This window comes from Trichosurus vulpecula, chromosome 1 (genome assembly GCF_011100635.1).
Source record: "Trichosurus vulpecula isolate mTriVul1 chromosome 1, mTriVul1.pri, whole genome shotgun sequence".
Taxonomy (NCBI): domain Eukaryota; kingdom Metazoa; phylum Chordata; class Mammalia; order Diprotodontia; family Phalangeridae; genus Trichosurus; species Trichosurus vulpecula.
The window spans coordinates 221,309,658-221,381,746 of record NC_050573.1 but is presented as its reverse complement, the minus strand read 5'-3'; the positions used below and the strand labels follow the sequence as shown (position 1 = coordinate 221,381,746).

Sequence of the window (72,089 nt, the reverse complement as noted above, 5' to 3'; positions counted from 1 at the left end):
CTCCTTTAAGTTCAGGTTCAATTAGACCCTCAGCGCTGGGAACCACTGAGCTGTACAGTTACCAGACTTCTCAACCCACAAATGCCAAAGACCATGGAGCACGTCAGGAGGAAAACTGCTGGAAATGGGTGAGAGAACTGTGCAGTCCATCCCCAGCCCCAGAGGTGGTGGAGGTGGCACAGCTGCAGCAGAAAACTCCATCAGGGGCTTCCAGAGTCCCTGGCCCACCCAGTGGGAGGAATCAAGCAGGAGATCAGAGCAGGAGTGCAGGGAGCACTTTGCTGACTCAGAGACAGGGTTTGGCTTGGATCTGGGTTGCTGTTCTGGTTTGTGGTTCTTGGGGGAGGAGGAGCACTGGTGTGGCAGAGCTTGTGGTGGCTTAGAAGTATCTCTGAAAACAGCAGTGCAAGGCCCCTGAAGCTTGGCACAAAGTAATCTCCACTTTCAAGGCAGTCATAACGTGACCAAAAGCTCAAGGTTCAAGTAGTTGACTGGCAACATGAGCAGCAGGCAGCATAAAAGGACTCAGACTCAGACTCTAGAATGTTTTTTGGTGACAAAGAATATCAAAACATATAGCCAGAAGAAGTCAACAAAGTCAGAGCCTATATTATAAGCCTTCAAGAAAAATATGAATTGGCCTCAGGCCACAGAAGAGCTCAAAAAGAATTTGGAAAAGCAAGTAAGAGAAGTAGAGGAAAATTGGGAAGAGAAATAAGAGTGATGCAAGAAAATAATGAAAAACAAGTCAAAAACTTTCTAAAGGACGTCCAAAAAATGCTGAAGAAAATAACACCTTAAAAATAGACTAACCTAAATGTCAAAATAACTCCAAAAAGCCAATGAGGAAAAGAATGCCTGAAAAGGCAGAATTAGCCAAATGGAAAAGGAGGTCCAAAAGACCACTGAAGAAAATACTACTTTAAAAATTAGAATGGAGAAAGTGGAGGTTGGTGACTTTATGAGAAATCAAGAAGTTATGAAACAGAAATAAAGGAATGAAAAAAATGGAATTATAAAACATAAACAAAAAAATGAAAAAGTGGAAGACAATGTGAATATCTCATTGGAAAAACCACTAACCTAGAGAATACATACAGGAGAGATAACTTAAAAATTATTGGACTACCTGAAAGCCATGATGAAAAAAAGAGCCTAGACATCATCTTTCAAAAAATTATCAAGGAAAACTGCCCTGATATTCTAGAACCAGAGGGTAAAATAGAAATTGAAAGAATACACCAATTACCTCTTGAAAAAGATCCCAAGAAGAAAACTCCTAGGAATATTATAGCCAAATTCCAGACTTCACAGGTCAAGGAGAAAATATTGCCAGCAGCCAGAAAGAAACAATTCAAGTATTGTGGAAACCCCATCAGGATAACACAAGATCTAGCAGCTTCTACATTACAGGGTTGAAGGGCTTGGAATATGATATTCCAGAGGTCAAAGGAGCTAGGATTAAAACCAAAAATTATCTACCCAGAAAATCTGAGTATAACACTCCAGGACAAAATATTGATTTTCAACAAAATAGAGGACTTTTAAGCATTCTTGAAAAAGAAAAGACCAGAGCTGATTTTCAAATACAAGAGTCAAGAGATGCATGAAAGGGTAAATAGGAAAGAGAAATCATAAGGGTCTTACTAAAGTTGAACTGTTGTTTACATTCCTACTTGGAAAGATGATATTTGTAACTCATGAAACCTTTCTCAGTATTAGGGTAGTTGAAGGGAATATGCATATATATATATATATATATATATATATATATATATATATATATACATGTATAGATATAGATATAGATATACATACAGAGGGCACAGGGTGAGTTGAATATGAAGAAATGATATCTAAAAACATAAAATTAAGGGATGCGAGAGGAATATATTGAGAGAAGAAGAAAGGCAGAGATAGAATGGTATAAATTATCACGTAAAATTGTCAAGAAAAAGCAGTTCTTTTGGAAGGGAAGAGGGTGCAGGTGAAAGTAAATGAGTGGATCTTGCTCTCATTGGATATGACTTAAAGAGGGACTAAAATACACACTCAGTTGAGTATCTTACCCTACAGGAAACTAGGGTGGAAGAGGATAAGAGAGAGAGGATGATAGAAGGGAGGGCAAATCAGAGGAAGAGGTAATCAAGAACAAACACTTTTGAAAAAGGACAAGGTCAAGGGAGAAAATTGAATTAAGGGGAACAGGAATAGGATGGAGGGAAATATAGTTAGTCTTTCACAACATGACTGTCGTGGAAGTGTCTTGCATAAGGATATATGTGTGGCCTATGTTGAATTGCTTGCCTTCTCAAGGAGGGTGGATGGGGAGGAAACCTGGGAGAGAATATGCAACTCAAAGTTCTAAAAACAAATGCTCAAAAAAAAGTTGTTTTTTTTCATTCAACTGGGATATAAGATATATAGGCAATGGGGTATAGAAATCTATCTTGCCCTACAAGAAAGTAAGGGGAAAGGGGATGGAGGGAGTGGAGTGACAGAAGAGAGGGAAGACTGGGGAAAGGGGAAATCAGAATATATGTCATCTTGGGGTGGGGGGAGGGTAGAAAAGGGGAGAAAATTTGTAACTCACAATCCCATGGAAATTAATGTTGAAAACTAAAAATATTAAATAATAAAAGAAAAAAAGAAATGTTATATGTATTTTAGGATACAATTACTTTTTGATATAGCACAACTCTTCTCTAGATTATGAGCTCCATGAGGGCAGGGCCTATTTTCTATAAGGCAAAAGATCTTACCCAGTGCTTAACACAGTGCTCTGCAAGTACTTAGTAGTTAATAAATATTCGTTGAATGTGAATTTGCTATGAACACAGAGGGTCTATATTAAATATATGTTGAATAAATGTATAAATTTAAAATCCAGCTGCACAAGGGCTGGAAGTGCAGGAGAATTTCCATGCACATGTTTACTCATATATGCTACCTAATCGTTTAATAAGATCCAATAATAATGAGTAGCATGGGGAACTAGTATGTACTTAATAGTAGTTTTCCTATGGCAAACTTACCTTGTTCAGCTCATTCTTCTACTGCCTAAGTGGGGTTACCTTAATCCCTCCTTGCTCTAGAGGTTATTGTGAGGAATGATGAGACAGTATCGGCAAAAAATTCTGTGAATTCCTTGCAAAAACTACTGGATAATGGATGTTTGTGAGTTCCAGAGACTCTTTGCTGGACCAGTGCAACAATGCATCATAAAATGATGGTACTGAATCACTGCCTAGGAGGATGTTCTGTCAAAGAAAAAGAACCACAAAAAATCCTACCCTATTCTTAAAGCTATTTATAGCATCTATTCACAGCACGGTTCACAAATAACATACATTTCTATTGTTGACAAAATACAGTTGAAATAAAAAAGCCATTTTCCTAATACTGTGCTTCTTGCCTTTTTCATCCTAATATCCTTTATGCCTAGTGAAAAATATATTTTCCTTGTGTCTTCTTTTTCAAGTTTGAAGATTTAAAGTACTTGGCTTTTTGTTGCCAAAAAAGACCATTAGTAATAGGAAAGAGTAAAAGTAGGAAGTAGTTGACATTCCTTACATAGTCAACAAATAATAGTAAATAAGCATTTATTAAGCATGTAATACATGCCAGATACTTTGCTAAGTATTGGGGATAGAAATACAAAAAGAGAAAGACAGTTCTTGCCTTCAAGGAGCATACACTCTAATGAGAGATGACCAAATAGAAAAGGAAGCTGAGAATGGGGTTTGTGGAGAGATGAGTATGTGAAAGAGGGTGGCGGAGAATTCAGTTTGAGAAATCCCAAGGCAACAGCAAAGTCAGAAGCAATAATAAAATCAGGTAATAGAAATGCCGCAGATACTTTTGTATGAAATATGCTTTTTAAAGGCTTCTTTGATTTTTCATATTTTATGTTACTAAGTAAAGTTTACTTTTTAATGAAAGCATATATAGTATATCATTCTGTATAAAAATGTTGTATCAACAGTGTCTATTTTTAAGTGAGTTTTTCACATAGCAACAAGTAAAACTTAGTGTAAGGACTACGAAGGAATTGAGGTAGGATCAGAAGCCACACCATCTGATTCTTTAACATATATTCTTTCCAATGTGGCACACTGACTCAGATGGGAAAGAATAGATATCTGAATTAGAAGGAATATTCAAAGTCACTAAGTCAAACTCTTAGCTTAAAAATTAATCCTCTCTACAATATCCTTGGTAAGTGGTTATCTAGCTTAAACTTGAATATTTCCATTTTCAGAAGGCAACTAGGCAACATAGTGGACAGGGTGTTGGACTTGTAAAACAGAGAGCCTAAGTTCTAATTCTGCCTCAGCCATTTATAGCCTATGATGCTCAGTCCAACTCTCTCAGTCTCAGTTTTCTCGTCTGTAAAATAGCAAGAATAATAGTACCTACGTCATAGGCTTCCTGTGAGGATTGAGTAATATAATCTGGGCAAAACACCTTGCAAGTTTTAAAGTTTTATATTAACCTTAATCAGCCCCTACTTTTGAATAGCCCTATGAAGAAGATCATCCTATGTTCATCAAAAAAGCTATACCTTCTACAACTTTCATGCACTGTTCTCAGTTCTTTCTTCCTCTTCCTTAAAAATATCATATTGCCATTTAATTTCTCTCATCATTATTTTTACACTATATTCTAATTTTTATTGTAACTATTTGAATAGATCTCTATCCTACTAAACTTTAATCTCCTCAACGGAAGAACTTTTTAAAAACAATGTTAACTTTTTAGTTTCAAGGTTCTGATAGAAAACTAGACATGCAGTAGGTGTCTTTTAGGCATACTTTCATACTTTATCCCTTCTGTTTCCCTTCTCTAAAATACTAAGTAATCACAGAGTCAAATAACTATAAATTCCTGGAAGTAGATTCACAGAATCTCAAAGTTGGAAGGGACCTAAGAGACCGTATAGTCCAAACCATACTACAATTACAGCCCCTTCTACAATATCCTGGAATAATTGTCACCCAACATATCACTCAGTCGATAAAACACCCAACTTGATGACCTGTGGGAAGGCTGAAAATCCCTTCTTCCCAAGACAAACTACTATGGTTTTGGATAATTCTAAATGTTAGAAAAATTTACCCTTACCTCAAGTTTAAAACTGCTTCTTTATAGTATTCATCCATTGCTTCTAATTCTTCCTTCAGAAGTCAAGGAGAATAAATCTAATCCATCTTCAAGGTTAGAGTACTTCAAATATTTGGAGACAGTTATCATCTTCCCACTAGATATTCCTTTTTCTATATTCAATGACTGTCATTTTTTTAAGCAATCTGAACATGAACTTGAGACATTTAAATCCTTTTGTTTCCTTCTTTGAAATATTCCCCATTAAAAGACCTAAACACAATTATCCAACTACCAGGGCATAAGGACTATCTCCTATAGAATTGCAAACATTAGGCTCATGATGCAACCCAAGTTTGAATTAGCTTAAGTGGCTGCATTATTGCACTTATGAATCTTCAGTCCATTAGACAGTTTCCCCTTTCAGGAAAAGGGATTTTTCTTTGTGTCTTTTAAATTTAATTCTTCAAAAAAAGAATATTTATGTTTACTTTTCTGCATTCACATTTATAAGATTTTGAGTTCCTAATTTTCTTCTCTCCCTTCCCTCCCCCTCCCCAAGGGAGCATGCAATCTGACATAGGTTATGCATGTACAATCATATTAAACAAATTTCCACATTAGCCATTTGGTGAAAGAAGAATCAGAACAAAGGGAGAATACCATGAGAAAGAAATCAGAGAGAAAATAGTATGCTTCCATCTACATTCAAACTCCATAATCCTTTCTTTGGATGTGGATCATGAATCTTTTAGAATTAACTTAGATCATTGAATTGCTGAGAAGTACTAAGTCTGTCAAGATTGATCATCACACCGTGTTGCTGTTACTGTGTACAATGTTCTCCTAGTTCTACTCACTTCACTCAGGATCAGTTCATGCAAGTCTTCCCTGGTTTTTTTGAAATCTGCTTGCTCATCATTTTTATGGAACAATAGTATTTCATTACATTCATATACTACAACTTGTTCAGCCATTCCCCAATCGATGGGTATTCCCTCAATTTCCAATTCTTTGCCACCAGCAAAAGAGCTGCTATAAATATTTTTTGCACATGTGGGTCCTTTTCCAGTTTTTATGATCTCTTTGGGATATATGCCTAGTAGTGTTATTGCTGGATCGAAGGCTATGTACAGTTTTTTTAATAGCCCTTTGGGCATAGATCCAAATTGTTCTCCAGAATGGTTGGATCAGTTCATAAATCCACCAGCAATGCATTCCTAAATTTCATTCTTATGAGCTTTCTATCCCTTTTAAGCTAACTCCCTTAGACTTAAAGAATTTTGGCTCTTGGATTCCTACCTTTGACTCATGATATCCTCAACTATTCCCTCTATCAACTGTAGGGGATAATGATTCCTTCCTCTTAAAAGGTTATATATTTACTTGGTTAATAATCTTGTTTATTATATATAATAAATATTATAGATATAAAATATATAATTCTGTGGTTATTAATAACTTCAAAAATGGATTTTGGATTATGTAATTATCATTAATGTAATTCAAGTTACCACTTATAATTCTGTTGCCCCAAGTTCTTAGATTTCCTTTCTTGACAATATCTTCTCTGTGAATAGTGCTTTTTGTTCTACCTTCTTTTTATCTGGCTTATTCTTTTCCAATAAGGTATGTCATTGCAAAGCCATATTCTGGTCATGTATCCTAGTCTACCAGTTCTTTGCAGTAGCTATAATATCAAATATTATGCTTCCTAGGGTGCTCTAAAAGTCTTAGTGCAGTTTTAAGCATGAAATATTTTAAGAATCAATAATTGCAGGATTTCTTATATTGTATTCTCTGTTTTTTCCTCTCTGTTACATGAATTAAAAAGAGAACTGGAGAAAATAGTGAAGAAAATCAAGTGAGAAGAGTTTAGGGGAAAAGTGTGGTCAAAACTATTGAAAGAAAGATGAAGTCTGAAAAAAATAGATTTGTCAATTAACAGATTATTTTTAATCTCAGATAAAATTTACCATGTAAATGTCATACTTTAGTTGACTAATGAGGTCAGTCACCTGATCGCATAGTTGAGGGATAAGAGAAAAAAAGTCAAGGCAATGAGCATAAACAGCCTTTTTTAGGAGTCTGATTGAGAAAGAGAAAAAATACATAGGATAACAGATTGAGAGTATAATCAGGTCCAGTGAGTTTTTATTTTTAAGGATGGAGTAAGGACAAGTGTTGAATGCATTAGGAAGCAGTACAGGAGGAAACAATTGATAGATAGGGAGAGGGTGAAGATTAGCTAGAGAGTAGAAATAATTGAGGGTTCAATCTGCTGGAAAAGATAGGAAGAAATGGAATCAAAGGTGTATCTGGAAAGACTGGCCGTGGCAAGGAAAAGGGCTTTTTCATTGTCAGAGATGTGGAGAGTGAGTGCAGAAGTGTGGAGAGACGAAGAGAAGAGGTTTGAGATGAAGGGGAGAAGGTGGAGTTCATTGTTACTGGTCTCAATTTTCTCAATAAAATAATGGTTCCTAAAAATAATAACATTTTAATTTTTAAAATTACAAACAAATATAAATCAATGCCTTGAATAATCACAGCATCATTTTTGAAAAGAGGAATATTAAGGTATCTGTTGAGCTACAGTTGAAACTGGTTTTGTTTTCTCTTACTTGAACAAGTGTTTTTTGAGCCTTGATCGTCCTGGTTATATCCATTCCAGAGGGACTTTTGGTATGTGCAACTTTTCTGTGACAGAACCAATCTGTCAGTGACCCATAATGCTTTTTCAAGCACTAATACATGGAAAAGAAAAGGAAAATACTTATGTTGTGCTCCTGAAGTTTTTCTGGGAAACTGGTTTAATTGGGACATTGGTTCTGAGCTTTTTCCTAACAATATTTGGAAAGTAAATGTAGTCAGAACATAAAGAATCATCACCACTGATCAGTGTTTGAGCATTTGGAAATTTGTTTATATGCGCAAAATATATTTGCTCACATATGCTAGTGTCTACCCTTTTCTGATCTAGAAATAATCTTGTATTAAGCATTTACTATAAATGTCAGGCCCTGTACTAAGTACAGGGAATACAAAGAAAGGCAAAAGATAATCCCTGCCATCAAGGAGCTTACAATCTAAAAGGAGAAGACAACACACAAAAGGAAGCCAAATATCATGTGGAGGGAAAGTATGTGACACAAGGGTGTTTCAACAATCTGGCTAGCAGCTGCTGTGGGGGTGAAAAACCAACACAAGCCCAACAACAAGAATGCTGCCAGCATAGGTTCTTTTGATCTGCTTTACAACAACATTAAGGGGTTAACAACTTTACTTTAATCCAGCATACGGACATCATACACTTAGTTCAGAGGAAAAAGCCAGCACCCTGAACTTTAGAGCAAATACAAACAAATTGCAAACATCAACAGACAGATCTTGTCCATTTCAAATCCCAATACGTAGTTACCAGAGTTTAACAAAGTCCCAGCATCTGGGTTTAAAGGCTGGAGGGCTCTTAGGTACTGCTGCCCGGAGTCTCCATGCCACCAAGAGTGAGAGCCCCAGGCAAATGGCTCTGTCTTCCCTTTTTTATAGTTTCAGAATCATCAAACCTCATCTGAATGACCAGAACTTAGGTTCCTGTGATTGGCTCTGGAGTTAGCACCTCCCCTTAGCACCCTGGGAGCTTCACACCCACATAGGCTTAGCACCTAGTAATTAGGGGTTTGGGGCAAATTTAGGAGCAAAGATATAATCAGACCTCCCTTAGTTGGCCCCACCTGGGGCCCCACGTTAGTTGCCAATTCACACCCACATTGGCTTAGCACCTAATAGAGATTTGGGTCTAGGGCTTAGCACCTAGTAAGGCTCTATCAAAGACACTTAATTAATTATTTTAAAACAATAAGAAAGTCCCAACTTAATTGATATTACAAGGGGGCATGATGGTGAAGTCCAGAAGAGTAAAACAAGGTGGGAAAGTAAATTGATAGACCTGGGTACCCTTCTTAAATTGACATTCTGGGAGGAAAGAAGTCTGCTTTCCATTCAGTGGGAGGTAGGAGCCCCAGGAGCAGATAGTACTGATGAAGCATTGATGTGATCTTGCAGGATAAAGAGGTTACTTGGACTTGATGGAAAAGTGCAAAGGAATGTAGTCAGATGGGAAATGATTTATATATTTTTGGTATTGAGGCAGCATGATGTAGTGGCCTTGGAGCTAGGAAAAACCAAACAAACAAACCTGAATTCAATTCATACTTGTGACATATACTGGCTGCGACCTTGGGCAAGTGTCTAATATTTTCAGTTACATAGAGGTTAACCCCTATATGCTAAAGGAGTTTCCTCATATGGTCGTTTCCTCTAATATCAATGATTTCACAGTTCCTGTATTTTGTGCTTGTTTATCCTGTAGTTTGTATTTACTTATGTCAATCAATACCTATTTTATTAGAATGTGTGCTCCAGGGGCCAGAGCAAAGATGGCAGAATAACAGCAAGGACTTGTTTGAGCTCTCCCCCAAGCCCCTCCTATAAAAATTGACTCTAAATAAATTCTAGAGCAGCAGAACCTACAAAATGATAGAGTGAAACACATTTCCAGTCCAAGACAACCTGGAAGGTTGACAGAAAAGGTCTGTTGCACCAGCCTGAGAGAGGAGCACAGTCCAGTGCAAAATGTGACAGCATAGACCAGACCCTAGAAAACCTGGATCAGGACTCAGGGGACTGAATCATTGTCACGTATGTTGATTTCCAGACTTTTCAACACATAACTGCCAAAAATAACTTAGAAGATCAATAGGAAAGGTCTGTTGGACCTGGGTGAGAGAGAGGCCACATCCAGTTGGTCCACAGACAGTGGGGTGATCAAGCAGCTGATCAAAGTGGGATGTAGGGATCCCTTTGCTGCTTCTGAGGTGGGATTGTCTTCCTCTGCCATGCTTGGATCTGGGTCACAGTCTTGGGTGATGGTTATGGGGCAAGGAGGAGCACTGGCATGTGCAGCATGAGGCAGCAGTGGAGAGGGAATCCTCTTTATGGTTCCAAGGCAGAAAAGAGTGTTTGTGGTCACTAATAGACTAGAACACAGGCCAGGAGAGGAGTAAATTCCTCTCCTTTAATCATACCACCTTGGAGTTGTATTAGGAGGGCAGAGGTTATAATTTCAAAGAGGATCATACATATGTTTGAAAGGTTCGGAACCACCGGATATAAGAAACTCTCAAAGTAGGAGGCAGAAGAATCAAAGCATATATTTAGGCTCCACAGTAACCGACCCATGAACCAGCATCCCCATTTTGATATATTGATCAAAAGTTTCCAGGCCCAATAAGTACGCCTCACAAGAGTAACCAAGAGGCCACAGAGAAGCATGATGGTGTAAAGCAAAATCATATACATGCTTCCCCTCTATGGTAAAAAGATTACCCACTGGCCTCAAGTCCTTGTTCAGCTTCCTCCTGTAGGTCAGCTCTGCTACCGGCAGCTCCTGCTTCAGCTAAGGCTGTTGCTGTAGCTGTAGCAGCCTCTGGCTCCAACGGAAGCTGTTTTTAACCATCCGGCTTCTGTGGGGGTGGGGGGGGGGTGGGGGGCGTAAGGTACGCCGGGGAAAGCACAGGTTCTTTCAATCTGCTTAAGCAAGGTGAAGGGGTTGACCAGGAAAGCACAGGTTCTTTCGATCAGCTTAAGCAAGGGAAGCAAGGTGAAGGGGCCAACAAGCTTACTCCAATCCAACATACAAACAGCATTCAGTTCAGGGGAAAAAAGCCAAACTATTCAAGGGCACTTGTTGACTAAGTGCTAAGGAGCCCATTTTTGGTTACCAACACAGGAGTTCATTATAAATGATCACAAACACATGGTATCTGTAAGGACTAATTCTTCTCATCAATGCAAAATTCAAAGACAGTTCCAAAAGACTCATGATGGAAAAAAGCTATGCACTTCCAGAGGAAGAATTATGGAGTCTGGATACAGATTGAGGCAAACTATTTGCTCTTTTTTTCCTTCTTTATTGGTTTCATTTCTTCTTTTTCATGATTCATTCCATTGGTTATAATTCTTCTTTACAACTGGACTCTCAGGTAAGTAAGTTCAATGTAAAAGTATATGTAGAATCTGTAACAGATCACATACCATCCTTCGGGGGAAGGGAAGAGGAGAGGGAAGGAGAGAAAATTTGGAACTCAAAAACTTGGGGAACTGAGTGTTGTAAACTACAAATAAAATATAAATTTATAAAAAATAATCCTACCACCTTGGAAGAACTGAAAATTTACAGGTGCCTAGAAGTGTCCCTAAAAACAGCTGCACAAACCCCTGAAGCTTGGTACAGTACACCTTCCACACTGGAAGCAGAGTCCTACCCTAATAAAGAGTTAAAAAGTGAAGTAATTGGCTAGGATAATGAGCAAACAACAGAAAAAAATCTCATAATATAGGATCTTACTTTGGTGACAAAGAAGATCAAAACATACAACCAGAAGACAATAAAATCAAAGCCCCTACATCCAAAGCCCCCAAGAAAATTATGAATTGGTAGCAGGCCATGGAAGGGCTCAAAAAGGATTTTGAAAATCAAGTAAGAGGAGTAGAGGAAAAATTGGGAAGAGAAATGAGAGTTTTGCAAGAAAATCATAAAAAATGAATCAACAGCTTGCTAAAGGAGACCCAAAAAATACTGAACAAAATAACATCTTAAAAATAAACTAACCCAAGGGGTAGAGTCAAGATGGAGGCATTAAAGGAGCAATGCTCCCTAGCTTTCTCACAAATTCATCCAGATACCTCTAAAAAAAAGTGAATCTGAACAAATTCGACAAAAGTAGAATCCACTAGGAGACAGTATGTGGCAGATTTCCAGCCCAGAAAAGTTCATAAGGTCAATGGGAAGGATCTGTTTCACCAGGATGGGAGAGCACAGAGAGTGTGTGGGCCTACAACCTACCATACTGGAACAGGACCAGACCATGACTGGCTGAATTACCAGCTGCTGTGGCAATCCCCAAACCTCTCAGTGCAGGACAGGAGTCTGTCAGAGCTGGGTGCGACAGAAGCACAGAGACTGCAGCAACCACAGCATCTACTCCTGGGGCTATCAGCCCACAGACTAAATGTCTGAAAGCCACCTTCTTGAACTCCAGAAGCTGTGATGACACAGTAAACTGTAAGTGCTCTCATCCCTCCCTTATTGACCTTGAATAACCCAGAGAATAATGCCCTAGGAAAAACCCTGGAATAAAGGAGCCAAAAATAGGGATAGAGCAGTCTTTTATGTCAGGAAGCTAGTAAGAAGGGTCCCTCTTGCTGTGGTGGAAGGGGACCAGAGCAGGATAGGAAGCATCTCAACAAGCCCCATCTCGGCAGCCCAGCTGGAGTGGCCCAGAGTGGGTGGAGCCAGCAAGTGCCAAGAACCTCAGACCTGCCTTCAAACAGCCAGGGGAATTGGCAGACACCAGCACAGATGAGGGCTGAGGCCACTAGTGCCATGGCAAAGCCCTAGGGGAAGATGAAACTTCCAGGAGCCAGACCACATCTCCCCCACATCTCACAATTCAAGCTTCAGTATAACCCCAGGAAACTCAGAAAGACTTTACCAGGCTTCAATCCTCAGCACACACCAGCCAACTCCAGTTCAGCACCAGGTGAGCTCCAGCATGATATAGATTCTAGCTGACAAAACCAGAGGTCACAGCACACAAAACCAGTAACCAGTCCCCTAGCTTCCAGCACAAGAAGCTTGGGAAAGAACCCCTTGTGCCCCAGAAGCAGAGATCCACTTTAAAAGCCAGGAAAAATCAAAGACCATAGAAGCTTACCATGGAGACAACAAAGATCAAAATATGAATTCAGAAAAGGATAGCATTGACATTATACCCACATCTAAAACCTCAAAATACGAATTGGTCTCAAGCCCAAAAAGCATTCTTGGAAGAGTTAAAGGAGAATTTTAAAAGCCAAATTAGAGAGGTAAAAGAAAAATTGAACAATTATTTTAAAAATACAGTGAACCAAATGGAAAAAAATCACTGATGAGTACAAATCTTTAAAATTTAAAATGGATAAGGAAGTATAGAACCTAAGAGGAGAAAATAATTCCTTGAAAAGTAAAATTGGCCAAATGGAAAGAGAGGTACAGAAGCTAGCAGAAGAAAAGGATTTATAAAAAACATCAGAATAGGGCAAGTAGAAGCTAAAGACTCTATGAGGCATCAAGAATCAGTCAAACAAAATCAAAAGAATGAACAAATAGAAGAAAATATAAAATCTCACTGGAAAAACAACTGACCTGGAAAATAGATCCAGGATAGATAAGCTAAGAATTATTGGTCTACTAGAAAGCCATGATGAAAAGAAAAAGAGCCTGGACAGTATCTTCCAAGAAATCTCCTAGGAAAACAGCCCCAAGTTTCTAGAACCAGAGGGTAAAATCATCATCAAAAGAATCTACTGAACACCCACTGAAAGAGATCCTAAATTGGAAACTCTAAGGAATATTGTAGACAAATTCCAGAATTATCAGGTGAAGGAAAAAAGTACTTCCAGCAGCCAGAATGAAACAATTCAAATATCACAGAACTACAGTCAAGATCACACAAAACCTTATAGCTTCTCTATTAAAAGATCAGAGAGATTGGAATATTATATTCTAAAAGGCAAAGAAGCTCAGACTACAACCAAAGATCAACTACCCAGCAAAACTGAGCATAAACTTTCAGGCAAGGAGATGGACATTCAATGAAATAAGGAAATTCCAGAACTTCCTGATGAAAAGGCCAGAGCTCAATGGAAAATTTGATCTTCAAATACAAGACTCAAGAGAGGCATAAAAAAGAAAATAGGGGAAAAAAAAAACTTGTTATTCAGTAAGGGCAAATTGTTTATATCCCTGTATGGGATGATGATACTTGTTAATCTTGAGAATGGTATAGTTATTATGGCATTTAAATGGGATATACATAGAAAGAGGGTGTGGGTGACTGATGTGATGATAAAAAAACGCCATTAATGGTGCAAAGGGATTGTAATGGGAGAAGAGGTAAGGAGGATGCAGAAAAGGGTAAATTACATCACATGAAGAGGCACAAAAACATATCATAGTTGAGGGAATGAAGGGAGGGAGAACATTGAGCTTTACTCTCATTGAATTTGGTTCAATAAGGGAATAAAATACTCTGTTAAGTATAGAAATCAAACTTGCCCTAGAGGCAGTAGGAGAGGAAAGAGAAAAGCAGGGGGAGTGGTTAGAAGGGAGGAAAGAAGCAATACAGGAAAATGGTAAGATAAGGTAAGGGGGCTAGTAGGAAGGGAAAGTTGAAGGAGGTGGTGGTCAAAAGCAAAACTCTTTCAAGGAGGGGAAGGGAGAAGGGAGAAATAAAAGCATAAATGGGGAGGGGTGAACAAGATGGAGAAAAAGACACAGGAATCATAACTGTGAATATGAATGGGATAAACTCTCCCATAAAACGGAGGCGGAGAACAGAATGGATTAAAAACAATAATCTTACAGTATGTTGTTTGCAAGAAACACATTTGAAACAGGGGGATACACACAGAGTAATGGTAAAAAGCTGGAATAGAATATATTATGCTACAGCAGAAGTAAAAAAAAAATAGCAGGGGTAGCAATCTGAATCTCAGACAAAGCAAAAGCAGAGATAGATACAATTAAAATAGATAAAGAAGGAAACTATACCTTGCTAAAAGGCACCATAGATAATGAAGTAATATCATTACTTAACATACATGTACCAAGTGGTATAGCATTGAAATTCTTAGAGGAGAAATTAAAGGAGTTACAGAAAGAAACAGACAGCAAAACTAAACTAGTGGGGGACCTAAACCTCCCCCTCTCTGAAAAGGAAAAATCTAACATCAAAATAAACAAGAAAGAAATTAAGGAGGTGAATAGAATTTTAGAAAAGGTAGATATGATAGATCTCTGGAGGAAACTGAATGGGGATAGAAAGGAATGTACCTTTCCATCAGTGGTACATAGCACATACACAAATAGTGACCATGTCCTAGGGCACAAAAACCTCACAGTTCAGTGCAGAAAGGTAGAAATAGTCAATCTATCATTTTCAGATGATGATACAATAAAACTTATTTGTAATAAAGGACCACGGAAAGATAGACTAAAAATTAATTGGAAACTAAGTAATTACATTTTAATAATGAGTCAAACCATAAATGATAGAAACAATCAATAACTTCATTCAAGAGAATGACAATAAAGAGACAATGTACCAAAACTTATGGGATGCAGAGAAAGAAATTCTTAGGGGAAGTTTTAAATAGAGAAAAAAAAAAAGACATCAATGAATTGGGCATAGAAATGAAAAATCTAAAAAAAAGAACAAATTAAAAATCCTCAATTAAATAACAAATTAGAAATACAGAAAACCAAAGGTGGGATCAATAAGATTGAAATCAAAAGAACTATTGAACTAATAAATAAAACTGAGAGCTGGTATTATGAAAAAAAAACAATAAAATTGATACACCTTTGGTCAATTTGATTTAAAAAAAAGAAGAAAACCAAATTACAAGTATCAAAAGTGAAAAGGGTGAATTCGCCTCCAATGAAGAGGAAATTAAAACAACAATTAAAAATTATTTTGCCCAATTGTATGCCCATTAATATGATAATCTTAGAGAAATGGATGAATAATTACAAAAATATAAATTGCCCAGAATACCAGAAGAGGAAGTAAAATATCTATATAACTCCATCTCAGAAAAAGAAATTGAACAAGCCATCAACGAACTCCCTAGGAAAAAATTTCCAGGGCCCGATGGATTTACTAGTGAATGCTATCAAACATTTAAAGAACAACTAATTCCCACACTTTATAGACTATTTTGGGGAAAGAGAGAAAGAAGGAATCCTACCAAATTCTTTTTATAACACAAAAATGGTACTAATACCTAAATCAGGAATAGTCAAAACAGAGAAAGAAAATTATAGACCAAATTTCTTAATGAATATAGATGCAAAAATTTTAAATAAAATATTAGCAAAAAGATTGCACCAACTTATCATGAGAATAATACATAATGACCAGGTAGGATTTAATGCAGGAATGCAAGGCTGGTTCAGTTTTGGAAAACTATCAGCATAATTGATCATGTCAACAACAAAACTAGCAGAAACCATATGATTATTTCCATAAATGTAGAAAAAAGCTTTTGATAAAATACAACACCCAGACCAAGATGGTGGCTGGAAAGTAGGGACTTCCATGAGCTTTCACCCAGGTCCCTCCGAACACCTATAAAAATGGCTCTGAACAAATTCTAGAACTGCAGAACCTACGAAATAGCAGAGGGAAGCAGGGCTCCAGCCCAGGACAGCCTGGATGCTCGTGGGGTAAGGTCTATCACACAGACCTGGGAGCAGAGTGGAGCAGAGCCCAGCATGGGCTGTGCCAGGAGACTGCCAGACTGTGTGCCAGGAAGAACAGGCCCTAGCACCCTGAATCAGTGAGCTGTGGCAGTTACCAGACTTCTCAACCCACAAACACCAAAGACAACAGAGAAGGTTAGTGGGGAAAAAACTGCAGGGACACAGTGAAAGGAGTTCACAGTTTGGCCACAGTCCCAGGGGCAATGAAGGTGTTGCAGATATAGAAGTACAGCTGTAGTTGCTTCCTGCCTCAGGCCCACTTGGTAGGGGGAATTAAATGGCAGATTTGAGCGGGAGTGCAGAGCCAGCTTAGATCTGAGTGAGGTCTGGGTTGGTGGTTCTTGGGGGAGGAGGAGTGCGGGTGTGGCAGAGCTTACCCTATAGCTCTGAAAACAATAGCACAGCCCCTCAAGCTTGGGACAAAGTACTCTATACCCTACAAGCAGTCATACCCCGACAAAAAAAAAATCAAGGGTCAAGTAAGTTGGCTGGGAAGATGACCAGGCAGTAAAAAGGGACTCAGATTCAGACTCAGGCTTTGGAATCTTTCTTTGGTGACAAAGAAGACCAAAACATACAACCAGAAGAAGTCAACAAAGTCAAAGAGCCTACATCAAAAACCTCCAAGAAACAAATGAACTGGTCTCAGGCCATGGAACTGCTCAAAAAGGACTTGGAAAAGCAAGTTAGAGAAGTAGAGAAAAAATTGGGAAGAAAAACGAGAGTGATGTGAGAAAATCATGAAAAATAAATCAATGACTTGCTAAAGGAGACCCAAAAAAATACTGAAGAAAATAACACCTTAAAAAATAGACTAACTCAAATGGCAAAAGAGCTCAAAAAAGCCAATGAGGAGAAGAATGCCTTGAAAGGCAGAATTAACCAAATGGAAAAGGATTTCCAAGAGATGACTGAAGAAAATACTACCTTAAAAATTAGATTGGAGCAAGTGGAAGCTAGTGACTTGATGAGAAATCAAGATATTAAAAAACAGAACCAAATGAATGAAAAAGTGGAAGACAGTGTGAAATATCTCATTGGAAAAACCAATAACCCAGAAAATAGGTCCAGGAGAGATAATTTTAAAATCATTGGACTATCTGAAAGCCATGATCAGAAAAAGATCCTAGATATCATCTTTCAAGCAATTATCAAGGAGAACTGCCCTGATGTTGTAGAGCCAGAGGGTAAAATAAAGATTGAAAGAATCCACCGATTGCCTCCTGAAAAAGATCCCAAAAAGAAAACTCCAAGGAATATTGTCATCAAATTCCAGAGTTCCCAGATCAAGGAGAAAATACTGCAAGCAGCCAGAAAGAAACAATTTGAGTATTGTGAAAACCCAATCAGAATAACCCAAGATCTAGCAGGTCTACATTGAGGGATCAAAGAGCTTGGAACATGATATTCCAGAGGTCAATGGAGCTAGGATTAAAACCAAGAATCACCTACCCAGCAAAACTGAATATCATGCTCCAAGGCAAAATATGGATTTTCAATAAAATAGAGGACTTTTAATTTTCTTGGTGAAAAGAGCAGAGCTGAATAGAAAATTTGACTTTCAAACACAAGAATCAAGAGAAGCCTGAAAAGGTAAACAAGAAAGAGAAATCATAAGGGACTTACTAAAGTTGAACTGTTTTGTTTACATTCCTACATGGAAAGATGATGTGGATAATACATGATCCCTCAGTATTAGTGTAGATGAAGGCAATATACATATATAGAAAGACAGAGGGCACAGGGTGAGTTGAATATGAAGGGATGATATCTAAAAAATAAAATCAAATTAAGAGATGAGAGAGGAATATATTGAGAGAGGGAGAAAGGGAGAGATAGAATGGGGTAAGTTATCTCGCATAAAAGTGGCAAGAAAAAACAGTTCTGTAGGAAGGGAAAAGGGGGCAGGGGAGGGGCAATGAGTGAATCTTGTTCTCATTGGAATTGACCTGAGGAGGGAATAACATACACACTCAATTGGGTATCTTACCCCACAGGAAAGAAGGAGGAAGGAGATGAAAAAGGGGGACGATAGAAGGGAGGGCACATGGGGGAGGAGGTAATCAAAAACAAACACTTTTGAAAAGGGACAGGGTCAAGGGAAAAAATTGAGTAAATGGGGATAGGATAGGAAGGAGCAAAATATAGTTAGTCTTTCACAACACGAGTATTGTGGAAAGGATTTACATAATGATATGTATGTGGCCTATGTGGAATTCCTTGCCTTCTTAGGGAGGGTGGGTTGGGAGAGAAGAGGGGGGAGAATTTGGAACTCAAAATTTTACAAAGGTATGTTCAAAAACAAACAAAAAAAAGTTTTTGCATGCAACTAGGAAATATGATATACAGGCAATGGGGCATAGAAATCTATCTTGCCCCACAAGAAAGTAAGGGAAAAGGGAATGGGGGGAGTGGGGTGACAGAAGAGAGGGATGACTGAGGAACAGGGCAACCAGAATATATGCCATCTTGGAGTGCAGGGGAAGGTAGAAACGGGGAGAAAATTTGTAGTTCAAGCTCTTGTGAAAATCAATGCTGAAATCTACAAATATTAAATAAATAAATAATCCAAAAAAAATACAACACCCATTCCTATTAAAAACACTAGAAAGCATAGTAATAAACAGAGTCTTCCTTAAAATGATAAGTAGCATCTACCTAAAACCATCAGCAAACATTATATGTAACAGGGATAAGCCAGATGCATTTCCAAAGATCAGGGGTGAAACAAGGATGTCCCTTATCACCCATATTATTCAATGGTAGAAATGCTAGCAATGCTAGAAATGTTAGCTTTAGCAATAAGAGAATAAAAAGGAAATCGAAAGAATTAGAATAGGCAAAGAAGAAACTAAATTATCACTTCTGGCAGATGACATTATGATTTACTTAGAGAATCCTAGAGAATCAAGTAAAAAACTACTTGAAATAATAAATAGCTTTAGTAAAGTGGCAGGATATAAAATAAACCCAGACAAATCCATGGCATTGCTATATATTACTAATAAAGCCCAACAGCAAGAGATAGAAAGAGAAATTCCATTTAAATTTACTGTAGACACCATTAAATATTTGAGAGTCCACCTGCTAAGACAAACGCAGGGCTTATATGAACATAATTATGGAACACTTTTCACACAAATAAAGTCAGATCCAAATAATTGGAAAAACGTCACTTGCTCATGTTTTGGCCAAACTAATATAATAAAATGACAATTTTACCCAAATTAACTTGCTTATTTAGTGCCATGCCAATAAAACTACCAAAAATTTTATAGAGCTAGATGAAATAATAACAAAATTTATCTGGAAGAACCAAAGGTCCAGAATATCAAGGGAATTAATGAAAAGAAATGTTAGGGAACATGGCCTAGCCATACCAGATATTAAACTGTATTATAAAGCAGCAATCATTAAAACTACTTGGTAGTGACTAAGAAACAGAGTGGTGGATCAGTGGAATAGGTAATGGTACACAAGACAGAGTATTCAATAGCTATAGTAATCTACTCTATGATAAACCCAAATAGTCCAGCTTCTGGGATAAGAACTCACTATTTGACAAAAACTGCTTGGAAAATTGTAAAATATTATCGCAGAAACTGGACATAGACCAATATCTTACACCGTATACCAAAAGAAAGTCAAAAGGAGTTCACTATTTAGATATAAAGGCTGATACTATAAGCAATCTGGAAGAGAACAAAGAATAGTTTACCTGTCAGAGTTATGGAGAAGGGAAGAATTTGTGACCAAAGAAGAGATAGAGAGCATTACAAAGTGCAAAATGGTTAATTTTGATTATGTTGAATTGAAAACTTTTTGTATGAACAAAGCCAATGCAACCAAAATTCGGAAGGAAGCAGAAAACTTGGAAAGAATCTTTATAAACAGTGTCTCTGATAAAGGTCACATCTCTAAAATATACAGGGAGCAGAGTCAAATTTATAAGAATACAAGTCATTCCCCCAATTGAGAAATGGTCAAAGGATATGAACAGGCGGTTTTCAGAGCAAGAAATTAAAGATACCTATAGACATGTGAAACAATGGTCTAAATCACTATTGATTAGAGAAATACAAGTCAAAACAGCTTTTAGGTACTACATCTCTCCTGTCAGATTGGCCAACATGACAAAACAGGAAAATCATAAATACTGGAGAAGATGTGGGAAATTTGGAATGCTATTGCATTGGTGTAATTGTGGATTGAACCAACCACTCTAGCGAGCAATTTGGAATTATGCCCAAAGGGCTATAAAAATTTGTATACCCCTTGACCCAGCAATACCACTTCTAGGGCTGTATCCCAAAGAGATCATACAAGTGGGAAAAAGACCCATATATACAAAAATATTTATAGCAGCTCTTTTTGCGGTGAAAAGAATTCAAAATCAAGGGGATGCCCATCAATTGGGTAATGGCTAAACAGGTTGTGGTGTGTGACTGTAATGGAATACTATTATGGTATAAGAAAGGAGCAGACAGACTTCATAATAACCTGGAAAGACTTATGTGATCTGATGCTGCATGAGGGGAGAAGAACCAGGAGAACATTATACGTGATTACAGACACATTGTATCTTCAATGACTAACTTTGATAGATGTGGCTCTTCTCGGCAATGCAAGGTTCTAAGGCAGCTCCAAAAGACTAATGATAGAAAAGGCTGTCCAGAGAAAGAATTACAGAATGTGAATGCAGATTGAAGCAAACTATTTGCTCTCTCTGTCTGTCTGTCTGTCTGTCTCTCTCTTTGGTTTTATTTCTTCTTTCTCATGGTTCATTCTTTTGGTTGTAATTCTTCTTTACAACTTGACTATTGTGAAAATAATTTTAATGCAAAGGTATATGTAGAACCTATATGGGATTCTTGCCCTCATGGGGTGAGGGAGTGGCAAGGAGAGGGAGAGAGAGAAAATTTGGAACTCAAAAACTTGTGGAGCTGAGTGTTGTAAGCTTAAAAAATTAAAATAGACTAACCCACATATCAAAAGAGGTCCAATAAGCCAATAAGGAGAAGAATACCTTAAAAAGCAGAGTTGGCCCAATGGAGAAGGAGGTCCAAAACTCACTTAAGAAAATAATTCCTTAAAAATTTTAAATGGAGCAAATGGAAGCTAATGACTATGAGAAATCAGGAAAATTATAAAACAAAACCCAAAGAATAAAAAAATAGAAGACAACATGAAATACCTCATTGGAAAAATAACTGACCTGGAAAAAAGATCCAGGACACAGAATTCAAAAATTGTTGGAGTGCTTGAAAGCCATTATCAACAAAAGAGCCTAGATATAATCTTTCACGAAATTATCAGGGAAAATTGTCCTGATATTCTACCACCAGTGGGTAAAAGAGAAATTGAAAGGATACACCAATCACTTCCTGAAAGAGATCCCAAAAAGAAAACTCCTAGGAATATTGTAGCCAAATTTCAGAGCTCCTAGGTTAAGGAGAAAATATTACAAATAGCCAGAATGAAACAATCCGAGTAGTGTGGAAACACATTCAGGATAACAAAAGATTCAACAGCTTCTACATTAATGAATAAGGGGGACTGGAATATGATATTACAGAGGTCAAAGGAGCTAGGATTAAAATCAAGAATCACCAGTCCAGCAAAATTGAGTATAATACTTCAGGGGGAAAAAAGGATATTCAATGAAATAGAGGACTTTCAAGCATTCTTGATGAAAACACCAGAGCTGAATGGAAAATATGACTTTCAAGTCTAAGACTCAAGAGAAACATGAAAAGGTAAACAGGAAAGAGAAATCATAAGGGACTTATTAAAGTTGAACTGTTTTCATTCCTACATGGAGAGATGATATTTTTAACTCACCAGACCTTTCTCCCTATTAGAGTAGTTGGAGAAAGTATACATATACACACACACACAGAGGGTCACAGGGGGAGGTGAATATGAAGGGATGATATCTAAAAAAATAAAATTAAGGGGAATGTAATGGGAGAAGGAGAAAGGGAAAGACAAATTATCTGGGGTAAATTGATTCACATAAAAGAGGCAAGGATAAGCTTTTACAGTGGAGGGGAAGAGGAGAGAGGTAAAAAAAAAGAATAAGTGAACCTTACTCTCATTGGATTTGGCTAAAGGAGTGAATAACATACACACTCAGTTGGATATGGAAATCTATCTCACCCTTCCAGAAAGTGGGTGGGAAGGGAATGGGGGGGGGTTGATAGAAGGGAGGGCAGATTGGGGGAGTGCATAATTAGAAGCAAATACTTTTAAAAAGGACAGGTTCAAAGGAGAGAAATAACTGTAGGGTGGGTTAGGATGGAGGGAAATATAGCTTCACAACATGACTATTATGGATGTGTTTTGCATAACTACACATGTATACCCTATATTGAATTGCTTGCCTTCTCAATGTGGGTCAGTGGGGAGGGAAGGAGGGAGAGAATTTGGAACTCAAAGTTTTAAAAATGAATGTTAAATATTATTTTTATATGCAACTGGGAAATAATATATACAGGCAATGGGGTATAGAAATCTATCTTGCCCTACAAGAAAATAGAGGGGAAGAGGATAAGAGAAGGGGTGTGGTGATAGAAAGGGGGTGTAGATTAGGGGAAGAGGTAATCAAAATGCACACCCTCTCAGCTTGGGGGAGGTGAGAGATGGAGACAAAATTTGGAACTCAAAGTCTTGTGGAAATGAATGTTGAAAACTAAAAATAAATTAATTAACAAAGAAAAAAAGAATGCGAGCTCCATGAGGATGAAGATTGTTCTATTTTTGTTTTTATAGTCCCAGGCCTAGCACAGTGTTTGGCACATGATAGATGTTTAAAATGTATGTCTTCATTCCAATCAACTTCATTTTTTGAACTTGAAAATATTTTCTTTCGGTTTTTATTTCTTTTTCAAAAATTGTATTGTTTCCTGCAATAATTTGAAAGCTCTTTTGGGGTTCCCTGGACTCAGTCTTCCTTTTTCTTCCCCCCACCCTTGAATTTTCCCTTCTATATGTCTACAGAACTCCCTGATTTGCATATCTATTAACCCTATAAAAAATATTCCAGTGGTCATGCGGTCAACAAGATGGAGAACTAGATATTTTCTCTTTCAAAGATATTTTCTTTCTCAAATATGAATATTATAGGACAGACATAAAGCAGTTTTAGTTGTTTTGAATCTCACAAACATGAACAAATATTGCATGCCCATATTAAAAAAGAAAGAGAGGAAACTATTAATCTCTCTTATATACAACTCATTTATTTTAAAGTATTTATTAAAAATAAAATATATATTGAATTTAACATGGTAATTCCAATACTGACCTACTTGTCTATTTCTGTTTCTATCTTCTTCTCTATTCCTTCTCCTCTCTTCTGGTTTTTAGATATTTCATTGACATTCTTGTCTTTCTTCTTTTTTTAATCTGAGTCACTACCTCCATTCTCCCTAAAATTCTCTATCACCCACTGAAAATAAATAAAAGCTTATTATTGTTGTTGTTATTCTTATTATTTTAGCAAATGAGTATGGTCAAGCACAATAAATTCACACATTGAATAGGTCTGAAAATGTATGTCTCATTCTGTATATATAGCTCATCACTTTTCAGCCTAGAAATGGGAATCATGCCTCATAATTAGTGTTCTGGAGTCATTATTAGCCACTGCCTTGATTACAGTTCTTATATTTGTCAAAGTTGCTTTCCTTTACAATATTATATTAATTGTATAAATTATTCTGTTGATTTTACTCAATTAACTCTGTATCATTTTGTCTAGTTCTTCCCAGGTTTCTCTGAATCTATCTCATATTTTTTTTAATGTTTCATTGTACATAGATGACATAATTTGGCATAACTTATTCTTGATGAAATCATGTTGCCTCTTCTTAGTCACTGATACACCTGAAAAATATTCATAGCCTCATCCCCTTTCCACTGGTACCTTCTTGAATTTTGCTGTGACATTGGGCTCTGATAAGGGATTTTTCACCTTAGTTAATGCAGGAATAGCCTTCAAATCACCGCCTGGTCATATTTTACTATACTTTCAGGTGTATACCCCATTCCTTTCTATGTCCCTTTTATGTATTGTTTTCATTCCATTAGAATGTAAACTCCTTAAGGGCAGCAACTGTCTTTCTTATTTGTATTATGCCACCAGCATTCAGTGTTTATTTTAGTGCCTGGCATGTAGAAAGCACATAGAAATCTCTCTTTTTTCTTAGTTACATTTCTAGCTATATATATCTAAATGCAAACCATCCCTTCACTCTATGATTTTGCTAGCACTTAAAGTGAAACACACTGCCTTATAATTTGCAGATTTGGCCATCTTTTATTTGTTTGGAATATCTCTTCTCCACTCCTGCATCAGATCTTTAATTCTTCACAATGTTTCCCAGGTTACTGATGATAGGTCATCAGTCACAGCAGCCAATTCTTTCAGTAGTCTGAAATGTATTTCATCCAAGGCAGGTGACTTGGATTCAATGAATATATTTTCATATTTCTTAATATCTTTTCACAAATTAAGCTTTGAGAGTAGTATATACATATCACAATGTCATTTCTATGTGTTAAATGGAGGTCAGACTATTCTAGGCAGAGACTAAAAATTTGTGTTGGTCTATAATGCAACTAGTCCTTTTAGAAGGAGATAAGGACAGAACAGCCGTAGCCTGCTACCATGGAAACACTTCCCAGTGGCCTATCATCCTAGGAATTTTCCAACTATATTCTGTGGGAGTTGCCAAACCCCAATTTACAAGGACTAGAAAATGTTCTTATGTTTATTTTTCTTTGCTTCTTTCCTAATAGTGTTTTCTTTTTAAATTCTTCCTCCATATCTTGTAATAATAGGAACATAGAGTAACTGGGATAATGCTTTAATGGTATTAAAGAGAAAACTCATATTAGAATATGACATTTATGTTCACTTCTTAGAACAAAAGGAAATGGGTTTAAAAAAGAAACTGGGAGGATGTAGGTAAAAGACCACAGCCCTGAAACTATATCTAGTTTTAAAAATGTTCTTTTCTTTTGGAGGACATTTCCAATTGGTAAATAATTTAAGTAAAAATTTGCAGAAAATAAAGAGAATAGTATGAGCTAAAATTTTATCTTGTTTTATAGTTGACAAAACTTTTCCTGGTTTCTCTCTGAGTTTTCAGGATATTGCTCTCTTTAGGTTTTCATCCTACATATCTTACTGCTTCTTCTTAATCTCCTTTTATTGCTTTATCACATATTCTTTCTCCTAACTGTTAGTGTACTCTACATATCACCATAAGTCCTAGGCCTTCTAAAATTTAGCACAGTGTTTGCCACAGAGTAGACTTTTAATAAATACTTCTTGACTTGACTTGGTGAGTTTTGTCTTTATAACTGACTCTCTCGGTAATCTCAATAGCTTATATAAGGTCAATTGAGACCAAATGAGATAATACATAAAATGTATTATATATTGTAACAATGATCAACCATGTAAGACTTAGTTGCTCTGCTCAATACGATGATCCAAGACAACCCTATAGGATTCATTATTAAATATGAGAGAGGACTGAAGCATATTGTTTTTCGCTTTCTCTTTTCTTGCAACGTGACTAATATAGAAATATGTTTCTCATGAATTCACATGTAAAATTGGTATCATATTACTTGCCTTTTCAATGGATCCAGGGAAGGCAAGGAGGGAGAAAATTTGGAACTCAATTTTTTTAAAAAAAAAATGATAATTAATTAAAAATGAAGTTCATCACAAACTTTGAAATTCTATATGTGTTAGCTAATTATCATCTCTATTTAAATGACACTGACATTTATATATCCACTCCTAGTCTGTTTTTTCCTAGCTCTATTCCCAACTGCCTATCAGATGATTCAAACTGGATGCCCTAGAGGCATATCAAACTCAAAATATTCCAAATAGAACAAATTTACTTTCCACCCAAATTCACCCTCTTCCAAACATCCCTATCACTATAGAGGGCAACACCATCTTCCTGTTTTAAAACCTTGTTACTATCCTCAAATCCTCACTTTCTCTTATCTCATTATGTGCAATCACTTGCCAGGTCTTGTCCTTTCTATCTCCATATCCCTGCTCACACACTTTCCTCTTCATTCAAACAACCAATTCCCTAATTTAGTTGCTCTTTACCTCTTTCCTGGAATACTACAATAGATTTCCTTTTGTTCTCCTTGTCCCACATTTGTCCTCACTTTAATCCATCATCCACACAGTTGCCAAATTGATTTTCCTGAAAAACAAAAGTCCCTTGGCCCTACATGCCAGTTTGAACACATCTCTGTGCTTTTTCACTGGTTGTCCTCTATGCCTGGAAAGAGCTCCCTCTTAACCTATGAAAATTCCAATTTCTTTTAAGACCAAGTTCAAAGGCTGACTTCTTCATCAAACCTTTACTGTTCTACTCAGCTTCTACAAACATTCTTTCCAAAAAACAACTTGTAGTCACTTTACATAAATTCTGTAAATTCTTAGGCAACTTGAGGACAGAGATTAATTCACTTTTCTCTTTATATTCCCAATTCTTTTCACAAGGCTTCATATATAGCAAATCATTAATAAATGTTTGATTTATATACATTGTCCTATTTAATTCTCATACAAGCCTGTACGGTGCATAGTACAAGTTTTACCCTCTTTTTGCAAATAAAGAAATGAAGTCTAGAGAGATTAAGTAATTTGTTCATAATAAATAGTACTATTGGGACTCAAGCCCTAAACTTCTGGTGCTACAGACTGTTCCAAAACAATAAGGCTCTATGATCTTTTTGTTAAAAGCTACTACTTATTTTAACATTCTTTTTTTTAGTTTTGAGTTTCAAATTCTCTTCCTCCCTCCAGCCCTTCCCTATTCATTAAGAAGGCAAGCAATATGATATCACCTCTACATGTGAAGTCATACAAAACATATTTCCATATTAGACATGTTGAAAGTAAATAAATAAATAGAACAAACAAGAAAAAATAAAGTGGTTCCAGAATAAGAACATTTAAAGCTGGGTCCTTCATCATATTCATTCTTTATAGGAAGCCCCCAGGTCTTTCACTGATTTCTCTTTTCTAGGTAATGATTACAGTTGCCAGTATTACTTGTAACTCAAATTCTTTTTCAGAGATGACCTGTTAATGCCTTCCCATCTTAGAGTGCCTTCCATCTATTTTTATTTGTCTTTAATTATCTACCAAGTTGTTCACACATAGTCTTCCTTATTAAAATGTAAGCTTCTTAGGGGCATGTACTGTTTTGCTTTTTTGTGTCTCCTTATTGCTTTAGCACTATGCCTGAAACTTGTTAAACACTTAATAAGTACTTGTTCAATTAACTTGATTGTAATTCTACTTACACAATTAATGATAAATGGGAAGGGTATTGAAATAGAAAGTAACCTAGTGATGTATTAGGGAAATAAAAATTCACACACACCCCAAAAATAATGCAGAAACAAAGGTTCATAAAGTTTGGAAGAGTATATAAGAGTTATCTGACACCTGTTTTCCAGAAAGAAAAAAAAAAGCTCATTTAATATTCTAAGTGATCTAGACAAATAAATTCTATCTCTAAAATTTCTTGTTCTAAATGTGATAATTCTGTATATGCAGATGGAAAAATATTATGAAATGTTGATAAGTTTTGAAAACATTGTATGGAAAACTGTGGGAAAGAGTCAAGTAAGGATTAAAGGTCTTTTACTAATTAAAAAAATAGTGGGCAGTTGATGGTGTTGTTTGTTTTTTACCTAATAGGCCTCTTCTCTTCTGTGTGTATTTTGTGTGAAGAAAGATCGATTTTCCCAAAGCTCTGGTGAGCTGGCTGCCTGGTAGTGAGCAGCAAAAGAATAGGAAACAGAAGTAGCGAAGGCATTATCCAAAAAGGCCCAAATACTGCTCCTGAATCCTTTGTGAGCTCCCCAAAGAATTTTTTTTTTCTGGCAGGAGCTTTTCTTAGTGTTTTTATTTGATAGATGAAACTTCTGACAACTGCAAATTGACAAGCAAGTACAGAGCACATGCTGGGCCACATTTTTAGTATGTCTGTAAAATTCTCCTGTACTTCTGGTAAGCACTGATACATTTGTGCAGACAGTTTGTGTGTGAATGCAAGCATTGCCTTTTTGTATGTGAAAATTCACAGATTCCCACATGCCAAATTCCAATGGGAGGGGATGACAAGGAAGGCAGATTTCAATTACGCAAAAGCAAATCCTTTTTTATTGACAAAGCTGTCCAAAAGTGAAATGGGCCACCTTGTGATAGAGTAATGAGTCTTCCATCACTGGCAGTGGTCAAACGAAGGCTTGAGGATAATTTTTCAGGTTGTTGAAGAGGGAATTCCAGGTTATATAATGGTTGGAGTAGATGACTACTGAGGTCCTTTCCAGCTCTGAGATTCTGTAATTCGTACAGTTGGAGGATCAGTAATGAGCCATAAAAGCCTTGAAAAATGCAGAAATCCCACGGATTGTTACCCAGTTGGACCTGCTTGGCATCTGATAATAATAGATTATAAGACAACATTGGAAGAGAAGGTCCTATTGGAGTTGTAAAGAGTAGGGGAATGGAAGCTAGTAAGGAACACATTGGAGCTCAGTTTGAAGCTGTGTGGTGCCAATTTATAATGATAAGCAAAAAAATAGAAGCAAACAGGCTAGAGTTGGATAAAACAGTCTTTGTTGGAGCAACTTAGAATGAAAACTGATTGCTGATTATGTGTGACAAATATAACTGCTGGCCAAACAAGATACTGAGAATCAGTAGATACTGTCAGGTTCATCTTACTAAGGCACTTTGAGGCACAGGACCACTACAGAATAGTCATGGGTCCTGGATAGTTCATACTGTGGGAATACGTTCCTTACAACACTGGTATGCAATGAAATTCAATTTAATGAATATTTTTAAATACCTATTATATGGAAGGTGGGCAGCTAAGTGGCACAGTGGATAGAGTGCCAGGCCTCGAATCAGGAAGACCTGAGTTCAAATCCAGCCTCAGATACTTACTAGCTGTATTATCCTGGAGAATCGATTAGCCCTCTTTGCCTCAGTTTCCTCAACTATAAAATGAGCTGGAGAAGTAAATGACAACCCACTCTTCCAAGAAAACCCCAAATGGGGTCATGAAGAGTTGGATGCAACTGAAATAACTGAACAACGACAATATGAAATGCAGTGTGCTAGGCTCAGGGTATACAAACATGGAAATTATACAGTCTTTATTTTTAAGGAATTTACATTCTAACAGGGAACATGATACATATGTAGATAAGTAGAATACAAACAGAATACAAAGCATGGGGATAGTAAGGGCAAAAGATAAATCCAGAAAAAATTATACTAGGAATATTAGAGAAAGAAAAGATAGAGGGGAGAAAAGTAAAAGGGGGATAACAGAGGAAATCACACATGATCACTGAAGTAAAATAAGAATTTAAGGATTTTAAGAAATAAAAGAGAGGAATTGAATTTTCATATCTTTTCCATCTCCCATATGTGTATTGAATACTCTATAAAAGTGTGCCCTCTTTGAGAACTTTTGTCAGTGTATCTCCAGTACTCAGTATGGAGGTAAATGATGACATGTTAAGTTTGAGGAACAGTTAGTAATTCAGTTTTATAATGTAAAGTATGAGTAGCAATGTGAAATAAGGCTGGAAAGAATCAAAAATGTAGAAGGTCTTATAGGCCAGTTTATGTAGTTTGTATTTAATCCCGGAGAAAATAGCTGACTCATATAACATCCTAATTTAAGAACAGACCTTATATTGTTTTGAATATAATTTTAATGAAAATTAATATTAAGCATCAATGCATTTTGTTTTGTATTGTTAAGTACTAACCTCCTTCCTCAGGGCTACATAGCTGAGTCATTACTTGGCTTGTTGCTATCTGGAGCAGCGAAGATCCTGAAAATTTCTCTAATTTTTGGTATTATAGGGACAAGTTTGCCTATGATTATCCTTAGGTTTTTCTTTGTATTTGACTATAATTATAAATGTAGTACCTGGGGGGCCACTCCCTACCCTACTCATAAAATAAGGTCCTTAGAAGGCCATACCTTGTTTAAGGGTACTCTATGGATCCATATCCTCTCTAAAATTATAAGCCTTCACTAACATGATTCTCTTAATTAGAGGGCACAATTGTTAATTCAGAATTAAAGCATTTTAAAAAATAGTATAGCAATAAATAAATAAGCAAATAGCAATAAATCATTTCTGCCATAACCCTAAGACATACTTCTCCAAAAATATACCTATTATCAATGTGAACAATGAACCAATGTAGAAAACTCACAAGGCTGGGGCATATGGGTGGTGGGTTACACATGTGGTTAGGGCCTATACTTAAAAAAGGACACGCATGTGGCCAGGATCCACAACTGGAGGATGAACATATGCTTCTAATTCTCCAGAATTAGAGATGTTTTCTGGTAATGTTTTTTCTCTTTATACTCATCAGAAACCCTGCTTTAGTAGCAGCTCATCCCTAGGTCAGAGGATAGGGAGCAAGGCACTTCTTGCCTTTTTGACTGAAATGACCCATCTTCTCTTCAGAATCTTTGTTACGAGATCTTTCTTCTCAGTAGTAGGTTCTTTACTGCAAGTACAAAACTGATTAAAATAAAGAACAGAGCCACTCTTAGCTAAGCAATGAGGACCCTCAAGTTCAAGTCTATCATTTGAATTCAACTTCTTGATCCATAGTCTTTTCTCTTTTCCATTGGAAACCTCACCTGAGTTCCTATTGAACATTTCCTCTACCTCCCCATATTAATCACTGACTAATCTCTAGTTAATATTTATTAAGGCACTATTCCACCAACAACCACCAAACTATATGAGTTCCCAGTGTCCCCCAGAGTCCAAAATCCCTCTACATAAATGAGAGGTTACAGGAGATATGCCAATGAAATTAACTCCAAGGTGCAATCTCATTGCCTCTTTTCCTGCCCAGCCACATTCTTGGCCTTTCAAATGGATTGTAAATATGACAGCAAAGCCTGAAAACACCTTGAGCTCACCCTTACATATGTATACAGAAGCAAAGCTTGTGAATTTGTTGAGCATACTGGGCTACTGCCAATTGTCTTGACCAATGTTTTGCCACTGGACTTCAGTGACTCTGGAGGAGAAAGTAAGGCTGATGACTTTGTACAGCCCTGCCTCACTTAAATCCAATTGACTTGCAAGTGACAATATCACCCTCCTGATGTCATTGGTCTTCTTCAGGAATTAAGGATGAACAACAAACAATGAGAAACAAGATAATGACACCCATCTTGAGGGAGTCACATGTTTTATAACCTCAACATTACCTTTACTGCTTAATGACAGTCTTTTTATTTATTTCTGATTCACTCCTTATAAGTTACCAAAGCCCCTTTTCCAAAACTTCCTTTTCTCCTCAGGATCTAATTCTATTCTGATCACCCCCTATCTCTTAGTAGATGATCTCACAAAATAATGTGAGCTTCCTCACTCTCCTCATTCACTGCTTTAAAGTTCTTGAAATCCCCACTCATTTTTGCTTCTCGTCAGTCTCAGACATCAAGGCAACTTTGAAAAGGTTAAGCTCTTCTTCTGTGGCCTCCATGCTAGCTAATTTTACTTTCTCCAATGCTTTGCTTTTGGAGTCATCTAAACTTTCTAGGTCATCTTAAAACTCTTTCTTTTTAATGGTGTACCCTCTTCTACTTAAAAAAAAAATTTGTGCAAGTCCTCCCTTTTCTTTTCTTACAATAACAACCTTATCTTGACCCAGATACCTTTAACCAATGCCCCTATTTCTTTCCTTTTCAAAGTCAAATTTATGAAAAATAGGCTACACTCACTGCTTTTATTTTGCTAACTTCTACTCATACCTCAACACTTTGCAATTCATCTCTTTCTCCACCATTCGGTTGAACCTGATCTTCCCAAGGTTCCTGATGATCTCCAGGTTTCCTATGTGAATGAATAAACTTTTCATAGTCTTCATCCCTTCTTGATAAGTCTGTTGCCAATTTCCTACTTCTTAATAGTCTTTTCTCCCTCCACTTCTGAGACATTTTTTAAATCTTATTTTTCCTTTTCATTTTCAGGATCCTCTACTGGTTTCTCTGTCTTTACTTATTTTTGAAGTTTAGGCATTTTCCAAGACTCTATACTTTTCTCTCTATTTTCTCCCCTGGCAATTTGAGACACTCCCATGTATTCAATTATTAGTACTATGCTTACTGTACTCTATTTTTATCCCAACCTCTTGCCTGAGTTCTAGTCTCAAATTCCCAATTATCACTTGAATGTCTTGCTGCAACTTCAGACACAAAATTTCTTAAACTTATCTTTTTCCTCAAAATCTGCCCCTCTTCCTAACTTCCCTATCAGAGACACTAGCCAGAACCTAATCTCCTGAAGCCCTCTTCTATATGAACATATTTGCAAGGTACCTCCCCATAAATCTGGAATCCTTTCATATCTCAAAATAATTTTCATGCTTTCTACCCCAACTCCTAAGTTGCCCTTTCCCTGAAGCCTTCTCTGATCTTTTCAGTAAGAAGTAATCAATCCCTCTCCAATATTTTATCCTTCACTTGTGAATTTGTCTCATCACAACATCTAGTTTAGTTATTTTTATATTTGACTTATCCACCCTACAAGAAAATAGTAAACTTCTTGAGAGACTGTGTCCTTTTTCAACCTTGTATTCCCAATATCTAGCATCGAATATCATATATATGATGCTCTTAATACATATGTGTTTAAATTGGATTTGTTGAGTGTAGAATTGGGGCAGGTGAGGTGGAGGGGGTAGAGAATAATTTGTAGGCTCTTATTTCCAAGTATATAGAGAGATATAGCATTTTGGAAAAATTTTTTATGTAAGAATAAATCATTTCAAGAGCAACACAATTTTAAAGCACAGAAAAACCAAAATGAGAAAGGAAAGTAAAACAGTGAAAAAAACAAACTCTGACCCAGATTCAAAGATTCTGTCATCCCCCTTTGCATCATAATTTGGCAGTAAATAATTACATTTCTGTGAAAATTTGACCTTTCTCTTATATATGTGTGTGTATGCAAGCATGCATCATATATGTGCATGTGATATGTCTGTGATTATATATACATACATAAACATATAATCTGTGACATGTGTGTATTATTGAAAATAGTTGCTGTTTACTAGATCTATCAAAGATGTCCAACAACTATTTTTACATTTCATTTAATTGGCAAAGGTTTGTAAAAATCTGTCTTTACAACTATTTATTAATTTTGAGTCTGAAACTAGGTTAGCTTTCCCTTGCTCAAAAATCTTTTATTTTATTACTTTGGCCTTTTATAACATACAACTTTTTTCAGAGTAGTGTTCTTTATCTTGGTTTTAAAAAGTAAGAGTTACTTAGAGAACAAGAACGAATTTATTTTTAGCCTACAAAATTATGCTAGTTTTTCTTTTTTTAAAATCAAATCAATCAACCAACACAAATCATCACAAGCATATTTTGATTCTTATCAAACACTTCCAGGACATTTTCAATGACAGTGAACCTTAATTCCATGTTTCAACAAATTGCCCGATACACAAACAGCTACAAAGTGCCCTTTTGAAAGTTTGGGGACTGTAGGCAAAGGGCATCAAAGGCAGTGCTATATAGTTCTCACTGCCTCTACTTCTATATTGGAAATAAACATATGGTAGACCCCACTCTGTGCATTGCTCAATTTCACTCAATGGGTTGAATGAATGGTCCCAGTGCTTAGCACAGTGCCTGGCATACAACAGGACCTTAATAAATGTTTAGTAATTATTTATTGACTGATCACATCCTCAATCAACCTCATCTCTCAATCTCTACCACCTGCTATTCAGGTCATTTATTTTTCAGATAAGACATATTGGATTGTAAGCCCTGAAAGCCAAGGCCTGCTGAAAGCCTTATCTGATTTTGATCTCCTTCAGTGCTTAGTGTATTGTACTGAAAAAAGTAGATAGTACACAATAATAGTACAATTTGATGTTAGAGCAAGAAAGGACCTTAGAAATAATCTGAGTCAAGGTCCCTTCATTTAAAAAATCAAGAAATTGAGACCCAGATAAATGAAATTGGTCACCTAGGATTAACCAATATGTAAGGTTAGAGTTATTGTTTTATGGAAATCCCACCTCCACTCCACACTACCTTGGAGTGGGATGTTCAATCATCCAGTTTCAGTTATGAGTCTTTGAGTACAAAAGAAACCTCTTGAAAACCATTTGTTGAAATGATGGCAGAGAAGAGGTCTGTCCAGTTGCCTAGGGATTTGGTTGCTTCCTCTGGGTTTTATGGGGAGCATATTATTTGGAATGGGAGAAATTCATATGTTATAGTGTGCATCTTACCTACACATCCTTGAGCAGGAACTAACAGGAGGGAGTGGGAAAAGGAAAGGTCTCAGCTTTGAGGTTAACTGTATCTCCCCCCCACCCCTTAACTAGAGGAAGACTTGTCAGCTTTGAAAAATCCAGATGTTGGACATCTTATCTTCCCTTCAGTGTCTTAGCTGAATCCCAGCATCAGCTGAAGGCAGTAACTCCAATGGGATCCTAGAACTAATAATTCTGTAAGAAAGCCAGCAAAGGAATTACACCATGCTTAGAAAGAACTTTCTGAGTAACCTACAAATGGGACTTCCAGCAACTGTAAATTACCCATTTGCTTCATGAGCCTATATATTATCATATAGGAATACTTGTAGGAGTTCATTGGTAATATATTGTATCAATTGTTCTGATTGTGCCACCTTAATATATAACCTTTTCTAAAAACCTACTTAAGGGTGGTTGATTAAGTTGATTGTCAGCTGCTAATTTTGGATGGAGGCACACTGGTGGGAGGTTGAGCTGATAGAATTAAAGAAATATCCCTAAACCTTCATGGAAGTATCTTTGGAAAACTGATAAGAAGATGCAGTCAAAGTCTTAGGATCTGACTCATTTGGGAAACTGGGATTTGACATGAGGAGCTTACATTAGATACAAACAAATTATTGGCAAATTTGAGACCTAAGAATGATGACCACTTGAATAATTTTCCCATTCATCCAAAGAAGAAGAAGAAGAAGTAAAGAACAAACACCTCTTTGTGCCAAGAAAGTGTTCTTGTGATCCTTAAATGTCTGCCTATTTAGTTCTTCCTATGTCTGATTGGAAATACCTTTACAAAACAAACTATTTTTGCCATAATTCCTCAATCAGTAAGTGAAGTGCAGCTAACATCATTTCAGGGGTATAAGGCATTCTCAATAGTTTGCTTCAAATCTTAGCAAAGTCTTATATGTCCAAGCCACCATGGAGGCTGATAGGAAAGCTTGGCCTCCCATTTGTCAATAATGATGACAACTAAACATTAAAAAAGGAAAAGAATGGCCAGAACCTTTCCTTGGCACCTAAGTTCTCTTCTGATTCACTTAGAGTATTTAGTATTCCTGTTGGGTCTATTGCTGTGGATACTGGGGCACAGTCCATGTTCAGTGGGGTATATCCCAACAGGAAAAAAAAATCCATTAAAATAGTGAAATCTTAGGTATTCAAGAGAATGTAAAAGGTTATATGAGGTAGCAATGCCAAAAATAAGAAAAAAAAGATTTTTTCCATAATCTTCTGCAAAAGATCTTACCATCTTGAAATTCACTCATCTTTAATTTTTGCCACACCAGTATGTGATTCCCTCCCTCCAACCCACCTCACCCTTTTCTTTGCAAGGAACATTGACTCGGCAACACATCTATCAAGATCTTCCAAGTACATTTTGAGTTTAAAAAAATGACCACAAACTAATTTTAGACCTTGGCTTTATAGGTAAATGTGGTCAGATATTTTGCCTGCATATTGAATAAGTTGGTAGACTTAATTCTCCACAAGATATGCAATGGGGGTTTGTTTAGCACTTTAGAAGTATCCACTTATAAACAATAAACTTATATCTACCCCCTCTTCAAAATTACCATCCAAAAATTTAAAATGAAGATGCCTGAGCAACATTTGAATGAAAGCTGGAGACAAATAATGTCCACAATTTAACATATTTCTTCTCTAACACCTCTGATTTTTTAAAGCATGGCCATGTATCATTAGAAATGGCTGGGAAATGAGAACAAAAGGGTTAGAATTATGAGGATATAATGTTTCATAATGTTTAAAATGTTTCTACTCTCATTAATCTTCATATTTCTATTTTTTATTTATGTTCCTCCTAGTATTCTCCTTTTCTCCATATTTCTATCATATACTGTCTGATCACTCAGCTCCCACATTGTTCCAGTCTATCTTTCTATGTATCTCTCTGCTTTTTTCTACTTCTTTATATAATCTCTCCTTTCTGTACTTTCATTTCTTAAAGAGTTTACTACTTCTACTCAAGAAGGTTGTGATGTGAAAAAAAATAAAATTACATGAGAGGCAAAATAATATGTAATATGCAAATATGTAATATGTAAAATAATAATACTTTCAACAAACAATACTATCAACAAACAACATTTATTTGGTTCTTAATATGTAAAAAATCTTATATAAGTTGTGAATTTACCAATATATCTGTTCGCAGTGTCACCAAGAATATCTTGGTCAACTTCACAAGGTCCAAGTTTATGGACTCTGTTCAAAGTCCTCTAGTGTTCTTCATTTTTTATTTTAATTATATTTATTCAAAGAAGTGTAAAGAATAACCTTGCCCTGTATTGGTTGAGGACAATTGTCATAGATATCGTATTGTGTTGTATTGAATTGTATTGTGTTGCTTTGTGCTGTGTTATTATAACTTTGAACTTGGCCTTTAAAAGGTGGTTGACAAAATGGGCAAAGAACCAGCACTGAAATGAGCAGGATGAAGACTGGACCTAAAACAGAAATTACATGCAGAGAATTGTGCTCAGCTCCCTGGAGAGCAAAGCCTGTGCATTGGCAAACTCCCATCATGTATTCTCTGCTTAAGAGATAGATGCAGTGGAGAGAGAGTTTCAAAGTGACAAAGGAGATACTATTGACTGGGGTGAGAGGAAGGAAGGTTTGCCATATGGCAAGAGAAAGGTCAGGAAACAAACAGCAGTAGTAGAATGAAGAGAACACTAAAATTAGTCTCCTGAAGAGAAGAAAGGTAGTTCCTTGACACAACTTCCTAGAAAGATGATGCATAGTTATTGGATAGTGTCAAGTTTCCAAAGTAAGCTGAGGAGGACTGGGAGCAAGATGGAGCAGTATGGAGCAGTCATAAAGTGGGGGAACAGACTCAGATCTAATTTGCACTGCAAATATGAATTTTGCAGGCTGTACATTTCCAGTCATACAGAGATTGACTCTCACAACTCCATAGGAGTTTTCATTAGAGAGGATCCTTAAACACAGGGTGGAACTGAATGTCTGGAAGAGTCTATAAGTCCCTGAGGAGAAGGGCAAAATTTTGTCTTAATTTTTATGGGTACAGGTGTGAATCCTTTATGTTTTGTGCCATGAAACAAAGGCTATACTGTATTCAATACATGTTATTAGCTTGGGTACTTGCATGAGCCTTTTCTGAGGAGACCTAGATTCAAAACAAGTTTCAAAGTTCCCAGAGTAAACCTGGGAAGAAATCAAAGAAGGAATTGTAGATACTCTCCCTAAAGTCAACCCGGTCTTTTTAAGCCTAGAGATGGGGTTCTGGACACAGGTTAACATATACCAAATATTGACCTTGAAAATATCCACCTGCCAAGAGAAAGTAGACATTTCTACTATCTACCACAAGAGAAGATTATATTCAATCAGTTTTACAAAGAATTTCCATAGGGCATAGTGGGACTGATAAAAAAAAAGTTAACATAGGTCAGTTGTTTTTTTTTGGTTGGTTGTTTGTTTTTTCTGTGTGGACTTTTCCCTGGACTGGCAGATGTATTAAAATTCTTAACTTGTCTGGATAATAGGTAATACATCATAACCACAGTGAAAAAAAGCCTTTAGCTAGTAACAGCATACATCTTTCTTTATGTTGGTAATTCATCATATATTATCCTTTTTAAGAATCTAAAGTGCTTAACTATCAAACCTAAAATTGGAGGGATTACCTGTAATCCCTAAATACTTGTCCTGAAAACTAATGATTTGAACTTACTGATAGCATACAGCTGAAGAATAAGTAGGTAACACCTGACCAGATGTGATTGCTCACCCTCATTTTTAGACTTCTGAGAATTTTATTCTACAATTGAATCAGGCTCCTATTTGAAATTAGTCATCTTGTCAATAGCTTGTAAGTTGGTGATGTTAAAAAAAGCAATCTGTTCTAGCACAACTTTGGAATTATGTTTCACCTTATGAATCACAAGGCTGTAATGCAGACTGATTCAAGAATTTGTTCAATCAGTTGTACAAATGATGAATATTCCTCTATTGCTTATCTTCCCATTAGATACCATAGCCATCTGTTGCCTGCAACAGAGTCAAAGTATCTGCCCAATCATCTCTGACTTATGGTCAACTCCTAGCTTATTTTATCTTTCTTCATAAAAGCAAAAGGCAGAAGAGCAAGATGAGGTAAATAAGGAAAATGAAAGCCATGTTTCCTGGTTCCCTGGGCTATTCAATTGGCGACATAGTTAAAGTGCTTCAATTCCATAGGATAATCAATGCTAGATTTGGACCAACAGATCCAAGGAGGTTCTTCATAACAGATATTGAAGAACATAACTTTAAAAATAAAAATGGATTTAATATTTTCATATTCCAAAGAAAGTTGACATTGGAGTGAGATGAACTGAGCAGTTATCAGTTGCATTATTTGTTTGAGAACAGGCTCCTTACATTAACACTTTGATGTGTGTATTGACTAGTATCTATGAGAGCAAGGATCCTGCCTATCACAGTCTCTTGCATAGAAAGGAGATCAAGAAAATGTAAACTGCAGAAGTGGAGCAGAATGAATAGTGAGAAAGGCTGTAAAGGGAGAAGCTGTCTTGTAAAATGACTGTTTCATGATGGAGATCAAGAATGCTTCAGAGGATAGCCAGTTATAGAGATACTCATTCATCCAGGAAACCCTGCAGAGTCAAATGAGACTCTTATCAGATAGTTTTGTGAAATGGACTTGGCAACTGCCTGAAAAAGCTCTGGTTAACTGTTTAAGAGAGATTTTAGGAGAATGATCTCCATAGTCTCTAGCTGAAATTGAACAATTTTGTATTCTTTGTCACAAGGGATATCCATCTGTTTGAAATATTCGACTATGAAACAAATGGAACATTAGCATAATATATACTACTTGGGATTTACTATTGGATTAGTTTGGAAATACAGGAAAGATGAGAGAAGGTGCCAGAGAAAGAGATATCAAGGACAAAATACTATTGAGGCAAATGAATCCATTAAATTATAATAAATAATAGCTCACATTCATGTAGCACTTTAAGGATTTCAAAGTACTCTTCTCACAACAGATTGGTGGGGTAGGTCATGAAATTATTATTCATATCATCTCTAATGCAGATGAGAAAATGGAATTTCAGAATAATTTTGTGACTTATCCACACCCCTAGTTAACTGAGTCAGGATTTAAACTTAAGTCTTCTGATTCTAAATCCATTTCTTATTTTTTTTTCTATCACTTCCAAAGAGGGGCTCAGATAGATTTATATTAATACTCTAGTCCTCCTGTCCTTGGATTGCCATGGAGGGGGAATTTGCAACAAAATCATAGAAATACTAGTTCTGGTATGCAGACAGGATTCTGATGGACTCTGACAAAATTATTGTCATCAGCAGAATTTCTATTATTTTGCATGCCAGTAGAAAGAGATAGCACAAAAATTTACTAATAATTAATTGAAATAGTTTGTTAAAGGCACATGGGCATTGGAGCATGGCCCATTAGAATAAAAGGACAAAGCCTAAACATGTTTGCCGTAAATTTCTGTCAATCAAAGTATATAATGATATTGTAGACAATGTATTTGAAAAATTTAAGAGGAGACCACAAATCTGGGGAAAGGTACACTCCATCTTTGGGAGAGACAGAAAATTGGGATGAACTAGAACAATGAAGCCTTTTTATCTCCTTGTCTGAGGGGATATTTGTACAGTACCAAATAAGAGGGGTGCTTAGAATTGCTGATGTGAAGCATCTATAAAGTGAAGGAGTTAGATAACATGACCTCTCAGGTTCTTTCTAACTCACAACCTATGATCCTAACAGCTAATCTTAAGCCTCAGTGAATTGTATTGCCTTTCAGAGAATTCCAGTTCATCCTCAAAAATTATCTAGGGAACCTTTACCTTTTGCTTTATGGCTTTCATCTTTCAGTACTTTCTAAATTACATCTGATCATTGAATTTCACCTTGAAATACTTGAAAGAATGTCATTCTTTGGTGTCTTGGTTCCTTAGGTTCGTTGATTTAGGAAACTTGTTTCCTATGTTATTTATTCTCATTTTCCTTTTCTCCTAATGTCCAAAAATATGAATCTGTTCTTTTGTTTTATCTGTGTACTCAAACAAATCTTGTTCCTTGAATCTGCCACTGAAGATGTATCATCATGGAATGACTGAGTCTGTGATCTTTTCTTTCTAACCAATTGCCAAATAATGCAGGACACAATAATGAGATTTCTAGGGTTTGTTTATAAGAGGAAATGAGGTTATAAAAATTCAGAAACTATGTACTCTAGGGAAAAGTAATTAAACATACCATAAAAAAAATTGTTGGCACTCTACTAGCAGGTTCCCCTAACTGAAGATTTTCTTTCTAGATGGATGGCCATTTTTATGCATGTTGTAGAAGTTCTTCTTTATTAATTATGGGTTAGACTAGATGGTCTATGGACTCCTTTCTAATTTGAAGATTCTATGATTTTTGTTTATTTGGTCATAGCTCTCATAGGCCTTTGCTTGACTCATTATCAGTGTCTTTCAACCTTAAATGTCTCTTCCTTTATGGTCCACAGATGAGATGATAGGTATCTTTCTTTTTAGACCATTCATTTCCAAGTGGAGTTTGGCCAAATGGGCCTTTTGTTCTTTTACTCCTTGGCACATTCTATAATATCTGGCTCATGCCCTGACAATCAAGAAGCCTCTGGATAGTCTGGTGACTTTTGGAATTTTTCTGCTAACATTTCCATCTGATTACTGAGGGGAAGTTTCTTTGAGTGAAGAGAGTGCTGGCTTGGAGTCAGGAAGAACTGGGTTTAAATCTCATGTCAGAAAGGTATTATATATGTGACCCCAGGTAGGTCATTGAAACTCTCTGAGTCTCAGCTTGCTCATCTGTAAAATGCATGCAGATGGACTTGATCAAATAATCCACAAATATTTATTTAGTACCTATAACATGACAGACACTGTGCTAGACACACAGGAGATGCAAATACGAAGAATAAAGCAATCGCTGCTTGCAATAAACATATTTTAATGAGTGGCATCAAAAGTATATAATTAGATATATAGCATAATAAAGATCTCTAGATTCATGTGCATACATATAGGTGTATGAACATCCCCCCCCACCCCCATACACATTACACAAGTGAGTTCGGGAGGAAGGAGGCTTGGGAAATGCTTAATTCAGGAGTGCATCTTAAAAAAGAGAAGGGACTCAATGAGGCAAAGGAAAGTAAAGGATAGGATTCCAGGACTAGGGGATGCCCTGTGGGTAATGGCAAGAGCTAATAGCTATCCCTATCTGTGGCCAAGGTAGAGTGAAGGAGTAAGTCATGATACTTACAAAGCTGAAGAAATGGGATGTTAGGGAGTTTAAGAACAATCTATATGAATATTAGCATTGCCTAGTATAAGATCAGGAATTGAGAAGGAGAGGAATATGTTTATTTAGTTGAAAGGAAAACAAGGGGATTTATTAAGCATGTACTATGTACCAGGGCACTGTGCTGAATAATTTATAAATATTATCTCATTTGAGCCTCATAACAATCCTATGATGTATGCTATTTTGGTCCCCATTTTACATTTGAGGAAATGAGGCAGACAGAAGTTGTGATTTACTCATGGTCACCCATCACGTAATTATCTGGGGCTAGACTTGATCTCAGGTATAAGGCTAGGCCCACTGCTATATCTCCCACCCCATCTAAAGTAAAAGTGAAATAATCTTAGAGGGAATACACAAGCATTCAGAGGGAGGGGAAAACTTGCAGAAGATAAGATTTTAGATGAAACCTAGAGTAAGAAAGGGAAGTCAAGATGGAGAGATGGGCAAGAAGGAAGAACATTCAAGGCATGAATGACAGCCAGGGAAAATGCCTGGAGTTGGAAGGTAATGAATATTGTGTAATGAACAGAAAGGAACTCAGAGTATATGGAGGGGAAGAAAGCATTAAAAAAAACTGGAAAGATAGGAAGAAGCCAGTATATGAAAGGCTTTAAAAGACAAACAAAATGATTCATATTCACATTATACAGAATCACTAGAATGTGTTGAGGGGCAAGGCACACATGGGGCAGCTAGGTGGTATAGGAGAGAGTATTGGGACTGAAGTTAGGAAGACTCATCTTTCTCAGTTCAAATCTGGCCTCATGTGTTTACTAGCTGTGTGACTTGGGGCAAGTCACTTAATCCTGTTAGCCTCAGTTTCTTCATCTGTAAAACGATCTGGAGAAGATGTTAAATCACTCTAATATCTTTGCCAAGAAAATCTCAAATGAGGTCATGAAGAGTCACACACGACTGAGTCACACATGACTGAAACAACTGAACAACAACAAAGTAGACACATGGACAGACCCGTACTTTAAGGAAGATCACTTTATTGAGTAAAAGATGGACTAAAATGATGAAAGAATTGAGGCAACAAGATGAACCCAAAAAGCTATTGTAATATTCCAGGAATGAGATGATGAAAGACTAAGACTATGGTTGTAGGAGTGTCAAAGAAGAGAAGAGGAGTGTATATAGGGGATGAGAGACAGTGAGACAGTGAGAATGTTCCAGAAATATATATATATAAAAAAAAAAAACTAGTATTCTATGTTTTTTGGGGAAAATATTTTTCCAGAAAGAGTAGCCTTACAGGCTAAAGAGTTGCAGCCTATAGGTTGTGCTAATTCTATCTCTAAGGGAAGTTTGGCCCCCACCTAGATATTCTGAGGAGATTATCGAGGGACTCCCTACCCCACCAAGATGGTCTGAGATTAACTACTGGAAACATCCCAGTTGGAAGAGAACTGATCTTGGAAGGTGCTAAGATTACTCTAAAGTAAAAACACTTACCCCTCACCTCCACCCCAAACACATCTCCAAACTTTTTCCTATTACTTCACCTTCAAAAGTAGGAAATGACTGAGCAGCCTTAAAAGATGAAGTCCTTTTCCCTTCTACCCTAAAGCTATATAAAACCCTATATATATATGTATACTCCCCTCTGTCCTCTGGAGTTGTTAGTGACCTGGCAACTGCCCATCAGCTGATACTAACTAAAATTTTTAACATCTGGCCTAGCCCCTTCATTTATTGCACTCCAGTCAAACCTTGGAAGAATTACTCTCTAGCAGGATCTTAGTATGTCTGGGCTAAGGAATTCCCCAAGAAAGATAACACTTTGACAATAGTTGGAAAATTTGGAAAAGAGGAAGGCTTGGGAGAAAAAGTTTTGAATATGTTGAGTTTAAGATACCTATGAGATGTTTAGTTCAGGATGTTCATATGGCAATTGGATAGTTCAGACTAAAGGTCAGAAGAGAAATTAGGGCTGGATAAAAAGATCTGAGGACCATTTGTATCCTCCTTTTGGAGGAAGCAGGGTTTAGCCAGCCACCATGGAAGGAAGATATAACCATTTGGATCCTGACTCTGACTGAACAAAAGACCAAGAATCCTCTGGAACCTTGGCTATCTCAATGGATAGACTTCCTTTATTCTTAGTTGGGGAATAGTGGTTAATGTATACCAAAAGATCTATTTCTATAAGAGGATTTGCTATTCTACTGACATATACCTTGTACTCCTTACTCGGGGATTTGGAATATAAGATTGCTTCTACTCCATTCTCATCAATCTTCTCTTTTGTTGGCACCTTAAATTTTGATTATATTGCTTGCCTAATCTTCTTGGAATATCTTTACTTAAATTGAATAGTCTACCCTTAGTTTTTTTTTCCTCAGCAGTTAGGTCTGTTTCAGATATGAAATTTTAATAAATAAATGAAAATGATTTACTAGACATTTACTTTGTGCCTAAGAAGTATACTAAATTTTAGAAATTCAAACAAAGAAGCAAAAATAGTCACTGCTTTCATGGTATTTAAACAGTAATAGGGGACTAAACAAATAAGGGAGTAATGGCCAGGGAGCAGTATTTTGGTTAAGAAAGTTTGTGATATAGTTAATGGGCTATTGGGGAAAAGATTGACATATTTTATCTAGGAACATTATCAGGCTTGATCTGATTAAGATTATCAAAGTAGAAATTGCACCTAATCCCAGGTGAAACACCTACTTTGAAATCATTTTGCTACTGTCAACTTGGCCTGCATCTGTAACAGTTTTTTTTTTTTTTTAATGCAGTTTGCATAGAATTCACACTTCTACTTATCTCTCATGGAAGGTGTGGAAGGTATGAAGTGGGTATGTGGGGAGTGATAGGGACTGTGATGGTTGATGAGGAGAAATACAGGGAATGAGATGGAGCATGGTTTTAGCCTGATCAAGAAGTAGTGGACAAAGGAGGCATCCACCAATCAGCATAGAGGGACTAAGGACAAGGGAATAGGAGTGAGTATATCTGTCATGATAAGGTTAAGTCCTATAAGGGCTTTTTTAGTAAGGAGTTTTCTTGTCTACTTGTTTGTTTAATCATCCAAGTTACATATATTAAGTAAGACACTCAGGTGTTGAGAATCAGCAAAATATCCAAAATAAAGCAAAAAAAAAAAAAAGAACTGTTATTGGCAAAGGTGCCCTACATCAAGTTTACTTTCCTTTTCTTATAACCTCCTACTTGTGAATTTGTTATTTTGTTCCATTTTTATAAGAATATTATGTGTAACTTAGAAGGCCTTTACGTTTGCTTTATTATTGCCTTATTACACAGTATCACGCTTTTTTGGGGGGTTAAGATATACAATAATTTCATTATTAACAATGATTCCTTTTATTAATTTTTTTTTCATTAGCAGCTTCTGCCATTTATTAATTCATTAGCAGCTTCCGCCATTTCTTAACAGCATGCTGATTTAATAGAGCCGCTGGGGCTTGCCCATGGTGTTCTTGATATACAATGCCCTCACATTTTGCCAGTTCTTCTTCAGCAGAGAAACCAGGAAATTGACAGCCACATGGATGTTGTAGACGAGCTCATCGTCTGTCGTCTTCACATGGCCAACGGCCACCGCCAGACACAGCACCTTCTTCATCTGGAACTTGATAGTGGATTTAGCCTCATCAACCTTTGCCACCATATTCTCATTGTGGGTGAGCAGAGATGGAAACTTGCCGGCTTTGTTCAGATGAGGGCCCAGGATCCGAGGGATTTGCTTGATCAGGGACTCGGAGGCCAAAAAGGCATCATACTTTTTAGCCAGCTTCTTGACCAATTTCTTGTTCTTATTTAACTTCTTCAGGGCCTCGATGTCCATGTGGGGGATCTCTACAGCCTTGGCTTCATCACAGTGCTGCTGGTCTCCCAGCACACACACAGAAAACTTAAGTCGGGGGGTGGATTTGAGCCTGATGGTGCCAGAGAAACACTTGTCCTTCTGGGGGTTGTAGTTCTTCAGACTGATCTGCAGCTCCACGGTTTCCAAAAACTTTCTCCGTTTGCACTGGGTTCCATGCAGGACCTCCCGCACGGCCTCATACAGAGTGTCCCGAGAGACTTTGCTGCTCATGGCTGCTCACTGGTCACAAGCCTGGAAAGGAACAAAGTCTCGTTGCCGGCGTTCAAGTCCAATGATTCCTTCTAAAAGTCAGATATAATAGGTACTAAATAAATGGGACATTAACTAAAACTAGCAATTTTAGCATTAACTTTAAGTACATCCATACCTGAGTGACTTAAAGAATGTGTCTTTGGGCTAGCCTGTAAGTGCCTTAAGTTTTGCTTGGATCAAATGGACAGCAATAATTTCCTATTATTACAGATATTATACAAATCCTATATTTTGCACTAATTAGTGGAAATGTATTTTAGTCTATTCGGGGCTCTTTGTGTGTGTGTATGTGTGTGTGTGTGTGTGTGTGTGTGTGTATTTGTTGTTAACCACCTATTAGATAAAAAGATAGAGATAGATAGGTGGATAGAGATAGTATCATTACATGTATATATGTACATATATATATACACATATATATGAAATTTACTCCCATTTTCATACCATTTCTTGCCTAATTTTCGTGGAATCAGTAAATATTTGCAAGAGTCTCTGTAACTTCAAGATTAAATTGTTCTGCTACTCAAAGAAGCATCCAAGAACCCTCTTGATCAACTGCAAGGTTAGATCATTCAAACATTTTCTTTTAAAATCATAATGCTGCTTGTTCCTTTCTTCCCTACAATGCACATGACAAACAAATAGGGAGAATGGAATGTTCATCACTAAACCACAAAATATTTTCCAAATAAGGTAAAAAAAGATAAATGAAGCTGAAAAAAATGCATCTAGAAATGGCAAATTTGAGGTTTTCATATGAAGTTTGTAAAAGCTTGTCCAATCTTTCTATCCCTTGGTAGTGATGACCCCTAGACTAATGTCATTTAATTTTATTAAAAGGGATATCATAAAAATAAAAACAATGCAGCTACAGTCTATTGTGCACTTACAAAATATTTCATGTGAATACCTAAAATTAGAACTAACATGAATTAAACTATTGTTTCCATTGGGAATTTAATAATAAATACTAAAACCATACCTGATCCTTTCTTGGTTTCATTCTGCCATTAGGCAGAGACTCTGTCTCTCTGTCTCCATCACTTTATCATTCTTTTTTCTATCCATCTGTGCTTCTTACTCTCTGTCACTTTTACTTTGCCTTTTTCCTGTCTCTTTCTCTTTCCGTATATATGACCATTCCCAGACACACACACATACTGCCACGCACATACATAGCCTCCCAGGATTACTTGTAATACTGATGGATTATAATTAGCCTTCAAAGAGTTTCAACTATACAGTGGCTATAGGCTATACTTTTTCTTTATATTTGTTTAACTCTACAACTTTCTTCAATGAAGAGCAAGGGCCTATGTATGACATCAGTCTATGATTTTATGTCCTGATAAAGAAATACTTGGTAACTTTAAAAATAAGGCAGTGATGGAGCCCCCTCTTGTCCCTGGTCATCTACTCATTTATTCCACTTGATCTGGTACTGTTCTAAAAGTTAAACTGTTAATGTTTAATGTCTAAACAGAAGTCTTACTTACGAAAACTTTCAAAAATAAAGTTGAAATTGGTTTGCACTGGACCAACACTGATTCAGTGATTTAATTCTGTATCCCTTCTTTGGGAGCTGAATATATGTGTACCCATCACATATAATGGCAAAAGGCAAATCTGGAATTAAAACACCTGGAAAGGTCATTTGGTTTAGTTCCTGATCCCAGGTGCAGCACCTTGTTGAAAATATAATTTCTGCACTGTCAACATTGCCTGCACCTGTAGCAGTTATTTTTTTTAATTTATGCAGTTTGCACAGTATTCACACTTCCAGTTATTTCCCCTTGAAGGTGTCGACAGCAATCTGGTATGACAATGACCTGTATTTAGTAACATAGCACTTCCACTATTCTTGAAGACAGTACAGTCTCCTACTTGTTGCATTGCAGCTCTTCATTCTGGGTGTTGGATGCACTACATTTGTAGAATGGAGATTTCACTAAAGGAAACTGATTTCTTTCCCTGTTACAGCATTAAAAATTCACACCATAGTCACAGCCAGTGACATGTAGAAAGGTCTGTGCCCAACCATGGCTGACACTAAACATCAATCATTATTCCATCTGGAATTGAACATGCAGTATTAATCACTGAGAGAAATCATGTGCATTTTTATAACATGAATCAAAATGAGTTTCTTAACAAATGTCGTGCCAAGAACTTGCTATAATAAAGATGTGTGTCTGGTACTATTCTGCTACTGTTCAGAGACTCTGTCTCTCTGTCTCCATCACTTTCTCACTCTTTTTTCTATCCATCTCTTCTTCTTTCTCTCTGTCTCTTTTACTTTGCCTTTTTTCTGTCTCTTACTCTTTCCATATATACAACCATTCCTACACACATCCCTACATTCTCCCACACACATAAATAGCCTCCCAGGATTACAATACTTGCAATTCTGGTGCATTACAATTTGGAATTGAAAGCAATAGGAAAACAAATAATGTTATATAAAAGAGTATAAAATATATACGAGTATATGAAAGTAGATAAATGTAGGGGTTGCAATTAAATTTATTATTCTAAACAGAGAGACAATAGTACAATATAGTGAAAAGTTAGCATCATTAGCAGAAGAGGTCTGCGGATACTACAGAACTGCTTAATCTGGAAGGAAATCAAAATGTAAAACTACTAATGCTGGCTGGATCTGAGGAGAGTATTTAATAGAGATTTTTATAACTGCAGTGCCTTTCCTTTGAAGCATAAAGGATAAAACAAAATGGATCGAGTGGGTTTTTGTATAGGATTGCAACTAGGAAAAAGAAAAGGAAATTGCTTAAGATATGATGTAATACTACTCTGGAGCCTATAAAATGTCCAATAGCATTTGTTAACTGGACTATTGTATATCTCACATGATAGAATAAATTTCATTGGCAATTCTGCAGAGAAATGTATCCAGTTATTGTCAATGGCATACAGAAGTATTACATTAAACTGGGGCAAGGGCATAGCCCTGGTCATTGTTCAGTTTCAATTCTGAAATGTCCACTCTTCTGGTTAATGCCACTAGAAAAAAAAACTCCAATCCACAAAGACTTTCTTAAAAAAAGAAAACAGGCATAAATAAAGACACTGCAAGGGCACATGTACCCTGTGATAAATGATCACCTTTGGTGAAATGGATAATGTGTTTTGTAACTGTTTTGGACTTCTTTGAACTTTGAGGGTCACTGTGATTTTGAGCTCATGACAATATTTCTTGACAACTATAAAATATGGGTGTGAATTGCCAGGACTTCCAGACCTATTTATGGAGGGCTTTAACCACCTCCTAACACTGATTTAATGAGTACCTTCAGAAGATAAGAATACTAATGCCTCATTTCCTTCCTCAAGCCCTTCTGCACCTGGCTCTTAAATGATTAGCAGGTGGATGGTAGCAAGGGATATAGAACCAAGACCTATAAGGAGGAATTTATGTTCAGTTTAGGAATTTTAAAAATACTTCTATGAGCATTTGATTAATTTGAAATAACTTTGTATGAAATAAGGTTCAGTACAAGTTTAAATTTATAATTGATATTTTTCCAATGACTTTCAGTTTTTTGCTCAAATTTCACTTTACTAAAAAGTTCATTTTATGATTGAGACTTAGTGAAATACAATTGCGAATTTTTGATGACCAAAAGGTCATGTTTCAACTTACATGGAAGGAGAAAAACTCAGCAAATATTAGGCTTCCTAAACAATTCAGTAATTCTTTTCCCAACTCTCCTCGAAGACTTTACTGAGCCATAGCAGTGCTCTAATGCCAAATGCTTGTGTCTGATAAATGAGCTGATTACTTTCTGTACAACACGTTTAAGGTTATCTCCTACAAGGTTTATAATTCATCTTATATTTTTTCACCAGAGAGTTCAGGGTGTGTCTGTATGTAGGTGATTTTCTTGTTGCTTTGGGGAGGGATAGGAGAAGGAAAGTACTGAGCAACATAAGAGCAACAGATTCAAAACAACAAAAGAACTTCTCTGACAAACTGATTTAAAAAAGTTGGGGGGGGGCGCGTTGTTGCATTGTTCGTACATGATTTGGAGTTCTTTCAAACCTAGCTAAATTTTTGACCCTACCTCCCTTCATACCACTTTGCATCTGCTCGTCTGCCTGGTTTCAACTACAGAACAAAATGCCCCTACCAGGATAAGCTCATCTCTTCTAATGTCAACATCATACTGCTAACTTAAGCTTGGATGCCACCTCCCTCAGTCTCCTCTCTCTTCCCAAAAGCTTTCTTTATGGAGGGCAGAAATTGGACTTCTAGTTCACTTTACTTTGCATCTGCTGATATACTTGGTTTCAATTCCATAGAAGAAGATGCCCTACTATTCCCCATGCCAAGTACCTCCTAGTATGCTCCACTTCTTTCCTGCCTCTGAGCGTTGTTTTCCATCATTAGATTGTAAGCTCCTTGAGGACAGGGATTGTATTTCTTTTTCTTATTTATATCCTCAGTACTTAGAACAGTGCCTAGAAAATAGTAGGCAATTAATAAATGTTTATTAAATTTAATTGATTATTTTGGCCAAGCTCTAGTCTATGAATAAAAAACAGCAAGAGAGCTTTGAACCTGACTCAGAATGAGTCAGTTCTGCCTAAACAAATCTATTTGTACAATGAAATGAGGGATAGATACATATAATAGAAATAAAATGTCCTTTGGCCCTAATGCCTCTCCAAAAAAATTCTATATTTTTCCTTCTCTTTGTATTATCTAAACAAATATGTTCAGCTTATGTGAACCTTCACTTTTGCTCTCAGTGACTTCAGCAGCACAGAGGGGAAGAGAAAGTCTTTTGGGGAACATAACAGCTGCATGATTATTGTAGGATGCACTTGTGTCACGAATCATTTATCTGAGGATCATGGCATTTTGCCACCAATGGATTCATAAGTCATATGTCTCCATTTCCAAGAACTGCAAAATTTCCTTGTGAAAAATTCGGGCAACACAAAATCTTTACTTTATTCATCTAGCTGATCCTTAAGTGGCAATTGATTTGGAAATTATTTGATTATACACTATAGAATCTTATGCATGAAAAAACATTTATAAACAGTTATTCTGATATAAGGTGTGCTATATACTCTCTTTGTTTATTTTTAAAAGAAATGAAACATAAATTAACCAACTCATGTTGAAGGAAGGAACTCATGTTGAGAATAATCTGTGATGATATCCTTTCACTGTTAAAGGTTAAGGAAGAGAATGCAACTCCACCACAACTATTTAAACAATTATTTGTCAATTGAAAATTGTTGAAAATGACCATTATTTCCAACATGGAAAAAAATAACTGTGACACCTACAAAAAAGTCTCAATTGCCCATATAAATTAATCATTCAAAACAACCAACATTTAGTAAGTTCCTGCTGTGAGCAAAGTACTGTGCCAGGTGTTGTAGGGAGATAGAAGGTTTCCATAAAATACATCCCTTTCCCCATGGAGGCTACTTACATGACTATGCTATGGAAAGGAAAGGAGGGGAGAGGAGAGGAAAGGATGGGACAGGACAGGACAGGACAGGAGAGGAGAGGACAGGAGAGTACTGGAGAGAGAAGAAAAGGGGAGAGATAGAGTATATGCCACAATATATGATAAATAACAAATTCATTAGGCAAATGCAAAAGAAAATGTTATGTAAATTTTAGAAATGTGATGACTTTAAAATATTTTTAATAGTAATGCAAGAAGCAATTTAGTAGAATAAGATGAAGAGCTGGCCCCGTGGGCAAGAAGTTCTCAGTTTAAGTTCTACCCTGGATATTACTAGCTTATGTTTTCAGTGTCTCCAAACAATTAAGACACTAAGTTGAGTTGAAGGGGCTGACTGATTTGCATTGACAGATGTACTTTATTCTCTGGAAGTTCCCTACACCAATGAAATAACAGATTTAGACACCACTAACCGCCCCCCCAACTGCTGCAGAAATAAATATGAATTAGGTTTAATTTTTCAGTCTTAGTGAGTTTTAGAAGGGTTATGAACTGGTCTTTAGCCACAAGTAATTTCAGCATACTTTGTTCCAAGTAAGCTAATAATTGAGGTAGTTACTTAGATTCAGGAATAATTCTACTTGGCCTTTTTACTTTTCTCTTGCAGAAGGAGGAAAATGCTCTTCCTAAAATTATTTAGCTGGGTAATTTAAAAAGTGGGATTGCGATTTGGGATCAACTAAAAGAGTATGCAAATGTAGCCTAAATAATTTTAATGAAGACAGGATCAATATATATTATGCTAAGATAAAACGGTAAGCATGCAGAAAGTGGGAAGAATTGAAGGTTGTGAAATCATACTGTTTGGTTCACCAAGTGGAGTATTCATATAGAAATTCTGCCAATTTGTCCTGGAGTCATCCTTTTCCATTAAGGGGAATATTCTGTTTGGCAAAGGTATTCAGTTTTCTAATGTGTGTTTAAAGAAAAAAAAAACGTATTCTGTGGGTGAGTTTGAATAAAGCACAGTTTTTACACTTCAGGTTGGTTAATGAGGACCGGTACTGAATGCTTACAAAGGAAAGGGAAAGCTGGAAATGCAAAACAGCAAAAGCAGCCAATTGCCATGGGTTACTGCAGGTTAATTGGCATCTATTGTCTGGAGATGAGTCAAACAGGGAAAGAATTTGATGCCCAAATATTGTGTTTTCACTTACATTTTTATTAAGATTTAACAAATACAGGAAGAGAATCATCAACATAAGTTGATATGGTATTTACGAAGGAGACAGAAGAAAATTAGTAAGAGCTCCAAAAGAGAAGAAAGGAGTCTGTTTATGTTTGGGTTTATGTTTTATTTGTTTTTCCTTTTTTTTTTTACACTAAAACTGTCTCTTTAAAACATCCATAGCCTCAAGAATATTAGGTGAGTTCAAATGGACTCTGGATATCAGTATTGTTTTAGTGTACAAAAGATACAGCATACTTATCTCCAAATGGGAGTTAGGGAGCCCCAGAATACACAAAGGCCTAGATTTTAGTGGTTCAGATGCTTCAGTCAGTCACTCAAAATATGAGTAATGCCTAAATCACACCCTACTGTCTTTCCATCTGGTCCAAACCTTCTCTTTTTTCCTTAAGCCAATTATACCATCCTGTTTCCTGCTCAGCACACACATGACCTCACCAAATATTTCATGTAAAAGTTGAAGCGATCTGTCATGAGCTTCCTCTTCTCCTCACCTCTACACTCAAAAACCCTTCAATGTCATTACCTATTTTCTCACATCATAATCACTTCCCAAACCCTTCTTCTGATATGTATTTGAAATATTACCCACAATTTCTAATTGTCTTGATAATAGGTTCCAGTTAAGGAATTCTAGTTGGCAGAAATGAGATGAGGTACATAAAAGGGAATAAAGTATTTTGGCAACCCTGATATTTCTGGTGGATTGTTATCTCCTTTGCTCTATATGAGTAGTCTTAACTGAATCCACCTTGGAAGGTGGTAGAATGGAATTCACTGCCCCCCACACTGGAATCATATGTGATAGGGCTGACCTGGAATTTTTTTAATAATTATTTTTATTTTTAGTTTACAACAGATGGTTCTACAGAATTTCGAGTTCCAGATTTTCTCCCCTCCCTACCCCCTCCCTCCCCAAGATGGCATGGAATCTCATATAACTACCACGAATAACTTCATATTGAATTAATTTATACACTAGTCAAGTTGTGGAGAAGAATTATGTCCAATGGAATGAATCATGAGAAAGAAGAAACAGAACCAAAAAAAATAACCCAAAAACAAAAACAAAAGAGAAGAGAAAAAGGCGAGCATGAAGAGTGCTTCAATCTGCATTCAAACTTCATAGTTCTTTCTCTGGATGTAGATAGCATTCTCCATCATGAGTCCTTTGGAGTTCTGCCTGCACCTTGTGTTGCCGAGAAGAGCAAAGTCTGTCGGGGTTGGTCCTCATGGAATCCATATATCTGTGGTTGTGTACAGTGTTCTCCTGGCTTGCTCCGCTCACTTAGCATTATGTCGTGTAGGTTTTTCCAAGTTGTTATGAAGTCCGTATCATCCCCATTTCTGATGGCACAATAGTATTCCATTACCTTAATATACCACAGCTTGTTCAGCAATTCCCCAATTGATGAGCATCCCTTTGATTTCCAATTCTTGGCCACCACAAAAAGAGCCGCTATAAATGTCCTTGTACATATGGGTCCCTTTCCCGCTTGTGTGATTTCTTTGGGATACAACCCTAGAAGTGGTATTGCTGGGTCAAAGGGTATGAACATTCCTGTGGCCCTTTGGGCGTAGTTCCAAATTACTCTCCAAAATGGCTGGATCATCTCACAACTCCACCAGCAATGCAACAATGTTCCAATTTTCCCACATCTTCTCCAGCATTTATCATTTTCCGGTTTTGTTATTTTAGCCAATCTGACAGGAGAGATGTGGTATCTAAGAGTTGTTTTGATTTGCATTTCTCTAATCAGCAGCGATCCAGAGCATTTTTTCATATGCCTATGGATAGCTTTAATTTCTTCCTCTGAAAACTGCCTGTTCATATCCTTTGACCATTTCTCAATTGGGGAATGGCTTGTATTCCTATATATTTGGCTCAGTTCCCTGTATATTTTAGAAATGAGGCCTTTATCAGAGACACTAGTTGCAAAGATCTTCTCCCAATTTTCTGCTTCCCTCCTAATTTTTGTTGCATTGGCTTTTTTTGTACAAAAACATTTCAATTTAACATAATCAAAATTATCTATTTTGCATTTTGCAATGCTCTCCATCTCCTGCTGGGCCATAAATTCTCTTCTTTTCCATAAATCCAATAAGTAAACTATTCCTTGCTCTCCCAAATTACCCATAGCATCAGCCCCTACTCCGAAATCATGAACCCATCTTGACTTCACTTTGGCATATGGTGTAAGACATCGGTCTATGCCCAGTTTCTGCCCCACCATCCTCCAACTTTCCCAACAGTTTTTGTGAAATAGTGAATTCTTAGCCCAGAAGCTGGCCTCTTTGGGTTTATCAAAGAGTGGATTGTTATAGTTGTTGACTTCTCCATCTTGTATTCCTATCCTATTCCACTGATCCACACCTCTGTTTCTTAGCCAGTACCAGGTAGTTTTGATGACTGATGCTCTGTAATACAGTTTAATATCTGGTATGGCTAGGCCACCTTCTCTAGCATTTTCCTTCATTAATACCCTAGATATTCTAGACCTCTTGTTTTTCCAGATGAACCTTTTTATAATTGTGTCCAGCTCAGTAAAATAATTTTTTGGTCGTTTGATTGGCATGGCACTGAACAGATAGATCAATTTAGGTAAAATTGACATTTTTATTATATTAGCTTGGCCTAACCATGAGCAACTGATATTTTTCCACTTATTCAGATCTGACTTTATTCGTGTGAAAAGTGTTTCATAGTTATATTCATATAGGCTGTGGTTTTGTCCTGACAAATAGACTCCCAAATATTTTATAGTGTCTACAGTAACTTTCAGCGGAATTTCTCCCTCCATCTCTTGCTGTTGGGTTTTGTCAGTAATGCACAGGAATGCCGAGGATTTATGTGGGTTTATTTTATATCCCGCAACCCTGCCAAAGTTGTTCATTATTTCAAGTAGTTTTTAACTTGATTCTCTAGGATTCTACAAATAAATCATCACATCATCTGCAAAAAAGTGATAATTTAGTTTCTTCTTTTCCTATTACAATTCCTTCAATTTCTTTTTCTTCTCTTATTGCTACTGCTAACGTTTCCAGCACCAAATTGAATAGTAGGGGTGATAATGGACATCCTTGTTTCACCCCTGATCTTATTGGGAATGCATCCAACTCATCCCCATTACAAATAATGCTTGTTGATGGTTTTAGGTAGATGCTATTCATAATTTCAAGGAAGGTTCCATTTATTCTTATGCTTTCTAGTGTTTTTAATAGGAATGGGTGTTGTATTTTGTCAAAGGCTTTTTCTTCATCTATTGAGATGATCATATGGTTTCCGCTAGTTTTGTTGTTGACATGCTCAATTATGCTAATAGTTTTCCCAATATTGAAACAGCCCAGCATTCCTGGAATAAATCCCACCTGGTCACAGTGTATTATTCTCGTGATGAGTTGCTGCAATCTTCTTGCTAATATTTTATTTAAAATTTTTGCATCAATATTCATTAGAGAAATTGGTCTATAATTTTCTCTCTCTGTTTTGACTTTACCTGGTTTGGGCATCAGTACCATATTTGTGTCACAAAAAGAATTTGGTAGGACTCCTTCTTCACCTGTTTTCCCAAATAGTCTACAAAGTATTGGAATTAGTTGTTCTTCAAATGTTTGATAGAATTCATATGTAAAACCATCTGGCCATGGAGATTTTTTCCTAGGGAGTTCATTGATGGCATGCTCAATTTCTTTTTCTGAAATGGGGTCATTCAGAAGTTTTACTTCTTTTTCTGTTAACCTGGGCAGTTTATGTTTTTGTAGATATTCATCCATATCTCCAAGGCTGTCAAATTCATGGGCATACAATTGGGCAAAACAATTCCCAATCATTGCTCTGGTTTCCTCTTCATTAGAGGTGAACTCATCCGCTTCATTTTTGATACTGGTAATTCGATTCTCTTCCTTCTTTTTTTTTAATTAAAATGACCAAAGGTTTATCAATTTTATTGTTTTTTTTCATAAAACCAGCTCTTTGTTTTATTTATTAATTCAATAGTTTTCTTGGTTTCAATTTTATTAATCTCTCCTTTGATTTTCAGAATTTCTAATTTGGTATTTAATTGGGGATCCTCAATTTGCTCTTTTTTCTAGCTTTTTCAGCTGTATGCCCAGATCATTGATCTCCTTTTTCCCTATTTTATTCATGTAAGCATTTAGGGATATAAAACTTCCCCTAAGAACTGCTTTTGCTGCATCCCATAAGTTTTGGTATGTTGTTTCATTATTGTCATTCTCTTGAATGAAGTTATTAATTGTTTCTCTGATTAGTTCTTTGGCCCACTCATTCTTTAGAATTAGATTATTTAGTTTCCAATTAGTTTTCAGCTTATTTTTCCATGGTTCTTTATTACAAATAATTCTTATTGCATCATGATCTGAAAAGGATGCTTTGACTACTTCTGCCTTTCTGCACTGGATTGTGAGGTTTTTATGCCCTAGTACATGGTCAATTTTTGAGTATGTGCCACCGCTGAGAAGAAAGTATGTTCCTTTTTATCCCCATTCAGTTTTCTCCAGAGGTCTATCATGTCTGCCTTTTCTAAAATTCTGTTTACCTCCTTAACTTTTTTCTTATTTATTTTGAGGTTAGATTTATCAAGTTCAGAAAGGGGAAGTTGAGGTCTCCCAATATTATAGTTTTGCTATCTATTTCTTCCTGTAACTCCCTTAACCTCTCCTCTAAGAATTTGTGTGCCTTACCACTTGGTGCATATATGTTAAACACTGATATTGCTTCATTGTTTATGGTGCCTTTTAGCAGGATATAATGTCCTTCCTTATCTCTTTTAAATGTCTATCTTTAATTTTGCTTTGTCTGAGATTAGGATTGCTACACCTGCTTTTTTTTACTTTAGCTGAGGCGCAATATATGTTACTCCAGCCTTTTACCTTTACCCTGTGTGTATCCCCCTGTTTCAAATGCGTTTCTTGTAAACAGCATATTGTAGGATTATGGTTTTTAATCCATTCTGCTATCTGCTTCTGTTTTATGAGACAGTTCATCCCCTGCACGTTCAGAGTTATGATTTCTATCTGTGTCTTTTTCTCCATCCTATTTCCCCCTGTTTATGCTTTTATTTCTCCCTTTCCCCTTCTCCTCCTCAACAAAGTTTTGCTTTTGACCTCTGCCTTCCTCAGTTTACCCTCCCTCTTTATTCCCCTCCCTTATCTTACTGTTTCCCACTTGCTACTTCTCCCCATCCTTCTTACCACCCTCCTCCCCTTTTTCCCCCCTTCCCCTCCTACTTCCTGTAGGTGAAGTTAGATTTCTAAACTTATTAGGGTATGTTATTCCCTTCTTGAACCAGATCAGATGACAGTGAAGCTCAAATACTGCTCTTCTCCCTCCCTTCTTTCCTTCTACTATAATATGGTTTTGTGCCTCTTCATTTGGTGAAATTTACCCTTTTCTACTACCTCTTTATCTCTTCTCTCATAGCCCTTCCTTTACATCTCTTACTTTTGTTTTTATTTTTAAATTTACATCAGTTAATTTATACAGGCATTCACAATCTATGTGTATCCCTTTCAATTGTCATAATAGCTGTGCCATTCTCAAGACTGACATATATATATATATATAAAACATACATATGATGATATAATCCCACATAAAGATGCAGACTACCTGCCCTTATTGGTTAATAAGGTTTGTAGGGGTTTTCCCCCCTGTTACCTTTTTATGTCTCTCTTGAGTTTTGTATTTGGAGATCAAATTTTCCATTGAGTTCTGGCCTTTTCATCAGGAAGGTCTGGAATTCCCTTATTTCATTGAATGTCCATCACCTTGCCTGAAAAATTTTGAAGACTGCATTTTCTTATTATGGATCTTTCTCAGTATAGGCACAATGTAATGCATTTTGAATTAATTATTACCCTCTTTAAACAGATTACTGCATCATGTGAGGCAGTTTGTAAGACAACTTACTACATTTGGATGAAGCAATGCAGAATGTAGGTTCAAAATTAATTATGCCCATAGGAAATAAATTTGGTGCTCAGAAAATTTGGCTCATGCAACACGAGTTCATCTAATTGAATGATTTCATTGTAATTGAAATAGTTTTCATTCAGTTACAGAATAAAAGCACATTTGAAAAATCCATATATATCTATGTTACAAAACTTATATCTATATTACAAAATATCTAATGTTACAAGGACAGATTTCTTTAAAGGACATGCAACAAAATGTCAAACATAGATATGTGCATGGTGTGATGAGGAAGTCATAATTCCAAGTCAAATTTGATAGGTCTAATTTTTTTTCAATTTTCAGGTAAGTGCCATGTTTCGTGTATGACATATTGTGGAACCCTATCAGAGCCTAATCTCCTTAAAGGCAACGAGTGCTGTGTTTTTGATTTTAGGATTTTTTTGTTTTTGTTCTTGTTTTACCCTTAGGTGAATGTTTTTTGTTTCATGGATCTCTTTGGCAACCTGGTGAAACCTATGGAAACCTCTAAATAGTGTTATTAATTGAAAAGGATAAAGTATTTAGGAAACCAATCATAAAGGAGATCAATCATATTGAAATAAAAATGTATTTTTCCCAATCCTAGTTCATGAAACCACTAAAATCTACTTAAAATTCAGGTGAATAAGCTCTGACTTATTTGTGCAATAGAATGTCTTTCATTTGCCATGGGGCTGATTGTTGGGGAGAACTGGAACTGCACTTCTTTGCAGGGAATTTGCAGTGTGGATCCTCCCTTTATCTATGCCAAAAAGCAACTCATCTGTAACATGTAATGAACTACTTTGACTTGAGAGTAGAGTGATTGGGGGCGAAGAGCCAAGATGGCAGCTGGAAAGCAGGGACTTGCCTAAAGCTCTCCCCCAGGTCCCTCCAAACACTCAAAGAAATGGCTCTGAACAAGTTCTAGAGCTGCAGAACCCATGGATAGCAGAGAGAAGCAGGGCTCCAGCCCAGGACAGCCAGGTCACTGGGAAGGGTCTATCACATGGAGCTGGGAGCAGAGCGGAACAGAGCCCAGTGTGGGCCATGCCAGGACCAACCAGAATGGGAGCAGGGTAGAACAGGGGATATGGCCCTGAATCATTGAGCTTTGGCAATTACCAGTATTCCCAACCCACAAACACCAAAGAAAACAGAGAAGGTTAGTGGGAAAAGCTGCTAGGACAGAGTGATAGGAGTTCATGGTTGGCCACCACCCCAGCAGTGGCAAGGTGGTACAGTTCTGAGGCTGCTTCCAGAGCTACAGCTGCAGTTGCTTCCAGCCCAAGGCCCACCTGGTGGGAGGAATTAAGCAGCAGATTACAGTGGGAATGGAAAGCCTGCTTTGCCCTGCCTGAATCTAGGCCACAATCCTGGTTGGAGGTTCTTGGGGGAGAAAGAGTGCTGCTGTGGCAGAGCTTGCTTTGTAGAAGTAGCTCTGAAAACAGCAGCACAGCCACTCAAGCTTGGGACAAAGTACTCTCCACTCTACAAGTAGTCATACCCCGACAAAAAGCTCAAGGGTCAAGGAGTTGGCTGGGAACATGAACAGGCAGAGAAAACCGACTCAGATTCAGACTCAAACTTTGGAATCTCTTTTGGTAACAAAGAAGACGAAAACAAACAGCCAAAAGAAGTCAACAAAGTCAAAGAGCCTCCAAGAAAAATATGAATTGGTCTCAGCCCATGGAAGAGCTCAAAAAGATTTGGAAAAGCAAGTAAGAGAAGTAGAGGAAAAATTGTGAAGCAAAATGAAAGTGATGTGAGAAAACCATGTAAAACAAGTCAATGACTTGCTAAAGGAGACCCAAAAAATACTGAAGAAAATAACACCTTAAAAAATAGACTAACTCAAATGGCAAAAGAGCTCCAAAAGGCCAATGAGGAGAAGAATACCTTGGAAGGCAGAATTAGCCAAAGGGAAAAGGTGATCCGAAAGCCCACTGAAGAAAATACTTCCTTGAAAATTAGATTGGAGCAAGTAGAAGCTAGTGACTTGATGAGAAATCAAGATATTATAACAACAGAACCAAAGGAATGAAAAATGGAAGATGATGTGAAATATCTCATTAGAAAAACCACTGACCTGGAAAATAGATCCAGGAGAGATAGTTTAAAAATTATTGGATTACCTGAAAGCCATGATCAAGAAAAGAGCCTAGATATCATCTTTCAAGAAATTATCAAGGAGAACTGCCTGATATTCTAGAGCCAGAGGGTAAAATAGAAATTGAAAGAATCCACCGATTGCCTCCTGAAAAAGATCCCAAAAAGAAAACTACTAGGAATATTATTACCAAATTCCAGAGCTCCTAGATCAAGGAGAAAATACTGCAAACATTCAGAAAGAAACAATTTGAATACTGAGGAAAAACATTCAGAATAACACAAGATCTAGCAGCTTCTATATTAAGGGATCGAAGGACTTGGAATATGGTATTCCAGTGGTCAATGGAGCTAGGATTAAAACCAAGAATCACCTACCCAGCAAAACTGAGTATCATGATCCAAGGCAAAATATGGATTTTCAATAAAATAGAGGACTTTCAAGCTTTCTCAGTGCAAAGAGCAGAGCTGAATAGAAAATTTGACTTTAAAACACAAGAATCAAGAAGCATGAAAAGGTAAAAAGAAAGAGAAATCATAAGGGACTTACTAAAATAGAACTGTTTTATTTACATTCCTACATGGAAAGATGATGTGTGTAATTCATGACACCTCAGTATTAGGGTAGCTGATATAGGCAGAGGGGTACAGGGTGATTTTAATATGAAGGGATGATATCTAAAAAAATAAAATCAAATTACGGGATGAGAGAGGAATATATTGAGAGGGGGAGAAAGGGAGAGATAGAATGGGGTAAATTATCTCACATAAAAGTGGCAAGAAAAAGCAGTTCTGTTGGAAGGGAAGAGGGAGCAGGGGGAATGAGTGAATCTTGCTCTCATTGGATCTGACTTGATGAGGGAATAACATACACTCAATTGGGTATCTTACCCCACAGAAAAGAAGGAGGAAGGGGATAAGAAAAGGGGGATGATAGAAGGAAGGGCAGATGGGGGAGGAGGTAATCAAAAGTGAACACTTTTGAACAGTGACAAGGTCAAGGGAGAAAATTGAATAAAGGGGGATAGGATAGGAGGGATCAAAATATAGTTAGTCTTTCACAACATGAGAGTAGAGTGAGTAAAGCAAAGAAATTAACTCAATAGAAGCCTGGAAATTGAATGTGAAGAACTTTATAAGTCAAATAAGGGCATGTGACTCTTTATCCTAGCCACAAATAAAGAGCCTCTGGAGCCTCATGAGCAGGTAATTGACATGGTTAGACCTGTGCTTCAGCGATATTTGGCAGCTGTGTGAAGGATGGATTGAAGAGGAGTCAGAATGGAGGTTGAGAGATCACTTAAGAAGGTAATAAAGTTGGAATAAGCAAATGAATGGAGAGAAGAGGATGGTTGTGAAATATGTTGTGGAGATAGAACCAGTAAGACCTACTCAGTAGCTAACTGGATATTAGGGAAAGAGAAGTATTAAGGATGACTACAAGATTTTGAATATGTATGTATGTGTGTGTATACATATATATATGTATATATATAGATAGATAGATATGTATATATATACATATATATGTATATATATGTGTGTGTATATATGTATATATGTGTGTGTATATATACACATATACACATATATATACATACATATATATGTACATATATATATATAGGATAATGGTACCCTCAGCAGACTTTAAGACAGGGGTAGGGATTGGGGGAAAAATATCAAAGTGTTCTGTTTCAGACATATTAGGTATGAGATATCTGCGGGACATGACATTTGAAATGTTGATTAAACAGTCAGTAATGGCGACACTGTGGCCAGAAAAACAGAATTTTGAATCATCTGCATAGAGATGATAGTTGAACCCATGTATCCCAATGAGATCACCAAAAGAATTTAGAGAAAGGAATAGGAGAGCTTTAAGTTATAATACACTATATAGGAGGTGGGTCAAGATATTGATTCTTCAAAGGAGACTGAGAAGGAGCAGGTACACAACTTGTATGCCTGTGATCACTGGTAGCCTTTTAAAAAACAGGCAATCTATTCATATTTGCTGTTAAATCTAATAAAAATGAGTGATATTAAATCCTTTGGAGCAATAGTTTGCTGGTAAATGTCTAACAACCAGCTCTCTGAAAAAATGTATACTGTACATGCTTTTACATTTAATCTGCATTGTTAACATTTTCTTTGTTCTTTTATATCTAGACTATCGAGAAAACAATAAGCCAAGCACTGTTTTGTAGCCTTTGCTGATTTCTAAAGTGTAATTCCCCACACTGAGAATTTAACAATCAACTTTCACTAATTACTCCAGATAGCTCTAACATACCCCTGCTTGGGAATAAAGATGAGAAGAGAGGTTATATGAGCCTGAGGACAGAGGACTAGATAAGCTAAAGGTATTGAAGAAAATTCACCTATTTTGTGCAGTGGATGGATCACTGGGCCTGGAGTCAGACCAGAGTTCAAATTTGATCTCAGATACTTACTAGCTGTGTAACCTTGGGCAAGTTTTTTAACCCCTGCCTAAAATGGGAGAAGGAAATGCCAAACTACTCCAGTATCTTTGCAAAGAAAATTCCATGGAGAGTTGGTCCCTGGGGCTGTGAAGAGTCAGATAAGACTGAATGACAACAATGATTTTTCTTAGGATGTGCTGTGCTCCCTACCCCCTTCTGATTCCCTTCCGAAGCACCTGAAAGAAGGAACCAGAAGCAGCTGTTTTCTGGTTATAAGGAGATGACAGCAGACTTGGGGAAGGTAACAATTTTTATTTTCACTTAATCTGAAATGAAATTGCTATTTTTTCCACCCAATAGCTAGGCTATTATTTCCAGAATCTTAGATCACAGTTGTATTTGGAGGGGAAAAGAGGGAGGTTTGAGGGGGGCTGCTGCATCTCTACTCCCTTTTTTCTTTTCCATCTTAAGAACAGTTCTGAATCAGGATCAAGTGTCAGCTGAATGAAGAGACAGTGGCAGAGCAAGCAGAGCAGAAGAAAACCTTATAAGCAGAGACTTTGGGGATTTCATTCAGATGTTCTTAAAGAAGTTTTGAAAAGTAGTGTTGCCCATGGAGATCCCAACCACCCACAGAGCAGGGACTGGTTTGCAGAACACAAAACGTTGAGTCAGAGTCAAGACTGTTGATTCTGAATCAAAACAATGCATTTTAGATTAATATTGAGCTTATTTACACAGTGCTTTGAAGATGCTAATTAATCAGTATTCAAAGATGATCTGTCAAAAGGACCATATTCCTCTTTTGTTAACCCCAAATAATTGTATCTAAATAGAATTCACTTCTTTGATTGAGCTTTACGGTTGCTGCAAATTGGATATAAGTATCACTGGCAAATTCATGTAAAGAAACTTGAACTATCAGTTGGTTACCAATAGGACAAATGACAATTGTTTAGTTTATCAGCCCCCTTAAGCTAAAAAGTGGCATCTAAAAGCCCAGGGAAACATATGGCCATTAAGCTCTGGAAAACAGCTAACCTCCATGTTATCTTATTCTATATTTTCAGCCAAGTTCTCTCAGTCTTTCAGCTCTGTATAAGAAGCTTGACTGACTTCTCACTGGCTAGACATCTAAGGACCAAACTTAGCCTTTCATGTCTTAACAAAATTTCCCAAGGTATTTTCATAATTAGAACACTCAATCATTATTTTCTCCTCATTTTCCTCTCTTCTGTGACACTATCCTCCACAGGCTGCCAGTTTAATAAAAAAAATTCAACTTTCTCTGAAACATAGGACTCATTTCATCAGCATTCCCCAACATTAGATAAGTATACTTGACATTATTCTTTGAGCATGCAACTAACACACCACCGAATCCAGCAGTTTAGGCATAGGAAATACACTGATGAAATTTCTTTGTAGTAGTATATCTAGTTGCTGGATGAAAGTGTACATACAGACAAATTACAAAGGGATATGTGGGCTTGTGTTCTACGATCTGCATGTTTCAATGTTTATTTTACTTTATAAAGGCCTAATAGACAGGGTCAAATTAAAAGTAAGAGTATATTCCTTGTGAAGATTTGCCTACTGATTAGTATTAGGCTCTAGCTGAAAAGTGACTCCATGTTTGATGACTAATTCTTCCATTCATGTATTGGAAAGTTCCTATGTACCCAGTCGCTCTTGTGACCCTAGGCAAATCATTCAACTACTGTCTGTCCTAGATTCCTCAACTGTAAAATGGGGATAATAATAGGACTTAACTCCCGGAGTCATAAGGATCAAATGAGATAATATTTGTAAAGTACATAGCATAGCATCCAGGATGTAGCAGGTGCTTATTAAATATTTTGTCCCCCTTCCCTGATAATATTTCAAAGGTATAAAGCTCTAATGATTAAATTTGTGTTATCAATAATCAACTAGTAGGGGAGATGTTTGGGGGCTTCCCAAATTTCTTCCACAGTCTTTTCTAAATACACAACTATGATTATATTTCAAAAAAGAATAACAGTGTTCATAATAGATATCATTTTAAATGAAATCATATATTTATATATGTATTAATATTTGAATAAGACATACACACATATAGAGAGACAGATATATACATACACACATACATATTATAAATGCTATGATGGGAATACTGGATTGAGAAAGGGCCTTGGCATTCAGAAGATCTGGATTAAAGTCCTGCTTCTAACACATATTGACAAACTGACTTTGGAGAAGTCAATTTGCCTCTCTGTGCTCCAAGCAAATATTTATGACTGTAAGTTGAAGAGATGATAATCCCTACATCAATGAAATCATATGACCCACTCAAAAATTATATAGCATAATAACTCATATACAAAAATAAAATATATTTATAAAACATTTTGTAAATTTTAAATCTCTATATGGATTATCATTATCTGTATCATAAAAATATTTTTTGAAATATCATAACTATACACTTGAATTTTTTTTAATGCAATTTATTTATTTAACATATTTGGTTTTCAGCATTGATTTTCACAACATTTTGAATTACAAATTTTCTCCCCATTTCTACCCTCCCCCCCACTCCAAAATGGCTTATATTCTGGTTGCCCTGTTCCCCAGTCAGCCCTCCCCTCTATCACCCCCCTCCCCTCTCATCCCCTTTTCCCTTCCTTTCTTGTAGGGCAAGATAAATCTCTACGCCCCATTGCCTGTGTATCTTATTTTTTAGTTGCATACAAAAACTTTTTTTGTTTTTGAACATCTGATTTTAAAACTTTGAGTTCCAAATTCTCTTCCTTCTTCCCTTCCCACCCACCCTCCCTAAGAAGTTGAGCAATTCAACCTAGGCCACACATGTATTATTATGTATAACCCTTCCACAATACTCATGTTGTGAAAGGCTAACTACATTTTGCTCCTTCCTAACCCATCCCGCTTTATTGAATTTTCTCCCTTGACCCTGTCCCCTTTCCAAAGTGTTTGTTTTGATTACCTCCACCCCCATCTGCCCTCCCCTCCATCATCCTCCCCCTTTTATTTTTTTTTATCTTCCTCCCTCTTCTTTCCTGTGGGGTAAGATACCCAACTGAGTATGTATGGTATTCCCCCTCAGGCCAAATCTGATGAGATCAAGGTTCACTCATTCCCCCCTAACCTGCCCTCTCCCCTCCTCCCATAGAACTGCTTCCTCTTGCCACCTTTAGGAGAGATAATCCACCCCATTCTATCTCTCCCTATCTCCCTCTCTCAGTATGTTACTCTCTCATCCCTTAATTTCATTTTATTTCTTTTAGATATTTTCCCTTCATCTTCAGCTCACCCTGTGTCTGCTCTCTCTCTTTTACATATATATATATATAAACACACATATATATATACACATACATACACATACGCATAGATACATACATACATACACATTCACTTATATATATACATAAACATATATATGCATATTCCCTTCAACTACCCTAATACTGAGGTCTCATGAATCATACTCATCATCTTTCCATGTAGGAATGTAAACAAAACAGTTCAACTTTAGTAAGTCCCTTGCAATTTCCGTTTCTTGATTACCTTTTCATGCTTCTCTTGATTCTTGTGTTTGAAAGTCAAATTTTCTATTCAGTTCTGGTCTTTACACTGAGAAAGCTTGAAAGTCCTCTATTTTATTGAAACTCCATATTTTGCCTTGGAACATGATACTCAGTTTTGCTGGGTAGGTGATTCTAGGTTTTAATCCTAGCTCCATTGACCTCCGGAATATCGCATTCCAAGCCCTTCGATCTCTTAATGTAGAAGCTGCCAGATCTTGGGTTATTCTGATTGGGTTTCCACAATACTCAAATTGTTTCTTTCTGGCTGCTTGCAGTATTTTCTCCTTGATCTGGGAGCTCTGGAATTTGGCAACAATATTCCTAGGAGATTTCTTTTTGGGATCTATTTGAGGAGGCGATCGATGGATTCTTTCAATTTCTATTTTGCCCTGTGGCTCTAGAATATCAGGGCAGTTCTCCTTGATAATTTCCTGAAAGATGGCATCTAGGCTCTTTTTTTGATCATGGCTTTCAGGTAGTCCTATAATTTTTAAATTATCTCTCCTGGATCTATTTTCCAGGTCAGTGGTTTTTCCAAGGAGATATTTCACATTGTCTTCCATTTTTTCATTCCTCTGGTTCTGTTTTATAATATCCTGATTTCTCATAAAGTCACTAGCTTCCACTTGCTCCAATCTAATTTTAAAAGTAGTATTTTCTTCAGTGGTCTTTTGGACCTCCTTTTCCATTTGGCTAATTCTGCCTTTCAAGGCATTCTTCTCCTCATTGGCTTTTTGGAGCTCTTTTGCCATTTGAGTTAGTCTGTTTTTTAAGGTGTTGTTTTCTTCAGTGTATTTTTCAGTATCTTTTTGGGTCTCCTTTAGCAAGTCATTGACTTGTTTTTCATGGTTTTCTCACATCCTTCTCATTTCTCTTCCCAATTTTTCCTCTACTTCTCTAACTTGCTTTTCCAAATCCTTTTTGAGTTCTTCTATGGCCTGGGGCCAGTTCATGTTTTTCTTGGAGGCTTTGGTTGTAGGCTCTATGACTTTGTTGTCTTCTTTAGGCTGTATGTTTTGGTCTTCTTTGTCACCAAAGAAAGAATCCAAAGTCTGAGACTGAATCTGGGTGCGTTTTCGCTGCCTGGCCATATTCCCAACCAACTAACTTGACCCTTGAGTTTTTCAGTGGGGTATGACTGCTTGTAGACTAACGAGTTCTATGTTCTACGTTTGGGGGGGAGGTGCCAGCTCTGTCAGAGCCACACTCCTCCTTCCCCAAGGACCCCCAGTCCAGACTGGGCTTAGATCTTCAGCAGGCTGTTGCACTCCTGCTCTGATCCGCCACTTAATTCCTCCCACCAGGTGGGCCTGGAGCCGAAAGTAACAACAGCTGTAGCTGCCCCACCTCCGCTGCCCCCGGGGCTGGAAGCCGAACCGCGAACTCCTTCCACTCCTGCAGCTTTTCCCACTAACCTTCTCCGCAGTCTTTGGTGTTTGTGGGTCGAGGGGTCTGGTAACTGCCGCAGCTCACATATTCAGGGCGCTAGGGCCCCTTCCGCCCGGCTTCTGGTCTGGATCGTCCACGCCGCTCAGGCTGGGCTCTGCTCCACTCCGTTCCCAGCTCCCAGCTCCCAGCTCCGTGTGGAATAGACCTCACCCAGAGACCATCCAGGCTGTCCTGGGCTGGAGCCCTGCTTCCCTCTGCTGTTCTGTGGGTTCTGCTGTTCTAGAATTGGTTCAGAGCCATTTTTATAGGTTTTTGGAGGGACTCGGGTACGGAGCTCACTCTAGTCCGTGCTTACCAGCCGCCATCTTGGCTCCGCCCCCTCAATGTCTACACTTGAATTTTAAAGCAAAGAAATATGATCAGCCAACTTTTTCAAACAGTGGCTAAAATACAAAAAAACCCCATAGTGACAAATGGGAAAAATGAATGGCTTTGACCAACCCCCACAATTTCCCAGTGTGCAAAATTAGTTTGAGGGTTGTTAGGTCCTTGCTATCGGAGTGAGCTAAGGAAACGTCCACACAGAGCTCTATTGTCTGGATCATTATAAGTGCTTTAAAAATGGTTGTTATTTGATTGATTGATGTATTCCAGGGATTAATGGCAATCAAAAGTTGCATGGAGAGGGGGAGGTGAATACCTGAAGCTCAAAAAGACATGACTAAAGCTGATATTAAAGAAGGTAGAGAGGAGCTGTACATGGACATGGTGAAGGCAAAGCTAGTAAAACATTTTTAAACAATGGCTAATGAAAATATTTTTGAAAAGCCTAATAGGAAGTCAAGGATCAAGTCCAAGAGTAAAAAGTCCATATGATGGGAATAAGAAAGTAAGCATAGGTGTATATGCACACACACACATGCACACACAAGTGACTGACAGTTTGTCTCATAAAAGGATACAAGAAATATTTCCTAAACCCCTACTGTGAGCAAAGGCAAAGCATGATAGAAAACAAAGGTCTACGTGAGGCAATACTCATTTTTATGGCAGTGACATGGAAAGTTATCTTCCCTCCTGACTCAGGTACAATCACACAACTATAGTTGTCTTCAGTTCTAGAGAGTAATTGAATGAATTCAATTTTTCAAAATGCTTATAAACAGTAGGGGAACCTTTGTATGAATGAATGAGTCGGTGAGCAAATGAATCAATAAATGAATGAATGAATTGTGCTTTAGTGGAAAGAGAGCCCTGACTGGCATCAGAGGACCAGAATTCAAATTCTACCTTTGTCAGTTATTAACTGTGGAATATCACTTGTCTGTAAATGTTTCTTTCCCTCTGTGAGCTTTAGTTTCTTAGGTAGATGTCTTATAAGATAGAGCCTAGACCTGGAGGGAAAAGACATGGGTTCAAATCCAGTCTCAAATACCATCTGTGTGAGCCTACACAAGTCCCTTAAGCTCAGGACTCAGTTTCTTCATGTGTAAAATGGGATTAATAAAATTTAACTTGAATACTTTTTGTAAGGATAAAATAAGGTAATATGTGTACAGTTCTTGGAGATCTTAAAAGCTAATGATGCTTATGGCGATGAAGAAGATGAAATAGATAGCTTCCAATGTGTCTTCCACCTGTAAGTCTATGGCTTCCACATCTACTATTAGAAGCAGAGTCTGTGTTTCACACAAGGAATTTTCATTCACAAGTAGGGAGCTTGACTTCTACTGATCTTGTAGAAATCACTACTGCCACGTGGTCTTCATGTAGGTCTGAGGCCATTGTTTATTTCCTAAAACTCCTTGGAAATCAAGCAATCTGATAATTTTTGCACAGAAAAGCATGGAGGAAATATGTGTCATTATGTTGTCATCAGAAATAAAGACTTGAGGATTCCAAGTGTAACTTAAATCTAACTCTTATAAGGCTTCATTATTATTACCTAAATAAAATTGCTACTGGTGGTTCACTTATCTCTCATAAACAATGAGCGAGTACAACAAACAAATACCTTTTAGATTGCTTCCTAGCTCATCACAGCAACATCTCTTTCCTTTGCTATTTTATAATCTGTAACCTATACTCTTTCACGATTTTCTTGGATCCCAGACATTGTTTCTGATCATCTTGGTTTCTCCTATAAATCAAGTTCATGCTACATCTATCAAAAAGGCATTCACCCACATTAAATGAATATTTCAAAAAGATTTAATTTTTGACTGATTTAAACTAGCAGCTGGGCTCCAATTTGCAAGTTGAATTTGGCTTTTCTAAAATGCCATAACCACCTACTAATAAGAAATTTACTTCTAATTCTCCTATAGTTTGATATTTTTCAAGAGGAGGATGTGTAAAAGCACATACATATTTATTCCTTGAAGTATCTGAACATAAATTTCCCTTCAAAAATGGAGAAAAATTTAAAGTGATGTGTGTGCATGAGTAAATTTAAACTGCATATGTACACCAGGCTAAAAATCACAAGGCAATGTGATTATGCCTTATAATTGGAGGTTTAGCATTAAGTGTGGTTTTCCATATAACGCTTGTGGGAAGTAAAATGTCAAAATGCAGAATGCATACATAAGCAGGCAAGTCATCAAAAGAAGATGTTTTTTTGAGCATAGTAAAAATGTCAATGAGAAAAAAAATATCTGTACTGGCTTCATAGGCCAGAAATTAGTTGTCACCTAAAGAAATGAATGGTTGGCCATTGTACATGTTAGATTTTTTTTTCATTTCAACATTGAAGATTTGAATGTAAATGTTCTTGGAATAAATAAGTAGGAGTATGTAGCAAGATGTTGGCAATATTAAAGGGATTGTGTTGTATTTGATTTAGCTGTTTAAATTATGTTTTCTTATATACCGTCTTCATGGAAACCGTGTGTAAACTACTTCTGAAATAAAGAATCCTAAGGATGCTCAGACATCAACCCAAACCATGCATTTCTTCTGACCTCTGCCTTCCTTTAGTCATCCTCCCTTTAATCACTCCACCTCTTTCTGTTATCTCCTTCCCCTCCTACTTCCCTGTTGTTAAGATAGATTCCTATAAACAATCAAGTGTGAATACTTATTTTTCCTTCTTTTTAGCAATTTAGACAAGACTGAAATTCAAGGGTTGCCCATCCCCCCATTTTCCCCTCCAGTGTAAAAGCTCTTTGTGTATCTCTTTTATGTGGAATAATTTTCCACAGAGTGCTCTCTCTCAGTTATTGCTCCAAGATTTTTGCCAGTCATCCTTATTAGGCTGATTCTTCATATAGAAAATGGTAATCTACTCAAAAGGCAGTGTTGCTTCAGAAAAGGCTGAGGAACAATTTTTATAGTGTTAACCAGGAGAAGATGTCTGTACACAATATGTGTTGGTCTGACCAAGGCCTTTGACACTGTCTGTTGAGAGGCTTGTGGAAGATCACGGCAAAGTTTCATTGCCCAGAGAAGTCTATAAATATTGTACACCAGCTCCGTGATGGCATGCTTGTACATGTTCTGGCTAATAGATGATGCTTTCTCAGTTTCCCGTTCACCAGTGTAGTGAAACAGGGCTGTTTACT

The 72,089-nt window shown here is 36.9% G+C and overlaps 1 protein-coding gene across 1 annotated transcript; it reads right to left on the bottom strand.

Moving 5' to 3' along the window:
* Positions 1-45,658: 45,658 nt before the first annotated feature.
* Positions 45,659-46,328, bottom strand: LOC118833736 (60S ribosomal protein L10a-like). Its single transcript, XM_036741122.1, has one exon. The coding sequence runs from the start codon at positions 46,310-46,312 to the stop codon at positions 45,659-45,661; it is 654 nt and encodes a 217-aa protein (XP_036597017.1). The 5' UTR covers positions 46,313-46,328.
* Positions 46,329-72,089: the final 25,761 nt, after the last annotated feature.

Coding starts and splice junctions, on each gene's coding strand:
- LOC118833736 (XM_036741122.1), bottom strand. CDS start 46,312: ATGAGCAGCAAAGTCTCTCGGGACACTCTGTATGAGGCCGTGCGGGAG.